A 72089-nucleotide genomic window follows, 5' to 3' on the forward strand; every position below is an offset into this window, starting at 1 on the left:
GCCTGGCTGTTCACAACTTGCAAGGAGAAAGACCTATTGAAAAGCCTCAGATGACATAGGGCCAGTAACTGCATATTTTACCTAATGTAGCTTTTTTTCTCTCAGTGATGTTGCTTGTGTTTCAGCCGAACTGGTTCACCACGATTGCATAGTGATATATATTTTTCTACAAATTGTACCTGACCTAAGTATGCATTGTTGATCCCTAAAGGTGACGTTCAGTGTGTTTCAAAGCCATGGCTTCAGATTTCTCTGTCTGTGGCTAGCCTATTTCAGCAGCAGCGCGATGCAGCTAGCACACATGCAATCCAAGTCATGGAGCACTCCTTTGGTGTTCTGCGCAGGACGCAGCATATCCATACGGCAAGACACTGGTATCAACAATAATGGTGAGTGTTGGTGGCACCTGTAGGAGCCCGTTGTGTTTGTTGCGTATGATTATTTTCCCTGATGAAGTGCATTTTTGAAAGGTTTTCTTCATTTAGAATAATAGATGTCAGCAACAAGCACATTCATAATTCACAAGTTCTTTGTGTCTTCTAGACTGCCCATTTGCTCCTTACGCGGTACGGTGAGCTGGCTATGTTAGACAGCCTTAGAGTTATGAATATGGGCTGTTGTGTTGTAATGCAGTCTAACTTGTGTTTCTTAGTGAACTTATTTGTGGTCTGCTTCTCGCACCTAGTGTAAAGTCAAAATAGAAGAAACTTTATTGGCTTTTTATGTCTGGCAGAAGTTTCATGCCTTCATCTATAACATTGTAGTTTTGCTCTTGTATCATATTAAATATATTTTCAGTCTTCACTGTTTTTGTGTTTGTTGAGGCTTGTCATTGGCTTCTGAAAATGCAGTATCTGTAAATATGAGCCCATAATTGACAACTATACACTCTTGCATGTAGCATGGTTGTAACAATGATCTGTAGTTTTCTAAGTTCCAGCAGTAACAAGGGTTTCGGTGCTCCACGGTCATGTACAGTGTATCAAGAACAGAGCACAGAAGACCAACAAGTATAAAGAGACTGCCAGTGACTGTTCTCCTGCTCAAAGTTTACAACAGCAGAAAGAGCACATTGTGATGTCAGGAGTAGCTGCTGCTTAATTTCTTAGCAGTGCATTATTCAGCAGTTCATTTGCTTGCATCCGAAATTATTTAAATTTTGCATGGAAGATACCAAACTATGACACGAATTTAAAGGCTGCTGTATTGTTAGTGGGCAAATATTTTTGAGCTGAAGTTTTTAACATGTGTGTTAAGTGCCTGCGTGCCTCTACATTTACATGCCAGAAATCACAGCATCCATGGTCGCCAATGGTAACTGTGTTTGCATTCTTTGTAGTACAAGAAGTAAAGCCATGGATGCAGTAATCATGTACTTAGTCGATGTAATCCTTCAGTGTACACTCATTTGTATAGCACCAATGATGCCATGAGTGTATAAGTTCTGGGAAGTGAATCTATGTGGATTATTTTATTTGGAAGGAAGAGGATCATCACAACTCCTAGTATACCTTAACAGTAGATTTTAGTGCTTGGGTATTATCCCACTGCCTATCCGTCCTTCAACAGTCTACTTATCTACTGTATAAGTGTACCTTTTTAAATGTATACTTTTCTCGGATAGGTTTGTTCATAATGTAATGCAAGTGACTTATTATCTATACAGCTCTACTCAGACTAGGAATAAAAGTATTTATTTTTATATGTAGCTATAGGATGCATTCACTTGTGTTTTTCTAGGTGCCTGTACAATCGTTTAGCCCTACAAAAGTGCTGGTATACTCTAATATTGAATCAGGCATCTTAAAATAGTTTGTTAGTGGAAGTAAGAATGTGTTTACAACCAATATTACAATCCTCAGATGAACTGTGAGAACTCTGTGGCAATTTATTTACATTTTTGAACTTCGTGAAGGCAAATGTTGTTATAATCTTTTATTGTGGTCCCTGTTTCATGCAAATGAAACATAATTACTTTGCAGTGGCACAGTATTAGTTGTTATTTTACACATATGTGCTGAGCAACATCGCAGTTGAGGCCAGCAGCAAGACATACATGCAGTGAACTGGAGCTTCACCTCACATAGTGTGCAGTCTTTGCCCACCAGTAAATTCAATATTTTTCAAGCAGACTAATAGACAGCTGTATGGGAACTGTGTTGATGTGCAAACTTTGAAGTCTACTTGAGGAGTGTTTTTCATCATTTTTGTCCAGGTGAAGTAGCTACCCAAGGCCACAACTGGTGGGAATGTGGTGGTTTCCTCTCTCCAAAAGCACTCTTACCAGCTGCCTAAATGTTAGCATGGGGTGAATTCACGAACTGTAAAAATAATTGGTCTTTGTTTTCTTGGCCGAAAGAGTCACTTCCGTCGTTGAGCCACCACGACGCGCCAGAATAGAAACTTTTAGCTCAATAAAGTTGATTCTACGTTTGAGAAGTCTTTTGGGGAAACGAAATGGCACCTAAAGCTATAAATATAAACACTGTTTGCACCAAGGAGCTTAGTAGCTTATATTTGTTTTATTCATGCATTGTCTAGAATTTACTCGTGCTGTGCCAACTTTCAGCCCAAGTGTCCCAACATGCTTTGTTAGTGGGTTGTGAATAAGCCAAGCTATGTAAATAAACAGAGTGATATTGCAGACATGTAAAAAATATTGATGCACAGCCCTTTTTTTTAGCATGACATTGTCAAGGGCTTTATTCTTGGGTTTTTTATAAAAACTGCTTGTCACTGGGCAGCAGCGGAAAACTATGCATCAAGATTTTGCGAGATGATTCGAGAAACACCGTGTTAAGACATAACAGTGCCGGAGGATTTCTCTCGTAAGATACTTTCTGTAGTATATTCAAAATGAGTGTATTAGAATTGTTGTTTTATAGCCGTTCATTTTAATATATACACCTGAGTGTATGTATGTATGTATGGGTGTACATATGTATATGTGTGTGCGTATATGTGTGTCTGTATGTATGTATGTATCTTTTAAATGAGAATCCGTTTATCATTGGTGAGTAGGTTTGGTAATGATTTGGCTGAATTTGTTTCAAGTTATTTCTCTTTTGAGCCATTATATATTTCAATTTGTTTTGTACTGCATAAAAATAAATGTAACCTTAAACAGAATATGTGTGTTCGAAGAAATTGTTTCATTTACCAACCTACAGTCATGGGCAAAAAATTGGGTAAAATTGAACAAACCTGCGAAGATTAGTTTAGAGCATAGCTACTCTACATGACATATCTCATACACATTGCGTTGGTTGAATATGTCGATTTCAACTTTTCAATTTTAATCAGAATAAGCAAGCTATCACCCGTGGTTGTATATGTGTGTGATATTTATGCATACTGTGATACCGGTTCACAATTACAATTAAGGTCACAAACCTAGTCAAGCTGAATGCACGAATTTTGTCCATGCACCTTTCATCTGCACTGGAACTGTTGTTAATAAAAAATAAACTTCAGTTTAGAAATTTATTCTAGCAACCAAAAGCAGGGTATTTCTTTATCACACAAATCAAATTGCCATTGTTCTGTTCAATTCTGGACAATAGGGGACCCTCTCAGCAGAACTCGATTAACAGTTATAGTTCATTTTATTCATTGACAGCGACATTACACTGAATTGTGCAGCATGACAAATAGCGGGAGAGAAGACACAAACTAGTCCCTCTGTTTGCGTCAGCTCTAACTGTCCCTGCTCTTTGGGCTTGCTGCATGTGCTAATGCCCACCAAATTAGCACGAAAGCGTGTCCCTACAAAGGCAGTCAACTTGGCTGCAAGCAGTTAGCTCACTGCATGTGTAGATTTTCTTCAAAACACCATGAAGAATGATTGCTGGTCGAATATCCAAACGCGTGAAAAGTAATTTACCAGGTGTGATATTGGTATTTCAGCACTGGACACTTTTGCAATAAGAGAGGATGGAGGAGAAAATTACGAACCCTGAATTGTTTAGTTTTTGAAGGAGCACAGTACAGCGCTTTTGGGTCAAAAGGGGAGTGAAAGAAGCAAGTGCCAAAGCCTACTTCTCAGAAAATTAGCACCCGCCACCACGCATAATGTCAGGCCGGGCAACCTCTTGAAAAAAAAGTGCTCAGTGATTCTGCGAATCGAACCAAGTACCTCTTAGATTGTAGTTGAGCGCTGTAACCGCTCGTCCACTGCAGCAGTGATTGCGTTCGCCCTATTGCTGATATATCGTCATTCCTTCGAATGAAGCCAAATGCAAAAACGTCCGGTGAAACTTTGTAAAAAATAGGAAAAATAGTTAGAATGCGTTTGCCCAATGTTACTAGATGATAGAAACTGCCACGTGTGACTGTATAACCGTGCGCAATTTATTATTGTACATTACTGTCATGACGTTGGGATAGCCGGCTCTAACGTAGGCTACCTTCTCATAGTTTGCCAAATATAAATAAGAAAATAAAAATATATATCGGCATGTGACAACGCTAATCAACTATTATGAGTTCACTGTCACTAGTGTCAATTTCACTAGATGAATGCTCAGTTTGCTTCCATTATTGTTATTCAGGAAAGTTTTGGCTCATTACCTCAACTCTCCTAATTAGCATTGATTCTCCCATCTAAGGACAGTCACACTTCATCTCACTTTCCGAGTGGCTGTCACTCCCATATAACGCGTACTCCACTTTTTTATGCTCTCCGAGCATCTGACGCTGCTTTACGGAGACTTTCCCTGACGTCTGCTGGGCCAGAAAATTGTTTTTATTATCTATCAATTTCAAGCTTTCGCGCAGCCAAAACGAGAGTCTCTCTATGTCTCTCTTTTCATCCTTTTCGCACGTGTGATAACGTCTCTCGACCTCAAGACTCGTATACACGTTCCTTGCTTTGTTTGCGCACTCACACAACGCTGGACGAAATATTTGCACCGTGTTTTGTGAAAAGCATTAGCACTGAGACACCTCTCGACGAGTCTCCCTCGTTTTACGTAGACATATACCTAAGCGTAAGCGTATGCACGTTCTCGCATTCCGGCTTTATAAAAATGCTGCGGTGCATGGAACCAGCGAAATTGATCTCACAATTTCATTTGATTACTGCTGTTATCTATCTCCGCACAATTTGTCTGCAGGCACTAAAGTCGCTCATGTGTCTTGTAATAAGAATATTGTAACAAAGGCTACCTTTGACTATAGGTACACAAAACCCTTACGTTCACCACTATACCGTGCTAGATTGCACCGAATTAGTTAAGTAGCAGCGCAGCTTCAATGAAGTGTAAGGTAACTGGTCGCGTTAAATAGGGGAAGACATTCGAGGCACATTTTCAAACATTGCATGCATCGATTTATGTGTGGTTTCATTTATGTGGTGCACCTGTAGTGTTGTTCACTAGTACTTGGCGAGACAGTGCATGGATTGCTCGGTGGCTTAAAGCCATCGAGCAGTTACTTTTTTTAGCTACAGTCGTTGATTAAAGGCGAGTGCTTGGCTTTGCACATTCCACCAAAACCTCTATTACAACGTACGCGACATCCCGTAAGCGCTGTAGCAGACGCTCGCGGAAATGAAACTTAGATGCAGCAAATCATTGGCTATCATCGTATACTCTCGATGCTAGATGCTTTGCGTGCTACCTTGATATTATCAGCACACACTTCTTTCTTTGCTTGTCGTTTCATCGGCTATCGTGTGTCCTCCTTGCCCTCTTGCCGAATAAGTGCCGAATAAGTTAAATTCATACCCCCGCTATAGTAATCCCTTCAGATAAGAAATTTTTGGCTAAGAAAATGCGTAGCCAAAGAGAAAGCTTTGTCAATTCGGCCCAAGGGGTTAAACAGGAATGGGCATACGGAAATGTTTATACAAAAACCTAATTGACATCACACAATACACTGACAGTGATAATGATTGAAAAAAGCTCAACGGAAAAAAAACAATACAATTCAACAGTTTTGTATGAATTTACGAAAAGCTAAAGAAAAACATTACAACAATGGCATAGCTTTGCTGACTGATACGTACTAAAAAAATAAAAGCATTGTGTAACTCTGGGCAGCATGACTGTACAAAAAAACTGTTAGTGGTTATTGAGAGCATGTAGAAATAAGTCAACTGTTGGACACTGTACAGTATCGGGTGACAGGCAATTCCACTCACGGGTACTTGGAAAAAATGAATACCTGAATCCTTAGACCTACATTGCAAATGAATTCTCAGACCTACATTGCACACTGAGCGGATGTTATCCGCACTTTTTTCGTGCAATGTGTTTGCCAGTTATCGCAAGGGGTGCGCGTGGCTTGTTGTTGAAACTGCTGAAATTTTCAGTGGTGGAGACGCATGTGCCAGCACGGCATCAGGGGTCGAATTCTCAAAGCCTTCTCTTGGCTACGCATTTTCCTAGCCAAGAATTCTCTTATCTTGATGGATTACTATAGCACGAGTATGAATTTAACTTATTCGGCACTTAATAGGGCGAAGAGGATACACAAATGGCGACGAAACGACAAGGAAAGAAAGAAGTGTGTGCCGATAATATCAATGTAGCACGCAAAGCGTCCAGCATCGAGAGTATATGATGATAGCCAATGATTTGCTGCATCTAAGTTTCAGTTTCGCGAGTGTCTTCTTGATTGATATATGGGGTTTAACGTCCCAATACCACCATATGATTGTGAGAGACGCCATAGTGGAGGGCTCCGGAAATTTCAACCACCTGGGGTTCATTAACGTGCACCCAAATCTGAGCAAACGGGCCTACAACATTTCCGCCTCCATTGGAAATGCAGCCACCGCAGCCGGAATTCGATCCCGAGACCTTCGGGTCAGCCGCCGAGTACCTTAGCCACTAGAACATCACGGCGAGGCCCGCGAGCGTCTGCTACAGCATTTACGAGATGCCGCGTACGTTGTAATAGACGTTTTGGTTTCTATAAAAAATCACTCGCCTTTCAACAACGACTGTAGCTAAAAAAAAATTGCTTGATGGCCGTAAGCCATCGAGCAATCCCTGCACTATCTCGCCAAGTATAAGTAAACAACACTCTGGGTGCACCACATTAATAAAACCACGCGTAAATCGATGTATGCAATGTTTGAAAGTGGGCCTCAAATGTCTTCACCTGTTTAACACGACCAGTTACCTTACATTTTAATGAAGCTGCGCTGATACTCAACTAATCTGGTGTAATAGAGCACGGTATAGTGGCGAACGTAAGTGTATTTTGTACCTAGACGTAAAAGGTTGCCTTTCTTACAATATTCTTGTTACAAGACAGAGGAGCGACTATTGTGCCTGCGGACGAATTGTGCAGAAATAGACAACAGCAGTAATCAAACAAAATTGTGAGCGGAATCGAGCAGGTTCTATGCACTGCAGCATTTTTATAAAGCCGGAATGAGAGAACGTGAATACCTTTACTCTTAGATATGTGTCTACGAAAAAATGAGAAGACTCGTCGGGAACTGTTTCAGTGCTAATGCTTTTCACAAACCACGGTGCTACTATTTTGTCCAGCGTTGTTTGAGTAAGCAAACAAAGCAAGGGACATGTATACGAGTCTTGAAGTCAAGAGACGTTATCACACGTGCAAAAAGGATGAAGAGAGAGAGAGAGAGAGAGACTCTCGTTTCGTGTCCGCGAAAGCTTGAAAAGAATGTATAATAAAGACAATTTTCTGGCCCAGCAGAAGTCGCCCCGCTGTGGTGGTCTAGTGGCTAAGCTACTCGGCTGCTGGACCGCAGGTCGCGGGTTCAAATCCCAGTTGCAGCGGCTGCATTTCCGGTGGAAGCGGAAGTGTTGTAGGCCCATCTGCTCAGATTTGGGTGCACGTTAAAGAATCCCAGCGGTCCAAATTTTCAGAGCCCTCCTCTACGGCGTCTCTCATAATCATATGGTGGTTTTGGGACGACAAACCCCATATATCAATCAATCCATCCCAGCAGATGTTAGGGAAAGTTTCCGTAAATAAGCGTCGGACGCTTGGAGAGCATAAAAAAAGTGGAGTACGTGTTTATGGGAGCGACAACAGTACAGAAAGCGAGATGAAGTCTGACTGTCTCTAGATGTGAGAATCAATACTAATTAGGAGAGTTGTGAGTTATTGAGCCAACTCTTCCTAAATAACTATAATGTAAACAAACTGAGTATTCATCTACTGAAAGTGACAGTAGTGACAGTGAATTCCTAATAGTTGATTAGCGTTGTCACAGGCTGATATACATTTTTGTTTTTATTTATATTTGGCAAACTATGAGTAGGTGTACATATAGCGTACCTTAGAGCCGGCCATTCCAACATCATGACAGTAATGTACAAGATAAATAATGCAAGTTTATACAGCCACACGTGGCGGTTTCTATTTTCTAGTATTCATAGGCAAACTGATTTTAACTTTTTTTATATTATTGACCAAGTTTAACCAGGCGTTTTTGCATTTAACGTCATTCGAAGCATTGAAGATATATGAGCAATAGGTGAATGCAAGTACTGCTGCAGTAGGCGAGCGGTTTCAGCGCTCAGCTACAATCTGCGAGGTACTGGGTTCGATCCGCAGTGTCACAGATCACTTTTTTAAGAGGTTGCCCGGCCTAAGATTATGCGTGGTGGTGGGCACTAAGTTCTTGAGAAGGCAGCTTTCGCGCTCTTTTCTTTCACTCCCCTTTTGACCCAAAAGCGCTGTACCGTGCTCATTCGTAAATTACACATTTTAGGGTTCATAATGTTTCCCTCTATCCTCTCTTATCGCTAAAGTGCCCAGTGACAAAGTACCAATATCATACCTGGTATATTACTTTTCACGTGTTTGGATATTCGACCAGCGATCAGTGGTCACGGTGTTTTTAAGAAAATCTACACATGCAGCGAGCTAGTTGCTTGCGGCCAAGGTGACTGCCTTTGTCGCTACACGTTTTTGTGCTAGTTTGATGGGCATCATTACATGCAGAAAGGCCAAAAATTGGATAGTTAGAGAAGACACAAACAGAGTGATTATTTTGTGCCTTCTCTCCCGCTATCTGTCATGCTGCCCGCTTCAGTGCAATGTCGCTGTCAATAGTTAAAATGAACTATAGCAGTTAATCGAGTTCTGCTGAGAGGGTTCGTTATTGTCCAGAAAGGAACAGAACAACGACTCAATAAACATTTGTATCGGGCCAGTTAGTAAGGATCCATCTTGCTAGGAAGCGCAGCTACTATTACACAAAACACACAACACAAGCGCTTATCATCAACTAAACGTTTATTGCAAACGTCAGAGTTTATAAAGGGGATGAAAAAAGAACTGAATAAAAAGATAATGGTACACAACAAAAAGCACACGTGCCAGTCCCGTACATTACTATCAGTTATTGTCTATCACCCCATCGAAAAACATAGTTCTTTCCGCGTGAGCGAGATAGAGGGTGCACTAACAACACCAAAATCATCTAAAAATCTATCTTCCTAGCAAGATAGAGCAATGACAATTTGAATTTTGTCATGAAGAGATACGCTGCTTCTGGTTACTACAACAAATTTTTAAACAGAAGTTTATTTTTTAATTAACAACAGTTCCAGTACAGATGAAAGGAGCATGGACAAAATTCATGTATTCAGTTTGACTATGTTTGTGACCTTAATAGTAATTGTCAACCGGTATTACAATATGCATAAATAACACACATATATACAACCAAGGGGGATACCTTTTTCATTCTGATCCAAATTGAATGTTGAAATCAACATATTCGCCCAACGCAATGTGTACAAGATATGCCATGTAGAGTAGCTATGCTTTAAACTAATCTTCACTAGTTAGTTTTATTTTATCCAATTTCTTGGTCATGACTGTACGTTGGCAAATGAAACATCTTCAAATGCACATATTTTTGTAAGGTTACATTTATTTTTGTGCAGTAAAAACAAATTGAAATATATAATGGTTCAGAAGAAAAAGAACTAGAAACAAATTTAGCCAAATCATTACCAAACTTACTCATCTAAGATAAACTGATTCTCATTTAAAAGATACATACATACATAAATACATACATACATACATACATACATACATACATACATACTTACATACACTGAGGTGTAAATGTTTAGATGAATGGCTATATATAACAACTCTAATACACTTATTTTGAATATAGAGAAAGTAACTTACGAGAGAAATCCACCCGCACTGTTATGTCTAAACTCAGTTTTTCTCGAACTACCTCGGAAAAGCTTGATGCATAGTCTCTGCTATGCACCATGCACATGCAAAAGTGTACAATTGTTAAATGTGTGCTCATATTTATAGATGTCGTATTTTCAGAAGCCGATGACAAGTCTCAACACACACACAAACAGTGAAGACTGACAATATATTTTATTATGATACAACAGCAAAACTACAATATGATTGATGAAGGCACGAAACTTCTGCCAGGCATAATAAGCCAATAAAGTTTCTCCTATTTCGACTTTACACTAAGTGTGAAAAGCAGACCACAAGTAAGTTAACTGAGAAACACGAGTTAGATTGTATTACAAGACAACAGCTAATGTTCATAACTTTATGGCTGTCTAACATAACCAGCTCACCATAGCGCGTGTAGGAGCAAATGGGCAGTCTAGAAGACACAAAGCACTTGTGGATTATGAGTGTGCTTGTGTCTGACATCTAATATTCCAAACGAAGAAAACCTTTATCAACCTTTTTTCCTCACAACCTTTAACAACCTTTTTTCATCAGGGGAAATAATCATACGCAACAAATACAATGGGCTCCTACAGGTGCCACCAATACTCACCATTATTGTTGATATCAGTGTCTTGCCGTATGGAGATGCTGTGTTCTGCACAGAACACCAAAGCACGCTCCATAACTTGGCTTGCATGTGTGCTGGCTGCATTGCACTGCTGCTGAAGTATGCTAGCCACAGACAGAGAGATGTGGAGCCATGGCTTTGAAACACACTGAATGTCACCTTTAGAGATCACCAATGCATTCTTAAGTCAGGTACAATTAGTATAAAAAATATATCACTATGCAATCGTGGTGAACACGTTCGGCTGAAACACAACATGTCACAGCACTGAGAGAGAAAAAGCGACATCAAGTAAAAGATGCAGTTACTGGCCCTATGTCGTCTGAGGCTTGTTCAATAGGTCCTTCTCCTTTGTAGTTGTGAACAGCGAGGCGATTTTTTCACCCACTTGCTGTTTCCTTCCAGAGCACTTGATGCACAGAGTGAGTTACAAGCTCGATAGCTCAATAAGGAATCAAAGTATTTGTGCTCGTTCAAAAGCAGAACTCTTGAGCCTCAGATGATTGGAGTTCTAATAATGTTCAATAAGCAGTTTGTGTGAGAATAATACAGGTATCCACTGCAAGCAACCATGCTTGGGTTTGAAATTGTGCACAGTAAGTGGTGTTAACTTAGTCGTATGTATTAAAGAAAAACTAACCTTGCAGCCAGCCGTTAGGCAATTTAGTGCCTTCGAAGCTCCCAAGCAGATCGCTGTCCATCCAGATGAGGCTGCCATGCATGCTTCCAGGCCACATCCACTGAATGATAACAGTCCCAGCAGTGACATTCACTTGCACAGTTCGGGAGCAAATGTTTTGTACAGGTGCTCCAAGTCATGATGAGGCTTGATGTGCCAGTGTGTGCAACCGATGCATCACAGGACCTTAACAAACTAATCTCTGTGATCTGTGAACAGCCAAAAACGAGATATTTTAAAACAATCATCAAAAGCACTCACTTCTAATACTTATTTGACAAAGCTATCACTTAGTCAAAGTGACCAAATCTGCTATGATCACTTTGAAACAAACTGAAGCCTCGTGTAAATTTGTAAATTTTACATACCGCAACATATATGTCCTACTAAAGTACACAGCTACCACAGCGGTAATCACCTATAGAACTAATTTTTCAAAATATTATAATCCTCAGTGCAACCTGGCTCCTGGAAAATAAATTTACATAAACTTTCCAACTATAAAACAAGGTAAATCGTCAGGCCCATTCTAATAATCAAACAAGAGCTCACTTATAATAAATCACAAAAACCTTCTCATGTATTTGCCCGCCTCTCCATAATATATGTATGTATATAACAGTAGTAGTAAATTTTTTATGCTTGAACCTAACATAGGGAAACATAACATCTGATGGGCTTAAAAACTTGCACACTTTATAGTACTGCATGATCCGCAACAAATTTTGTTCTGCGAAGTCAACTCACCGATGGCAGCATTTAGTAGCCGTCACTCTCATTAGAAACCAAGTGTGCTCCAGGGCCAACAGGCAAAGAACATATGCAGACTGGGAGCTGCCGATGACAGGAATGAAGGGCTGGCCAGGCGTGCACGTCCATCAATATAGTGTAAGAACTGGTCATGACCGGTTGTTGTCAAGGCTCTATAGTACCGTGCAAAACGATGGCCAGACGAACTTGAAAACCTGTAGGTAGCCGGTACTGGCCTACAACTTCATCCAATGCAAGCCACCGGTGAAGACTTTGCTCTTTCTGGGGGCCGGAGGGAAGCTTGACGTTCACGGGTTCTCGCTGCCACATAGGGGGCGCTGCGAGCGCTCAATGGTGACGGACGCACTCCACATCGCCTCCGTAGATTTTCTGGTATTTCTGCGGACATCCACCCTGGTACCCCTGAAACTTGGGTTTATCGTCACCACCAAGTTCTCCGCTTCGCCTAGACAACACCTTCTTCCATGTGGGTCCAGTTTTGACAACTTGAGGGACGTCCTTCACTAACGGCTACAACGCCGCCTCGCTGAGGGCTCTCAGCCCGGCGATGGCGGCCGCTAACGTGGTTACGGGCTATGATCCTACCTCAAGCCAAGTACTGTCCATGGAGATTTCATCCTTCGTAAACGCTATGCCATCAGAAGACGAATACCTCGACGACATGGTGAGACTGTGGCAACGCAAGCAAGCAAAATCGAATTCTGCGTCTCAACAACAACGAGACGCCACAGCGGGCCGCCATTCCCCAGCCTTGCAAGGAACGCCAGCGTGCCATCCTCCGGTGGTGTGCCTACCTCTGCTCTGTCCTCGCAGCCAGCGTAGCAACGCAAGTGGCGTCCGCGTCAGACTCCTCGCCTCTCTCGCGATGACTACATCGTAGCGTTCCCTGCGAGCTACGCACATTTGTCCCGGCCAATCGCGCGGGCGACGCCATCCGCAGCTACCTCGGCGACCGGACTACAACGCCAATTCAAGTGTGGCCGATCTGGGAACAAAACATCTTGGTCTGTAGCACTACCATTTTTCCTATGGCACAGCGACTCCTCGGGGACTTCCAGCTGCAAGTGGGGGATCAGCAGCTGCCCGTTCGGGGCCACGCCAAGGCACCAGGGGATACATGCAAGGGCGTCATCAACATAAACCCTGCTGAAAGCTCGGAGAAGATGAAGTCAGAACTGTATTGGCCTCGAGGTACTATCCTCGCGGTCCGCAAACTCGGAGATTCCGCGGCGGCGGTGGTGACTTTCGAGGCCACGAAGTTACCCCGCTTCCTCTTCTACCACTGCGTGGCGACGTATATCCGCGCCTACAAGAAAACGGCCCCTGTTTGCACCAATTGCGGTACCATCGGGCATCGACCACCTCAGTGTCCTCACCCCGCTCCAACCCAGTGTGCCAAATGTGGTACCCCCACACCTGCAGGTCTCAAAGCCCACGACTGCCACCCAAAGTGCCTCCTCTGCCACGGCGCCCATGAGACTGGGACCAGTGGCTGCACGGCAAAATATCGGAAACGCAAGCAGCCCTCAACATCTTCTCGAGGGACCACTTCATGTTCGTCACAGCCAGACAGCGGCACCAACCTGCATCATTCGGCTCCACCACTCCACGCCGACACTCAGGCATTCCCACCGCTCGAAGCACCAGCGGCGGTACCTCAGGTGAGCAGTTGGGCTGGGAATGCTGCTTCTAAGCCTCTCTCACCCCCTTCTGTCGATCTTCCTTTTCCCGAACTTGCGGCCCTTCGCCAGCAAGTTGCGGCACTTCAAAAGCAAAATTCTCTTTTAACTAAACAACTCGAACTCTTAAATAAGCGACTTCAACCCCAACAACAGTGTACTACAAGGCCATCCGGTATTGCCTCCTCTGTCCAGGCGGCTACGCCAGCTACGTCCAAGCTTAGTCCTCGCGCTAAGTCCACTCCCATTAAACCACCGGTTCAAGCAGCCATGTGTACTCCAGCACTCGGAACCAGTGCCGCATCTACTCCAGACGTTCTTGGGGCTTCTGGGGCACCTCAGGTTCTCTTGCCCGCGAACCAAACTCTCCCTAGCGAGGAGCGCGCCCCGAGCATAGAGGAACGCCTTACGCACATCGAAGCTTTGATTAATCACCTCCTCACCAGCTTCTCTGTCCAACGCATAGTAGTAGAGGTTACCCAGGCTATTCAAGCCGGGGCAATCACCCAGTTTCAACCCAAGGCATCGTGTTCCCGCTCCTGCTCGGTGAGCAGTGAGAGTACAGCTCCACGGCGTCGTCGTAAGGTGGCTACCACCACCACGCCGTCGGACAATCCGGCCTCCGTGCCCCTTTCTGCCTCTGAGGATTCCCAGTGGGACATGGAGGACCAAATATAAAACCCAAGACAGTCACGATGGCTACCAATCGTACGTCCCGTTCAAACATTGCGTCTAAATTTGAGATCATACAGTGGAACCCTGGAGACTTCAGGAACCGGCGAAAGCGTTCACATCTTTCCCTTTTCCTCAGCTCACTTGGCTCTCAGCCGGCCGTCTTGGCACTCCAAGAATCTGGCCCTGCTCCATCCCTCTCTGGATACTGCTCTTATGTAGGCGGCACCACCACATGCCTCCTCGTGCTTAAAGCTTACACGGCGATACAGATTGATCTCGATCTGAATCTTCCTTCCGACTACTGCATGATATCAGTGCTGTCTCAGCGGAGGGGCCAACCACCAATACATATCTTAAACGTGTACTGTCCCCCTCGCATTGCGAGGGCTTCGTTTGCGCATCTCTTCCATCAGGCGCTGCGTATAGCGGCCCGACAACCACTGGTTATTGTCGGGGACTTTAATGCCCCCAGCCCTCACTGGGGTTACCACTACGAGAAGGCCCGGGGCAGAAAGCTCAAGGAGCTCATTTCCTCGCTGAGCCTCACGCTTCTTTCCGATCCGGCACAACCCACACGTTCCGGCAACTCGGTCACGCGAGACACATGCCCCGACCTCTCCCTCACCCGTCACATCCGCGATGCTACATGGAAAAATTTAGGCGAAACCCTAGGCAGCGATCACTTTTTACTCCGCATTTCGTTCACACCGCGGCAGAAAATGCGCCAACACTTGGGCCAAGCCCGTCTCACCGATTGGACTCAGTTCAGAATGCAACCATTCCCCGCCATCCTCTCCTCGACCGAATATGCAGCGTGGGCATCATACGCCCTCCATATGAAACAAGCGAACACTCGCGCCCTTGCAACCTCTAATTTGACTCTTGCAATCGATCCGCACCTTCTACATCTTTGGCACGCTCGCCGCGGGCTCGTAAGGCGCTGGAAACGCAACAAACTTAATCGGAAACTTCGCGCTCGCATTGAGACGCTCACTGCAGAGGCGGACGCATACTCTGCACAACTTTCCGATGCTAACTGGGCAGACACCTGTTCGAAGGCTGCAAACGAAATGAGCTCTAAGAGTGCGTGTCGACTATTTAGGAGCCTTCTCGATCCCTCCACCACCAGGGGAGAAACGCAACGCCAGCTCCACCGTGCTCTGCATGCCTTTCAGGGCACTACGGATGAACTCGCGCGATAACTTTGTGACCGCTACATTTGCCGCACAATTGATCCCGCAGGCCTAGCGTATACGTATTCCGGCGCCCCTAACACCGACTTCGACGCCCCATACATGGTTTCTGATTTACGATTTGCACTCACGAAAATGCGGCGGGGCACGGCCCCTGGACGCGACGGAATCACAGTATTGCTCCTGGCAAATCTTCCCGACCAAGCACACCTCTCGCTACTCCACCTTATAAATTTGATATGGGACGGCTCTCCGCTTCCAACGAAATTGACTACATCGGTCGTGACATTCATACCCAAACGGCAAAGTCCGTTAGTATCGAGGCACTGAGACCCATCTCACTTACGTCTTGCGCAGGCAAACTCATGAAAACCATGGTTCGCGAACGCCTTTCCGCCTACTTGGAGGCCAGGAGGACCTTTGCCGACACAATGTTTGGCTTTCGCCCGCATCTGTCTGCACAAGACGTCCTGCTCCACCTTCAACACGATATCATAGAGCCGACTACTATGCGCCTTAACGATAAAGCCGTGCTCGCTCTCGATCTCCGCGAGGCGTTCGACAACGTCAAACACAGCACTATACTCACTAACCTGTCTACCACAAACTGCGGGCAGAAGACTTTCAACTACATTCGCGCCTTTCTTTCACATCGCACCGCCTTCATTCGCCTTAATTCTACCGACCACGGCCCGTACTTATTAGGCACGCGGGGTACACCTCAAGGGGCAGTCCTGTCTCCTTTGCTTTTTAACTTAGCGGTGATGAACCTCCCCTCTCTTCTAAGCGAGGTCGAGGGAATACAACACGCACTATATGCAGACAATATCACAAGACAATATATGCAGTCAAATCACAATCAGAAGGCTGCCCTTCTGGTGGACACCTACGCTGGTTAATGCGGCCTGGAGTGCTCTCCAGCTAAATCGACTCTTCTTTCAGTCTCTCCGCTACCGCCGCCTCAAATTTTTCTTCCGTCCGGGCCCGTCCCGTCAGTGCAAATTATTCGGGTTCTTGGCCTTCACCTCACATCGTCCTTGGATCCAAAGGGCACAATAGCAGGCCTCAGATGCACCAGCGAGCAAGTGAGCCGCATGATACGGCGAGTTTCTCCAAGCTCGGCGGCCTCCGCAGGTCTCAGTCCCTCCGATCGGCGCACGCGTTTGTGACCAGTCACGTCCTCTACGCCTTGCCGTACCTTCGCCTGCGCCGTCGACACGAGCACCAGCTGGACGTCTTTCTTCGTTCAGTATACAAACGCGCTCTGGACCTGCCTATTGCAACTTCCAACAGCCGATTCGCGGCTCAGGGGGTACACCACACCTTTGCAGAGATGCGCGAAGCTCATCACGTTAACCAAATCAATCGACTGTCGCAGACGCCTTCAGGGCGCCGTCTTCTACACAGACTTGGCCTTAACCCGATATCTGACCAGGACTCTCTGCAACCGGTACCAGAGCGCTGGCGTCAAAAGCTATGGGTGGAACCTCTACCCCGTAATATGAACCGCGACCTCCATCCTGGGCGTAGACTAGCACGCGCCGCGACCCTTCATACGCGACACTCCGATCGTCCTGGTGTTTTCTACGTCGACGTCTCGGGTCCCTCCCCCTCAGATTACTTCACGGCTGCCGTGATTACAGAGGGCAAACACGTCGATGGCCTCTCCTTTCGAGCAGACACAGTAACGCACGCTGAAGAGGTTGCCATAGCTTTCGCCGACTCTCACCCTGCCTCACGCACCATCCTGACGGACTTGCGCTCGGCCTGTTCTCAGGGTTCCATTGCCCCACTGTCAGCTCGCCTACTACAGGCAGCCTCTTGCCCTCATCCCATTCGTGTAGTCTGGACCCCAGGACACTCGGGCCTGCCCGGCAACAAGGCGGCAAATGCCGCTGCTCGCGCTTCTCCTGTCCGGGCCGTTACCCCTCCATGTCCCGAGACGGAATCTGGCAATACCAACCTGACGCGCTTTCGCGAAATTTTTGCTTATTACCGGGCTTCGCGCCGCCTCTACCCGGATCCCGCACGCGGTTTGGAGAAAGCGGACGAACGACCGCTACGCCGCCTGCAGACGAACACCTTTATCAGTCCGGCGGTCGCCAGGCACTTTTTGCCGGAAATCAATGGCACCTGCTCGACCTGTCATGTCCTCGCCGACACATATCACGTCGTAGCATCGTGCCCAGTTAACCCCGTCCCTTTCTCATCCCCTTTTCCTATCCCAACTAGAGAAGCTTGGGAGGAGCACCTGTTCGGCTGCTCTACCTTGGCTGCGCAACGCTCCTTGGTGGAGCGCGCACGGGCAGCTTCCAGCTCCACTGGCGTCCCGGAATAGGATCTTGCCACTCTAGCACGCCGATGGGCCACGTCTTCACTCTCTAGTAGGCTTTTTCTGAAATAAATGTTTTTTTTACCACCACCACCACCACCACCACATAGAACTCTCAAGTTCCTACCGAAGAACAGTCTAGGCGCGCTACCAAAGTAACACGATCCACAACAGAATGTAGCATTTCGCAGCTTTGATTCATCACATCACAGTGCTAGTACTATGGTTATCACAAAAAGAAGAAGTGATGAGTTAACAAACAAAAGCGCCAAGCTCCACGACCGCAACTTCGCAGGGCAAAACAGTTATCAATACTGTCTTTCGATTTTCGGTCACATGAGCACAGCTTCTTTACAAGTCTTGGAAACGTCAATACAGCATCACTGTTCACAACGAACATTGTTTCACTCCCGGACACTAGATTGTTCACAAGAAATTAGAAGCGAACGGGCTAACCAGTTGTGAAGCAAGAACCAAACACAGCGCGTAGTTCATACGTTTCCGCACGTACTTGTGGTCACTCAAGTAACGTGCCAAAACGCTGTTAATTCGAAATGTCGCACAGCACCCACCTGAGTGACAGGAAAGTCAAGCGAACGAACTGTTCGCTTGACTTTCCACACACAAACACACACTGCAGGCTTCTAGAGTGCAAGTTGCCGTCGATACACCGGCGCCGATCCCCGCTTGCTAAAGACACCGACGCACAGGCTTCGCAGCTTCACCGTACATCATTGCACTGCCGCAGCTTTCCACACTGCTTACACGAACCGAAAAAGCAGCCGTAATCACAACGCATCCGGTCGAAAGCTGAAGTAACTCATGCGAGAAGCATTTGCTAATCTTCGCACCGACCGATATGCTGTTTACGACCGCATGTTGTTTTCTACAACTGCGCAGCACGTAAAAAAGCTCTTAGAAAGTACTTAAGCCTGTTTCACGCCATAACAAAATTTTAATATGTGCAAGGGGGGTAATATGATGAACACGACAGGCGTGCCAGATGAAAGAAAAGTCTTGGCAACGTCACGGAGTGAGCTGATGTTGAGAGTATTCCTTCACAACCAATCACAAGCTGTGCCTGTCGGCCAAGCCGTCGTCTGCTCGCGTTTGTCATCTGCTTCGATCAGAGCATGTGATGGGGGATTCGCCTTCCCAACGCAATCATTCCCAGGTCAAGTGGGCGCTGCGTCGCACGAAATACATGTCAGTGGCTCGCTCTACCTTTGAATGATGTTCCTGCGCCAAGTTAAATGGCTGGTAATTGTCGCAGGGACGAATTCAGCCAAGGTTTGCTCCAGAATTGGGAGGTTTTGCGTATTTACGGTGTCATTTAAAGTTACTAGGGTCATTTTATCCCTACTGCTTGCCATATTACCACGGTCCATATCAGTTTCTCAACAGTGAAGGTGAAAATGCTTGATTTGTTTGTAGTTTCATGCGTAATCACGCGCACTCCTTATACGCTTTAGTTTGCAATGTACGCGCCGTTCCAGATTGTCCCAAAGTGTATCGACAGCTGTATTTCGGAGATCGCATCCATCGGACAGTTAGAGCCAGTCGAAGTACACCAGAGCACAAGCTTTTTGAACCACTCACAAAAAATTTTCTCTCGTTTTTATTTTCTATAGCGTGCAACGAATGTGCTCCAATTAACCTCATTGGTGGTAATCTCCACCGATGAGGCAGAGATCTCGAGTCGTGTTATTAATTGGATGAGATGGGTTGCAACACAACAACATAACAAATAAAGTAGATCCTGTGCCATGCCGCGTTCGAATGCACCGATCATTCACGCAGCACATTGGTTTTCATCCAACCACAAATATTTACAATAATAATTTTGCGCCATTAACGCCCAATAGCGTTCTTCAATTACTGCGACTTCCATCTTATTGGATGACGGTGGTTGTCATTACCATCCACTGAGTAGAAGGGAAACAACACAGGGAACTCAAAGTGCCGAAAGAAACAAAAACACACCGGCAGTCATCAGGCAGCCCTTCATTGGCGTGTATTAACTCAAAACCAGCCAGGACACCAAAGTATACCACCATTGCGGCAGGTTTAAAGTAGCCACATTGTTCCTAATGGTGGTCCGGACTACTCTTAGGATTCTTCTTAGCCACGCTGTTTTTACGCAAAATGTTGCCTCGTGAATCTACTTTTGAGCACTTTTTGGTGACGTAAGCCAATATAGCAACTGCATCACCATCGCTGACATGTTCCCGGGCAGTAACAGTGCGCTTTATTCTAGCGGCTGATGTGGCAACGATGGCGTCTTACGACGTTTTTCTTTCGTTTCGTGCATCAACTTACGCAACAAAATTTCTCTTGTGCAAAATTGTTTTCGTAAGTGAGTTTTGTGAATCCGGCTCCAGTATTTTTTAGCAAGAAAGAAATCAGTTTCTTGGATGAAGCATCTTGAGTTCACGTTGCTTGTACATTGTTAAAATGCGTTCACCCTAGTAAGAGGTATTGTTCATATGTTTTTTTCAACTGATTAGCTACGTTTTTCATGATGATGGGATCTGGGCATGCGTCAGGAGGCTTGCGTTTGTTTATATTGCCTTGGCGCAATAACTTTTTTTCAGTAGCGTAATGTGTTACACTCTCTGTTGTTCCCGTCTTTGATGCACTACATTTTTCTTTCGCTATGCAGCACCAGCAGGCCCGTGGTCGTTCATATTTGCAATACACATGCATTATAACGATAAAATTTGTAAAAGACGTCTAAGAGCAGTGATCCACTGCAAGCTCTCCATTCGAAGTTTGTGATTTCCTGCTACATTCAACAGACTTGGCAAAAAAAAACAAAGAAAAAAGATCGCCACCAGTCACAGAAGGGTCTTTCTTCCGAAACTCTATGCAATAGGGCTTCAAAGAATGCAGCAAAAATGGTGACAGTTTCTATGAGTTTCGCAGCGCTTAGCTCCCAAAGCGACACAGGAGCACAATAGGATGCCATAAGCGCAGAGTGAATAAGGAAGCCATTTTCCGAATATTGGCTGCGAATATAATGTGGATATTTGCGATTGTGTAAATATATGAGGACACACTTTTTGCGCTTGCCCTTTCACCCGAATGACATATTACGCCATTGTTTTAATTCACCTACTGCATTGTACGCCGGTTGCGTGATTTCCAGCCCAATGCACCTGTTGCTTCTCTTTTACAATAGCAAAGTCCAATACGAGTTAATGTGTAATAACTCACAATAAAGTATTAGGAGTGCTCTAGCATAACACAAATTGCCGCTGATCCAGCGCTCCGCAACACCTTTGAGAAAGAAACATGAGGCTACATTCAGTGCTCATGGCAGTTTTTATTGTAACCTGTTTCGTCACCATTGAATCCAAATTTCCCCTTATCGGAAAACAGGCTAACAATATTCGTAAGGTAAGCATTCATTCACAAAATTTGCAACATCAATACTTATCCATATTCCATGGAGCCCCTGTCAAAAGAATTATGTCGAGCTAAAGCACCGTTTCGAGCTTGTCATCGTGTAATGGATTACGTGACGCCGGAGAGTCTTTTATGCATACGTATTGGGTGCTATTGCCATCTTATTATTCATTATTCAGCGTTTACTGTATGGCTCAGGTTGGAGCGAAACATTACCTCAGATTATAACCTTGGCTGCTTGAAATTATTCTAGAATCGGGGAGGAAGGGTGGACGTTTGCTGAAACTAGCAGTTCAGTTGATCGAGCCATAGGTCTCCCACGTGAGGGTGTCGAGGTCTCGCACACCGCAAAGCTCCACCATCTCCCTAAATAACAAATGCGAAAAATCGGCAGATCCCACGTATCATGGGGATCCACATTATGAGAAAGCTTGTGGAGGGAAGGTGACCATGTTGTATTTTTTTAAGGAACGACACTTCGTCAAACGACGCCAAATATATATAATTGTTGCAGGCACGGGCATATCTTGAAGAGTTGCAGATGTTTATAACACTAGTTTTTTTTTAACTTGCGCCACAATGCCAACGGAACCATGAGTACTAGAGACAACAAAAGCAATAAGCCGATAGTCAGCACTGGTGCTCGCGAGAATGGTTGCCCGGGACAAAACTACATAAATAAAATTTAGCACATGGAACCTAACTGCGACAGCATTAACCCAACCGAACGGCCATACTATAAAAGTAATATGCAATGTTTATAAAATTGTATTGCCCGTGCTGCAACCACAACTGACGTTTAACAAACGGTAGGGTTTATTTGAAAAGTTTTTCTGAGGCTTTTCGTGGCTCTGTGGTAAAGTGCTTGATTTCCATGCAGAATGTTTAGGGTCGGTTCCTGCTGGGACCCTGACATTTACTCTTTGCATTCGTGGGGTCGACGCTGCTAGTAATAGGTGCCTCTTAAGGCTCACGTGATAAAATTTCCCATTCGTGATTTTGTCTTTTCTGGGTACATACTGAGCGCAAATAACCTATGGTGCATGCCCGCATACCAGTGCCGAATAACCGTACTTGCAACAGACACATGCGATGAAACTTTTATTCGCGTATTTATACAATATTGGTGGGCTTGAGAAACTTTAGTGGCACCTTGAAAACTCATAGTAAGTCATTTTGTCCGCACACGTTCTTGCCCAAGAAACAAAGAACTGTCTGTATATAATTTTTGTTTTAACATATAATACTTTTTTTCTATCTTTCTGTCTTGCAGTTCCCATTCCCCTTCCCCTAGCACAGTAGCAAGTTAGTGATGTACTCACGCCAGCTAATGTCTCTGCGTTTCAACGAACCACTATTTCTCCTTCGGGTACGTGCGAATGTCTGGTGAGAAGTGTTTCACGACGTAAGCGATGGGATTGTGGATAGTGGCATTATCCATGTCATGACCCACGCCTCATATTCGTCAAACCATCCTACCCTCCCGTACTAATTTTTGTTCACACCAAGGTGAGGAGGTGATAGCGAGAGCACAATGACGTAAGCGACGAGCTAGCTAGATACGTAAATAGATTGATAGATAGATAGATGGATAGATAGATAGATAGATAGATAGATAGGTAGATAGATAGGTACATAGACAGATAGATAGATAGATAGATAGATAGATAGATAGATAGATAGATAGATAGATAGATAGATAGATAGATAGATAGATAGATAGATAGATAGATAGACGCCAAGAGTGTTCGTGGTCAACAAAAGATGCTTGGAATTGGCAAACATCCGCGCTAAACGCGTGACTGTCACAGCCACAGCTGCAGACTTGCTTTCTCTTGAACTTGTTGGATAGCTTGACGTGCGGCCCCCATCACTCTGGATGACTACACGAAGTAAATATTCGAAGTGTTGTGCGACGCCAGTCCCCATAATTTTAGCGGTAGTAGGAAACACTATCACGCATCATTTTGGGGAGAAGCGTAGTGGCTCCTACGCATTTGCAAAACATTACGTGCACTTCGTTCATCCTGGGTCTGATGACGATGAAAAATATTGACTGAGCCATTTAAGCGTCGAGAGGGGGAGCATAAACGACCCAGGGGTTAAGCGATTCGCCTTTTGTGAAGCGTGGTTGTTATGTTGTTGTTCTACTACGCAATATTACATGCATAAGCGAGATTTCTTTTCAGACATGACGCCAGTATAGGGCCTTTTTGCGATTGAGTATCTGTATAGCCATTCTGCCGGATTATCATTTTCTACTGCCTCCTATATTGTATTACTTAAAATGCAGTTGCAACACAACTTTTTGAGATGGGCATGCAAAACTCAAAATATTTTGATCACAAAGCAAACAATACTTTGATGATTAAGTTTAGCCATTATTTCATGGTATATTATGGAGAGGATAAGCGACAATTAGGCAGGGGCTGATTTTTTGTAGATATAAAACTTCATTGTTGTCCAAAGCTATTCTTTTGACAACAATGCCAATATTATGACTCTGAGAATGGAACCAGACAGCAGAGCCCCGCCACGGTGGTCTAGTGGCTAAGGTACTCGGCTGCTGACCCGCAGGTCACGGGTTCGAATCCCGGCTGCGGCAGCTGCATTTCCGATGGAGCCGGAAATGTTGTAGGCCCGTGTGCTCAGATTTGGGTGCACGTTAAAGAACCCCAGGTGGTCAAAATTTCCGGAGCCCTCCACTATGGCGTCTCTCATAATCAAATAGTGGTTTTGGGACGTTAAACCCAACAAATCAATCAATCAACCAGACAGCAGAGCATATCCTGCTCTTTTTATACAGGCGCTGTTTTATGTAGCTGTTTTTACATTGTAAATCTACAAACGAAACATGACGCTCCTGCCTTGCCGGTCCCGCTAAAAGTTTTAACTTTTTAGCCAAAACCGAAAAAACTGCCCAATTCACAAAAGGGGAAAAGGTGGAATTTAAGCATAATATTGGGAGTCGGTTCTCTCTAGAGAACTGTTCGTATAGTCTTGACAATTACTTTCAATATGACAATAATAGCCGAATACCTTGTTCTGTACATAATTAGTAATTATTCGATGATCTGCTTTATAACAATTAGGGTTCTAGAACAAGCAATATTTAAATATTTGTAACAAAATAGACCGGCATTCGTCAGAAATGCGTTATCAGCCGTGTCATAAATCAGTAGTATTAGTACAGCAGGTAACTTACAGGGCTTTGCACAAAGTGATCGAAAAACAAGAAAAAATGTTCCACAATAAACACGAAGATGCAAGGAGGGTGTAAGATTTACCTAAATCACCAAAAATCATAGTTAATAAGTGGGTACCTCTATAATCATCACCAGAAATTTATGCTGTACTAACTCTTCACGTGCTATAGGAGAGACTTCTCAAAATTCATCTATTATTTTCATCATTATAGCCTACATCCTTTTCAAAAGCGTTGGCCTAAAACAATTGAACATGAGTTCAAGTGGAATCTACGAAAATTTCATTGTAGCTGGTGGAGTAGGCTTCGAAATGTACGCAACTGAGTTCGAAGTTTTCCAAAAAGAATATTTATGAAGATGCAGTTGGAAGATAAAAATACGCACAATCAGTACTAACCAATTGCACAATTTATTGCACTATAAAGCACAAAAATGTGCAATTATTGTTAATTTTACAATTTTTTTATTTACGTGACAAATGACGCAAGGTGAGTATATATAAGTACTGTAGCCATATTCAGTAAAAAAATTTGTGTTCTCAGACACGCAATGATTGAAATCTATACGTGTCTTTCGATGCAGTAGGTAAGCAGGCATGGTCCCTTGCGCCATTTTGCAATCAATTCAAGCGCTCGAAATTCCGCCGCAGTGCACGGTTTCCCTTCGCTCTGTATACGCCCAACATTTCTGAGTTATGAAATTCAAGGAATTGATATAGGCTGCTTTTCGCTGGGCTTGTATGACCGAGTAATTGCTAGGAAACAGTTGAAATACCATATAATGCATCCTCTTGTTTCATTTTGCGCAACTGTGTATTGTATTCATTCGTTGTACCACTATAGCAAGAAAAAGCAGCCTCTCGAACAATTGTCCTTTCGCCGAATCAAATGAAATGAAATTTTTATTTCTACCCTGTGCAAACTTACAGATTTAAGACTACGAAACAAAAAAGCAGCCGAAAGTCGGCTTGTCTAGTGCGTAGCCCACAATACTCTATGACATGTGGGCAGGAGCAAAGAAAAACACTTCACAAACGAAAACATGAAAACATATGATTAGTGCAGAATAAAAATATGGAATAGCCTGCAAAAAGAGCAAGCAAGAATACAACGCCACGATCAATGAAATGAGTTTTTTCATACAAATATAAATCTAAGTGCAGCCGAGGAACAAGAAAACAAAGCGAAATTGATTAACCTAAATTGTTTAACAATAATGGTAAAGAATAGCATAAATGCTCTATAACAGTATTCGAACGAGATGCGACAACTTCCCAATGCTCTCCAACCCCAGTTTCACGTTTCCGTGCACGCACCACGGTTCACAGAGACTTCGGTGCTCTTTTCTTAGCGTGGCAAGTTTCAGCTAGGGGAGATAATGAGTTTTGTGGGACAATACTTATTTAAAGTGATCGTTTTTCTTCTAGAGCTTGGAGTCATTGCATGAGAACACGGCTGTTCAAGTGAAAGACATTGTGAGTCGAGTTTCTCGGGTTATTCAGATGTACTCGTGTTCCACCCACCAACATTGTTAGCAACGCTCGGAGCAGGCCTCGCCAAAATGCTTGGGAATATTCGCGTTTGTTTGAGAGTGTTCAGTTATGACTAGTCGCAAGAAGCGAAGCTATAATAATAATAATAATAATACCTCGGGTTGACGTCCCAAAACGACGACGTAACTATAAGGGATACTATAGGGAAGGGCTCCATTAATTTTGACCTCTGTAGATCTTTGACGTGCAACGGCATCACACAGTACATTTGCTTCTACCATACCGCCGCCAATTAAATATGGGCGTTGCAGCCGGGGTGAACCCACGACCTTCAGGTATGCAGCCCAGCAGCGTAACCATTTATCCACCGTGGCTAGCGAAGACGCCAAGAATGAAGTTTATGTCAGAGCTTCCACGAATGCCGGCAATAATCCCAGAAGGTTTCATGACTGATGTACAGACAAGAATATTCTATCGCGTCGAGGGGGCACCCAGCTGTGGTGCGAAGCTGCTAATCACATGGCACGGCATGCCGTGATAATGCCCTGCATGCTCTTGTAACATGCTGGCTGTGTTGGAGGCGAGCGTTGTCTCTTCATCATTTACGACGTAACCAAGCCACTTGCCCATAACCCCCTATAGCACTAGCCGCGCCGACTATTGATAGCTAGGGTGAAGATTATGTATGCTTCCTCTAAATGTTGGTCTGAGAGTACAAATAACTACGTCTATAGGAACCTACATGGGGCTCAAAGGACTGGACTGGCAAACAGTGAGTTCGTTATTTCTGTGTCGTGCCGACGGCGCAGAGTGTATGGGCTGGTGATTGAATGAGTGGCATTTTGGACGTTTTAGCGTGTTTTAGGTCGAGTTGCAGATTTTCATCACTTTTCTTGTGATGTCAGCCAGCGAAAGGTCTGGGGAAAACAACAGTGTCGTTTCTGGTTGTTCTAACAAACATAGAAAAAAATAGAGAAATAACCATCTCTAAGCGTAAGCGACGCGCATCACCATTTGACCATTGAGTGTTTGGGGGTGCTTCGTCCTACATCATTACTGTTGCATGACAAGTTATATATCGCCAAATGACGCAATATACCCAGAATTTGCTGTGTTCGAAAAGGTAAAATGACAAATGAATATTTTTAGATTGGCGACCACACATAAGCGGTCAAGTATGGCCGTGTCAGTTAAAATTTAAGACATCTAAGCGCCCCTCGAGCAGCCACCTGTGTCGTTTTTGCTTCGTTTTATTATTTTATTTAGTATGTGTTTGGTCAAAACTATTAGCGTCGTATTTCAGCTCAAAACGGTAATCACTGAAGTTATGTATAGCGCTATTAGAACATATGCGAGAAATCCTCACCCTGCCGTGGTTAACCAAAATGATACACTTTTTCATAAGCTCCACACCGGCCTTAAACAGCCCAAACATTTACTGAACTCGACATGAAAAGGACGTGGCGAGATCCTTGTTGTGAGCGTAAAACTTACGTAAGACAGTGAAACGTATCGCACAGGATGTGGGATATGAAAATACAATAGAGAAATAATAACAAATATTTTTTCACTTGGAAGACAATTGTTTATGAAGTTCAGAACTATGTGCGGAAAGTCGCGCAACTATAGACAACATGGTTCATTTTTTTCTAAGAACAAAAAAACACGTTGTTATGGTTGTCTATTGTTTCAAAAGCTTTCAATGTCACTTCTAAGCTTTGCGAACGAAAGCTAGAATATCGTAAGAACAGCACAGCTCATAGAGGCTGGTAGAGGAAGTTACTACAAAACAAACACAAAACACCTCCTATGCTGATCATAGGGTCGAGCTCGGGAGGAGTTTGTGACTCACAAGGATAACAAGCTCCGAAGCCATCTTGAGTTGAATACCGCCAAAATCCAGTCAAATGCCGAACCTCTCAAAAGAAGAAAAATAGTTGCGCTCGCATGTAAACATCGTTTTTTGTATGCTCCAGCATCTACTTGCAAATAGTTCTAATTTCGTTCATACCGGTGGGCATTCAACGAGAGTTTAATAGGCAGTCACAAAAAGTATATCAACAAGATATAGACAACAGTTTGTCAGCCGATGTCTTTCTTGCAATAAAATGGAGATTGTGTACTCACGCACGACCCCATGTGCGATTGGTACTAGCTGCGACAGCATAAAAAACCTCGATTAAAAAATCTGCACTAAAGATTACCGTCCAGAAAAAAATATCATTAAATCCCGAAAGGATGGCAGCGTTTGCTTGCTCTGCTAGAACGAGTCGAAATATTAGCCCATTACAAACGACATCGACAACTTACGACCCATTAGTGCCATCGCATATCATCATATTGGTCAATGAACGAATCAAAAGTTTCAGAAGGCCTCACAGACTTATTTTCTACCTAGACATCATGTCCTAATTGATGCGGATCTCAGTACGCCGTAACGAAAAACCTGACTGCAGCTCCATACAAACGCGGAGCTTCGCACATGTCAGCAGATTGGCACACTATAGATGGCGCTGCCCGCTAGACAATATATTGACATCCACGTTCAAAAGGTCCGTAAATAGTACTCATTACACTGACGATCAGATTATTGGCCGATCGATGACCGACAATTGCTAGAGGGTATTGTTTCATTGGGCGTGTTTTTTTTTCGTCCACGACGTTGCACGAGTGAAATATTTTGCTTTGATCACAATTCCTGCTGACTTCTTCAACGTCATAACCACGTCACAATACTTTTCAACTACTGTTTTTTGTCGAAAATGCATTTCGCACAGCTGTATTGATGTGAAAGTCGAAAAATCAAAGGAAACAACTCGAACTCCCAGTATGTGCCTTCTGACGATCAGCAAATCCAATTTCAATGTTCAAAAACTTGTTAAACCCATTGAGATTATTTCACGCGAAACAATCAGTAGATTCTTAATTTCCTGCACTATGGTTGGTATGTTTGCACGTTTCACGGCTGGCAGTATCCTCACGTATAATTCGTTATTATGTGTTTCTTAAATCTAAATGTAGTAACAGCATCAGCACACTGTTGATCTAGCACTCACAATACAATAAGCGATAAAACAAAATCGCTAAACTTGAATACAATAAAAGCCCTGTGAGCACTTTTTAACGCTCAAATTACAAAAATTCTCGAAACTTAAGATATTAGGGCGTGGAAAAGTCCAGAAAACAATGAAATACTCAGAAAGTTCCGAGTTTTAAGAATAATGGCTCAAGTCAGAAGAATATTATCGTGCAAACTTCGGTATATATGAAGTACAAAGCACGTACTTGCCGCAATCTTTAGATGCCTATGGGCAGAAATGACAGCTACCCAGACCACTCACGACACGCATGTCCTTTATCACTTCCGACATTTTCACTGTGTTATGAATCTGCAATAGTCCTCACAATAACCAGGCCCTTCAGGAATTGCTTGGGTTGCGTGAAATACGATTACTGATTAATCTTTATTAAAGATTGTGCTAGCTGGAAAGATTTTCTGCTTAAAGTGAAAAAAATATACGCCCAAAAAAGTGATGAAGACCATCCCGCAACCTCAAGCAAATTATGCGAGGCATGCACCCGCTATACAGATATGCTTGTATAAGGCGAGTGTTTACAATGCAGTTGTACAATGAGTTTAATAATGAACTATGAGTTGGGGTATCGAAAATACACAATTTCAATCAAACTACTGTGCAAGTAAAACACTAGTAGTCCTTGCGCGTTGCCACTGCGTCGAGGCTAAAGTGCTCTTCTGCAGCAAAATTCACACCAAAGCTACTGAGAATCAAACACTCGCCATATACTTCATTTATTGGCTTCACATAATTTCAAATATTCGCTACCAAGTTTTCATGACAGTATCCAAACCAAGCGCACTGGGAACGCTAGGCTTCTCGGTGCCATGGTATCAGGCCAAAGCGTCTCATTTGGAAGAAAGGACGAGGGTTTAAACAAGGCGCATTTCAACGGTATATTGCTGAGCGAAACGGAAACTCCTCTATCGGATGGTGTGGACTATTAGAGACGCTTGTACCTTACAAAAACAGCAAAAGCTGTATATCGCTAGGAGAAACAAAAAACAAAACATTTGGAATTGGTTTTACGAGTGGTCTCCAGTGACTGTGCTGTCAGTTACGTCATTCTCAGCGTCATCCGCAAGCAGGCGTGCCATTGGCTGCTCTGTGAGTGACGTCGTGAATCTCGTCGCAGCCGTGGCGCCAAGCACGCGCGCATCAGTTTCTATTGAGAACTTCCACGTGGGTAAGCCGTGGAAAACACTAGAAGAACACCGACACTTGAAACGCTCGCAGTTCTTAAGCATTCACCGAGCTGGAAAAGCTGTATAATAAAACCATACAATCAACCTCTTTTTTTTTTGCTTCTCCATGGTCAGTTATATCAGCGCGCAACAAGAACCATACGTTGAAAAGCCAGGACAAAGCAAAAAGCAATTGCAAACGTGGCTCAGTTGTTGTAAAATTCATGTTACTCTCAGTTCAATCAGCTTACAGACGTGTGAAGGCCGAGCAGCTATTGATGATGAACCTCGCAGCACGGTGGGTGCCAAAGAAAGGACACTTGGAGGAGAGTGCGGCCTATAGATACCACTGAAAACAGCAGTTAACCGGCGCCTTCAGTGGACCACACTGCCCACCAGAGTGGCGGGCATCGCGCAAGAGCAGCAGTAGCAGCGGTGCATGTGAAACGAACGCGCTTCCACGCGTTCGTTCACCGCTCATCGCCGCGACCACCGCCACTCGGTCGCTCGCATGTGAAATAGGCTTAAGGTAAAAAAGTGGCTAAGAAAAAAAACGGAGTTAGGTAATGTTATGATGTAACGGCACGTAAAGCCGCCCATTTTAATTGCGATAGCAATAATATGGAGACTCTCGGCTGGATTTCACCGCCGGCATCGGCGTCAGTGTCATGCATCGTATATGTATACGTATCTATGTACATGAAAACGCAAGAAAGAAAAAATCCACAAAGAAGACTCCGGCGCGCGAGATCGAATGTTGGAACTCCACGTCGTGACTGCGAGGCTTTAACCGCTAAGCCACCGAGGGGTACCTCTTTCAGCATTCAAACGACAAGCTCTATTTATTTATTTATTTATTTATTTATTCACTTATTTATTTATTTATTTATTTATTTATTTATTTATTTATTTATTTATTTATTTATAATACCTCAAGGGCCCCAGTCATGGGGTGTTACATGAGGGGGCAGACAGTTCACAAACAGATGATTTGTTCGATGGCTTCTTTGAAATGGGCGATGCTGGAGTGGTGCACGATGTCAGCATTAAGATCGTTCCATTATGTTGATGTTTGCACAAAAAATGAAGAGTGATGGGCAGTGGTATGCGCACGGGATGGATAAACCGCTTTCGAATGGCTGATACGGCATTAAAGACGATGGGCTGGAACGATAACATGGTTTAGGTGTAATGCATGATAAAATGTGTGAAACAAACACAGTCTTGAACTTTTGCGGCGTGAAGCTAAGTTAACCATGTTAGCTTGAGATTTTAGTTCGGTGACGCTGCTAAGATAGGAATAGCCAGAATAAATGAATCTGGCTGCACAATTTTGGATAGTTTCAAGCGTTTTAATAGGAGTTATTTGATGGGGATCCCAGATGGCACATGCGTATTCTAGCTTCACGCGGACTAGTGTTAGATAGGTTAAAAGTTTAACAGAAGGTGGGGCTAGACGTAAGTTTCTTCGGAGATAGCCAAGCACGCGGTTGGCGTCATTAGTGATGTTCATAATGTGGGATGACCAGGTCAGATCTGAAGTTAGAGTGATACCGAGGTATTTACATGAATTAGCTGCTGTTATTTCAGAATCAAATAGGAAGTATTTATTGGAGCAATCGCATTGACGGCGATGGAAGGAAATGACACAAGTTTTCTTTATGTTAAGAGACATCAGCCATTTTTCGCACCATGATTGAATCAAAGATCAGACTGTAGGATGACAGGGTCGTTAGGATTGTGAATAGGACGATAAATGACACCGTCGTCTGCGAACAGACGAACGTTAGACGCTAAGTTATTGGGGAGGTCGTTAATATAGATTAGGAATAGTAGAGGACCAAGGACCGTGCCTTGAGGTACGCCGGAGGTTACAGCGGATAGGGAGGAGCGATGGTTATCAGCACAAACGAACGGCTTACGGTTAGGCAAGAAGTCACATATCCAATTAAAAACAAGACAATTAAGGTTAAGACGTGAAAGCTTCAAAAATAATCTGTTATTAGAAACTTTGTCAAAGGTTTTTCGAAATCAGTGAAAATGGCGTGTACAGGTATGGTATTATCCAGGCAAGAACTCAGGTCGTTAACGAACAGGGCGAGTTGAGTGTCACATGAAAGTCCTTTTTGAAAACCGTGTTGGTTAGGGTGAAAGAAATGTACTGAACGTAGAAAAATTACTATGTGGGAATAAATTATGTGTTCCATTAATTTAGAGCATACACTTGTGATGGATATGGGGCGATAATTACTCGGTGAAGATGAAGGACCTTTTTTCGGGACAGGAACGATCTTACCAAGCTTCCAGTCTTCCGGCACCACTCCGCATGAAATGGACTGCTGAAATATGTGCGAAAGAATAATGCTTGTTATAGGCTTAGTGTTTTTCAGAATTTTGGAATTGATGCCATCCATTCCCGCGGATGACGTTAGTTTCAATTCGTCAATTAGTTTTGCAATACCGTATGAATCGAATGTAATGCCTGGCATGACAGGATGATCGAGAAATGGGGAGTCTGGAAGCGGGCTGCAAGATTCAGGGGTAAATACGGAAGAGAAGGCAGTATTTAGTACTTGAGGGGTAACATGTTCTGGAATAGGATCGCCGTGTTCATCAAGTAAGGATAACGTTTTTGTGGGGTTGGGGTTAATGGCTCTCCAAAATTGTTTAGGGATATTTTGTAGCATATTAGGTAATGTAGAAGAGAAAAAAGAACGCTTAGCCTTCGCAGCGAGTGATTCAAATTCATTTGCCGTTCCGCAGTACTTGTTCCAAGCGCTCGCGCTGTTAGACAGTTTAGCCGAGCGATATAATCGCTTTTTCTTATTGTTAAGACGCTTAAGAGATATGTTGAACCAAGGTGAAGACTCCCGTTCCGTAATTGTAATTGTGGGTATAAATCTATTGATCGAATCATGGATTTTGCACTTGAACAAAAACCAGTTAGTTTCAAGGGGGCGTTGGAAGAAGTCGTTTAAATACCATTCACAAAATATGGATAGTTTGTCGTTAATGGCGGCATAGTTACCCTTATCGTAGAGTGTGAGGGTTTTCTTGGAATGGCTTTTGCCTGGTAGTTGATTAGAAAACAAAGCGTGAAGCACAGCGTGATCACTAATCTCTGGGAGAGGAACTAGGGATGCAAGATTGTCGGGGTGTGACGTGAAAATGAGGTCGAGAATATTTGAATAGTGCTCAGTAGCTCGCGTTGGGAATGAAACAAGTTGAGATAAACCAAATGTTAGGCACGTGTTGACAAAGTCGCTTTCCATAGTGTGTTTAGATATCGTGAGCGCGAGGTTAGTTCAGATTATTGCTGGGAAGTTAAAGTCACCCATTACAATAACCGGTATGTTAGGATGAGAGGCATTCAGGAAGTTAAGAGCACTGCGGAAATTAGCGATAAATGAAGCATCTGCGTCAGGGGGTCGGTAACAGACTCCGATGATAACCGGGGGATATGAATTTCTGCAGTAGACAAACAGTTATTCAAGGCTGGAAGGGATGACCACTGAGGAGCAATTTAATCAACTGTGAGCAGCTATCAGGACGCCACCACCACGCTTACCATCACGATCTCGCCGGTAATAGTGAAGCCAGGAAAGCATGTGGCTAATTCGGAATCGCTTATTGGAGGGTTTAGCCACGTTTCAGTTAAGAGAACAAAGTTGCATTCTGTCGTGCAGATAAGATTAAAGAGCGAGTCGCATTTTGGCAAGAGGCTTCTAATGTTAGTGTGTACAATTGACAAAAGTTCAGGGTTTAATTTAAGACTCGCTGAGGTGGGAGGTGGTAGCTATGGGTGAAGGGGGATTACTTTTTCAGAAGAGAGATCGAAAACGTAAGTGGTGCCATCAATGGTTAGTTTGTTGTACCGAAGTTTATAGGCCTTGCGAGATGCTTTACCAAATTCAGTGAGGTGCTTACGGGCCTTGCGGGCGTTGGGGGAAAGATCTTCGCTAATGCTGTAATTGGTGTCTTTTAGTTTTTTGGCGTTGGACAGCACAAGTTCTCGATCCTTGAAATGGCAGAACCGGACAAGGATGGGTCTATTTTTACTTAGTTGAAAACGCCCTATGCGTTGAGCGCGTTCAATGTCTCTAGTTGGACTGAAACTTCCAGATTGGCAAGACATAGATCCATGACGCGCTTCTCAGACTGTGCCCAAGTCTCGTCACTGGCATCCTCAAAACCGTAAAAGACAAGGTTGCATCGTCGCTGTCTGTTCTCACAGTCGTCCATTCTGGCGACAAGGCTAGCGATATCACCACAATTTTGCTCAGTTAGTGTTTGTAAGCCGTTGACCTCACTCTTCTTTTACCGCGGCTATTACAGAGCAGTTGTCTTCAATTTTAGAAAGTCTTTTAGTAATTTCTTCAAATTTTGCTCGTGTTGCAGGAGCGTAGAACGCATGGATTTCATTTCAATAAGGATGGCTGCCTGGCCGGACTGAATATCGTTAAGGACAGACATAACGTCGTTAGGGGTTTCAGTATTAGAGGACCAAGTTGCAGGGCCAGGGTTTGTCTCGATGTCGCCACATGATAGCAACAGCACTCGCAGGGCACGAATACAGCTAGAAACAACCTCTAAGCAACAGTTTGGGCTCGGCAGCGCTAGCATTGCAGCGTATTTGGTACGCTTGGAAAACAGGGAACAAGAATTTCGTACCTGCACAAAAAGCAGGCGTTGCATGTGAGTGCGGGCCATCGCTAGTGTGCTGCCGAGCCCACTGAAGAGCGCGCGGCCTTTGGTGAACCTTTTATCGTAGCGGTGTGACGTCAGTTCTGTTTCCGTGCCTCGTGCCCATGAGGGGAAGGGCGGCAGCAGTGACGGAGGCACAGGCGGGAACATTGAAGGGCATTCGTGCGGTGCGGGCGGCAGGGTATCCACGGCACAATGCAGACGGTGAATCCCGGCTGATGGGTTCAAAGCGTGCAGCGGTAGCATAGCCTGGGAGGCCGGGCTCTGATGGGCAGCGTGCTGCAGGCCACCGGGGAAGGATTGAAGATGGGCCACGCCGAATATCTGCACAAAAAGCAGGCGTTGCATGTGAGTGCGGGCCATCGCTGGGGTGCTGCCGAGCCCACAAGAAAGAAAGAAAAATATATCTACCACTTACCGCTGTTCGCGGGATTCTCGGGGGAGGGGGGGGGGGAACTGTCGTGTTTTCAGCATCACCAGCAAGACGGCGCAATGAACGCGTGGCAGCTCTCATCTCTCACGCGTACTTTGGCCCGCGGAGAAGAGGAGAGTGGACGATCTCTCGCACGCTAATATTTCCTGGTGAGAAGGATCATTCGTCTTGGCAGGCGATGGGTTTGCACTGGAACAATTTTGTTGTTCGACGCCGCACACGCCGCACACGAGGCATCGTGTGCGGCGTGTGCGGCAACTTCAACGCTGCACACGAGGCATCGGAGTATGGTTACACCACCCCCAAAGGGAAACGGTTATGGCAGAGCATACAAGATGAACAGCTTACTCTGATAACAGACCCGCATGCACACACACGCATAGGTGCGAGCACCCAGCGAGACACAACACCGGATCTTACAATAACCAAGAATGCCCTGGGGACGACAGGGCACAACACATTCGATGATTTAGGAAGTGACCATCGCATACTCGAAACACACGTACCATTCACCGATAGCGGCAGGATTACGACCATGTGTAACACGAGATGTCTAGATGACTGGGATAAATTTGTGGTGATCAGAAAAACGATTACCGAAAATCCTGACGATATTCAGGAATGGTGCGAGAGCATAATAGACACCGTCAGGAAACCACACAGGAAGTAGAAACAGATATCCTAGTTGAGCGCATGGATAACACATTAATCCACCTGTGGCGAACTAAAGAAGCGTTACAACACAAATGGCGGAGGCAAAGACATAACAGAACAATCCGGAAAAAGATAGCACAGCTCAACAAAGATATTGAAAGTCACTGCAAGCAGCTTTGTGAGCGACAATGGGCGGAGATATGTAAGGACATGGGCACCCATATTGGAATATCACAAACGTGGAAGTTGCTAAGGTTTATTTTAAATCCCACCAATACCAAAACTGTACAGAGACACACTATCTGTCGTCTCACACGCGAATACGAAGGAAACGAGGAACAGCTAATGGCAGATCTAGAAAACATCTACATGCCCAAATTGCCGCCATCACAACATAACTATACAGGCAAAACCAACCACAACATGGACAAAACTTTGAGGTAGCAGAGGTTAGAGCTGGGCTCCGCAAATTAAATGTAAAATCAGCACCGGGACCCGATGGAGTCACCAACCGAGCATTACGTAACCTGGACAATGAATCCATAGAATTTTCAACTGGATATATAAACAAATGTTGGACAGATGAGGCAATACCCGACGCATGCAGAGAGGCTAGAACAATCTTTATACCAATACCTGGAAAGCCAATCAACAAAGTAAATCTCCACCCCATCTCGTTAACGTCATGCGTAGCAAAAGTAATGGAACATGCATTTCTACATAGAGCCAACAACTATCTTGAGGATGGTGAATACTGCCCACACACGATGATAGGCTTCCGTCGTCACCTAGCCACCCAAGACGCCATGCTACAAATGAAACACCAAATCATAGACTACCCCACAAGATCCACACGAGCCATACTCGGTCTGGATCTCAAGAAAGCATGTGACAATGCAGCTCATCAAACAATTCTCAGCCGCATATCAAGCTTAAACATGGGTGAGCAAGCCTATAATTACATTAGAAACTTCTTGACCAACAGGAAAACAAGGCTCAGCTTAGGAGGCCTTACATCTGATCTCCAAGAATTGGGCTGCAGAGGCACTCCGCAGGGCTCCGTAATATCGCAAATGCTATTTAAAATAATCATGATTGAACTACCGAAAGTGTTAAATAAAATTCCGGCAATATATCACTCTATCTATGCGGATGACATCGCAATATGGGTCAGTAATGGCAGCAATGGCTACATAGAACAGAGACTCCAAGAAGCAATAGAAACAGTTGAGCGATACTTGGAAGGCACAGGACTCACATGCTCGCTGGAAAAATCAGAACTTCTTCTCTACAGGCCAGCAATCAGAGGCAGACCACCCAAGTCAGAGAAAAACAAGCGGCAATAGGAGGAAATTAGGATTCATACACAGGAGGACACAGCTATACCGGAAGTTCCAAAAATACGAGTACTGGGATTAGTCATCGAGGCTAACGGTGCCAACGGCGAGACTATACGCAGACTAAACGCCAAAGTCACGAATGCAATGAGACCTATTCACAGGGTCACGAATAAACACCGAGGTATGAAAGAAGCCCACGTAATTTGTCTAATCCAGACCTTCCTCATAAGTCACATAATCTATGTAGCAGCATACCACAACTGGCAAAAAGCTGAAACTAACAAAATAAATGCACTCCACCGGAAGGTCTACAAGCAAGCGATAGGAATACCTCAGTATGCTAGCACTGACCTTTTTCTTCAGCTAGGACTACACAATACGCTTGAAGAGATTATAGAAGCTCAGCGGATATCCCAGCTACAAAGGCTCACTAAAACAAAAAAGGGAATAAATATAATGAGTAGATTAGGAATCATGTACCATGCACAACGTGGTGTCAAACATGACATCCCCAATACAATCAGAGCTAAGATCGTCTCTAACCCGATACCGAAAAACATGAACCCGATTATCAACACGGACCGCCGAAAATGCCGAGCAAAAGCACTGCTCAAAGCACACGGCACGAACAGTAAATCTCTTTTTGTAGATGCTAGCCCATACCCTGCACGGAAAGCTCACACTGCTGTCGTGATTGACACGTCCGGCATTTGTGTTAATGCGTGCTCTGTCATAACAAACAATATAAAGGAGGCTGAGGAGGTAGTCATAGCCATGGCTATCACCTCCAACAAACACTCATTCGTACTGAGCGATTCGCAAATAGCAATCAGAAATTTTACGCAAGGACGGATTTCACAGCAAGCCCTCAGAATCCTCTCTAATAACCAAGAACTACGCAAAGTAGATGAACTCAAGTACCTCGTATGGTTCCCGGCGAACACAGAGACTGATACACCCAATCCTAACGAGCTGGCTCATGAGTTGTCGCGAGAATTAATCCGCCGCGCAACCCGACCCCACCGCTCGGTGATCTTCTCTGACGCCGCCAACGAACCACACAAAGACCGATTTACAAGATACACAAAATACATGCAACACTACAGAGAAGCAAGGCGCGTCTTTCCCGCACCTCATCCGAGTCTAAACAGGCAAGAAGCATTGGAATACCGACCGCTACAGACGAACTGCTACCCGAACCCTGTGCATCTCCACAGGAGCTACCCACACTTATACCCGGACAATAAATGTAAGCTATGCGTAACAGAAAATGCGTCTTACAAACATATATTATGGGAATGCCCCAACTTATCAACAAGTTCTCTTGAGGTCCTCCGGGAGCAGTGGCGGTTTGTGCTGCTCAGCTCAGAGGTTCAAGACAAAAAATAGGCTATCCAGCATGCCAGGGAGGCTGTAAAAAGACAAGGTCTCCCGGTACCTCCTTGTGCGGTCTAGCCCGGACCACTAATATGCCGGATATGAAAACAAAGTTTATTCGTCATCACTGGCTGACGATGACGAAGAATATTCCTAAGGGGGGACGCGCCTCAATAAATAAGTGATCAACAACAAGCTTTCGCAATGGGCATTGCATGACCCACCCATTACGCAACTCATGTTGCTTGATGCCTGGTTGTGCTATTACTGTTCTAAAACGCTTTATGACGCATACTATTGCAATTCCTTTCCCGATATCAAAACTTCCCAAGGCAACCTGCTTTCAAGCCCTGGCGTAGTTCTGCGGAAGATTGCTGAGTTGGCACACGAGGAATCCGGGTTCCAAGCCCGCAATTTTCTTGTTCTTTTTTTCATGATTCACATTGATATAGTGCATCACGACAAAAACACAAAAGAGAGAAAGACACAGTGCCAACTTGGAACTAATTTTCAACTTGCGTCGTGAGGCTCTATACACATATCAATAATCAACCCCAACCAACTAGTCCGGCAACGTGCCTTGGTGTTTTTGATTACTAAGTTTTTTTTTCTTATTTTGTGCGATAGTGGTTACCAACATCGGTGGCGGCGGACAACTACGTCACAGCACGTGACCCTTGTTGTGATTTCATAACAGCTTTTGCTGTAAAAAATAATACCCGAATGCAAGACGAGATTCATTGACGCATGTCACAGGTCATTCGCTGATGCTGTTCACGCACCATGAATTTCTCACGACTGCTACTTATTTCTGCAGTTATGTAGTACCGGAAAGCATTCGTTTATTATTTCATTTATTTTCGTTCAGTTTCTCTCAGCAGATGAGCCCGTATGGACCTTTTATACAACTGGGCCCACCAGACGAACATGTGAGGTAGACATGATAAAAGGCTTGACAAAAGTATCTGTATACTTTACCCGGATCTTTTTTGATGGAACTGCAAGGTAACATCCCTAAAATGCGTACTTAAAACTTCATGACTTCTATTGAGGGTGTGTATTCTTTGTAGGAGTTCAAAGAAAGAATTGGGAACCTTCGATTCACGTCGAAAAAAACACATGGACATTTATATTCCAGGCATGGCTGCATTATGACTCCTTTGTTCGTTTCGTGTAATTTATGCCGCATTTTCTAACAAGGATTATTGATAAAATGCACGAAATTGGTGTTCTTAAGCAACTCGAGCTGCGTAGTGGACACTTCTCTACTATTCAAGAGTTGTAAGTTATGGCGAAGTGGCTACCATGCAAGAGTGCGTCTACTAGTTCGCCAGAAAGAGTTTCAAAACAAAATTGAGAGATCCTAACCTTCGCATGCAAGAGATGAATGTGATAGCGATATCCTGTTTCTAGTGCGTACCGAGTTCAAGATGGCTTCTGTCCGTGAAGCTTTTGGGTACAGCTACATTCTTTGTAATTGGTAGCATACTTTAAACCATGGGCAATAGTGCGTGCTAAAATCTTTCGAGCTTGCTGCGCACCCACTAAGGAGTCTTAAGGGAAAACGCGCAGTAACGCGTGTGCTTTTTGTAGTGTGTGACTCGACTTATACCATGAAGTCATGATTTGAGGCCGGATATATAGGCACTGAACAACCGGGTTTTCAGAGCCAAAATTAGGCAGACAAAACCTTGTTTCAAGCCCCCTATTTTGTAAAAAGAGATATAATAAACATTGAAATAATTCACATTTTCGAAAAAATACGTGTGGGATCTCTGTCTACATCAGAAAAGCAAACAAAATTTTTTCAAGTTTTGATTTTACAAAGGCGCCAATGGTTTACATAGCCATGGAATATTCCTTACCGCAGTGTTTGCAGAATTGTGTGTATCTTTTTTTGTACATCAAGGTGAGGTAAGTAAGTTTCCATCGTCACATAAACACGCTCTTTGGTTTTTTGCTTTTCGGCATGACTGAGAAGAGCAACAGAGAAGCGAATAGGTAGAGCGCTGATAGGCCAGAAGGGTCTCTTTGTGTCGTATTGCCTTGTAATAACTCTGTTGAATCACGCAGGATCAATTTCTCTTACGACTGTGAATACCATAAATGGCCTTTCATCATGTTTAAAAACTTCGAGCAGGTAAAAGAAATGCATGCACTTGGCTCTCACGATCTCATCTTCCAATATTTGCCTTGCTACACGTCCCAGAAATGGTTAAAATGTCAGACAGTACGCCACTCGACTGTCATTTAACCGCCGAGTGTCCATACATGGTAAAAGTGACGTATACTACAGGGAATGCTCCTCCGTATCAAAGTCGTACGTGACACTGCAAGAATTATTTTAGGCGCTCTGTGTCATTTATACAAGTTTCTTCTACTTTGAATCGAGTGAGATGCAAGACTAAGATGCCAAAATTTTGTTCGCCTTTTTGCTCTCGCTGCTTTCGCATGTTTTTAGTGCCAGCATTTACAACGGTTGGCCTGTTCTTGGTGCATCATCCCATAGATCAGTTCCAGCATGAAGGCGATGGTTTGTTGGTAAGGATACATAATTCATGCCAGTTTCTCCAAACTTGCACAAATAGAGGAATCCATCCTACAGAAACAGGTAGTATAATACAGAAACTGTGGAAATGACACAACACTGTTCGTGTGCACGACCTGTCAGAGGCATGTCGTTTGAACGTCACCTTGCGTGCGCATGACGTGTATGTGGGTCTGCGTATTGTGATCTTTCGGCTCCGAGTAGCTCGGTTACCGAAGAGGGCAGGTAAGAAATTTGGCTTGTGAAGTCTACACCGGGCGACTAGCAGAGGATTCAAGGTGACCTCATCGCATCATGGTTTTACGGCTTGTAATGAGCCAATTTAATTTTTTAGTGGCACAAAGCTTTTCATTAGGCACGCAACAACTTCCCGTGTTTACTTAAAATATTTTATGTCCTAGTTAAGTGTAATTTAACGCGTAAATGACTTACAAAACAAAAACCACAAGGACATGTTTCAATTGATCTACACCCTACTTTCCCCTGATGACACTCCACAGTTTATCATTCGTTTTAATCGTCCTGTGGCTGCACAGAAGCACCTCCTGCTTCCTACGCGTGTGAGCAGAAGCGTGGATATGCCGAGCAGATAACTCACCATGGATGAATACGTGCGTAGAGGCTAATCGGCCTTCCTCTTAGGGAAGATGCCTTGCAAGCTTGACAGTTCTGAATGAACTAATGAGATAGAGAATGCGTTGCACCCCAATGTGTCCTGAGTGCTGACTATTGCTTGTTAACATGAATACTAGCATCACTATTTGAGGTTAAATAGCGTTCATGTAGGTACCGATTTTTAACATAGGCTATTATAAGCATTTCCAGCAATTGAGACACACGAGTCACAAGGAGGCATTTTTAGGCATTGTAAAACACTATAAAAGCTCTGGTGGACCTTCAATTCATACTCATATATTGAAGTGGCACGATAGCAGCGCAAGACACACAATTGGAAATTGCCTATAATCGGTTCTCAAGTCTACGTGGTTTGAAGTTTTGACGCCCGATCACAATGTACGCTTGTACCATGCATTATTGTGGCCATAATACATGTTGCATGTATACAGGACATTTGTGTTTGTAAAGCATGAAAGTTCCTTTCACTTCTTTTCGAAGAATTTTCACCGCAATCAAACGCAGACGAGTGCTTCAGTGGAAGAACGCCCGCTTTCTACACAAACAAACTGGGTGCGAACCTCATGCAGACCAAGATTTTTTCTTCTGTATTTTAATTGGATCTTTCTCGATTTTTCGGTCACCCATAAGATGATCTTATTTTGCTTTCACTAAACGATACTAGCGTACTTTCATATTTTCACGACAACATACTTTCATGTACTTTCCCTAACAATTCTTCAGTTGTTGCTCGCACTGGTTGACCTTGAAACTGACTTCTTAATATGAATTTAGCCCCGCCGCGGTGGTCTAGTGGCTAAGGTACTCGGCTTCTGACCCGCAGGTCGCGGGTTTGAATCCCGGCTGCGGCGGCTGCATTTCCGATGGAGGCGGAAATGTTGTAGGCCCGTGAGCTCAGATTTGGGTGCACGTTAAAGAACCCCAGGTGGTCGAAATTTCCGGAGCCCTCCACTACGGCGTCTCTCATAATCATATGGTGGTTTTGGGACGTTAAACCCCACATATCAATAATATAAATTTATTACTATCATGTTTGGCTATTGTGACCGTGCCATGCGTTCACAAGCTGTTTTATGGTTCTGACGTCAATATTGCTAGCTATAGAGCTGTAGCATCAATGCATGTGTGCTTCGAAGTATCAACAACCGTGATTGATGAGAGTGTGTGTGTTTCGGGAAGCTTTTTCACCTGTTCCAACTCACGAATGATGTATGACCACTTCCACGAATCAAGGATGCATTGTTACGGTGTCGACATCCAAAATAAATTTCGTCAACAGACCTGAAGTCTTGGTATTGGGAAAACAAACTGGTGTAATAGATGAATGGGACGTCAAAGCTTTGCCGCAAAGGTGAAAAATGAATGCTATAGCAACAAAATAGAATGTCGTGCGAACGTACCCACGTTTCTCACGCATAAATGACGCACAGAACGTACCAACAGGTACAGATGAACACGAAGAAGTGTCTACGTTGTTACTTCGTGTGTTTGTAGATTGCGCCCGTTTCGCAAACATGAACTGCAGCGAGTGCATTAGCCCTTGTGCACCTGGTTACCACAACAGGATAGTTCCGGTGAAAGTGCAAGTCATACTATTGTCCCCACCACGAGAAAAGGGGTGCTGCGTGCACACGCGTGATCCTCTACCCCTCCCCCTTCTTCTAAGTGGGGCAAAGTACGCGTGAGAGATAAACCAATACGAGTGTCGCCGCGCCATCACGATCTGTTGACGCGCGCTATTGCGCCATCTCACTAGTAATGTTAAAACACGATAGTTTCCCGAGATAGTCATTATCAGCGGTAGGTGGTATGTATGAACGAATAACTTGCCGTTTCAACGCTGAAGGAGGACTTCTTCGCGGTTCATTGGCTAACGCAACGCACTCATAAGCAAGAGGTTGGACGTTCGATTGCTCGTGACGGACTTTTTTCTTGTATCATTTTCTCTCTTGCGTTTTCACTTTCACAAACGAAGACTGCAGCGAGTGCAGTGGCCTGTGTGCGCCCGGTAACTACAACAGAACGTATTGTATACGTATACCTATACAACAAGTGGTGGAGGTTACGAACATCGACGCCGACGCGAACAGCATAATTCAGCAGATATTTTCTATATACTTATGTAATGGACAGAGTAACTTTGTGTAGCGTAAATGCGCGTTCGTGTGAACTTTAGTGAAATTTGGAAAAATTGTGTGGGCGTCTGAGTAAAAGAAGGATGGGGACAAGAAACCTAACTAGCGCCAGGTGGCAACAGGTGACACATGCGGCGGAGGCACAAGAGAAAAAAGAAGAGAGAGAAGAGAGGTGCGTGGGAAACGCTCAGCAAGACTTATGACAATTTTCCAAAAAAGGCTAAGTTACATCCAAATCATGTTCTTCAGGGCCTTCTTCAAGACCATCTCAGTCATTTTTCCTTCTTACGTGGTAATTTCGACGGATGCGACGCAAAATCATTTGAAGGTTTGAGTAGGCATCGTTTCTCATCAGCTTAATTGGGCTTTTGCGCTCTGATCGTCTGACTTCACGCCAATTTGTCTCGCAGAATTCCTGGCAATAACATCGACTCTTTGAAAACTAAGGTCTCAGCAATTAAAAGCTCTTAATAATTCGGATGCCTTGTATGTTTTTACATATTTTATTTCTGCAAATCAGTCTCATCTCAGGATATTTTGGTCTTTTGTACTGCGTAGCCTATCAGAAGCTAGGTTTCTTTAGGTCCCCGGGCATCTTGGAATAGCGCTAAATGAACTGCTGACTCGCTCTCTTCGGCGCTTTTTAATTTCCCGGTGGTTCCAGTAGCTCCACAGCTTTATTTTGTTACAGCCAAACGATTCATACGCCTAATAACCTTAAAAAAGAACGAAACATTGCTCCTACGGTCTGATGAATTTCGGCTCTTGCGATTCACATAGAGCACCGCAAAATGCCTTTCCTGTCAGTGTGAGGTGACCCTCAGAAGCTTTCGCTGTATAGTTCCTCGGTTAAATTTTTATCTGCACAAATCATTATTTTTATTACCTACCTATGTGCAGTTTGCAATGAACCTTTCTTCTCACATGCCGCAGTTTTATATCACTGCGCCGAACTATTCTTGAAAGACCGATTAGTATGCTGGGGTTGGCAGTTAATATATCCACCCTTTTATTGTTTGGAGCCAGTCAGCTGGGTGCGGGTCACAGTGCTATTCTGTCAGCGCAACACAAATTCATTGAGACAACCGGAAGAATACGTTCCTAGTGATGATGATAATCATGATGATGATGATGATGAGCCTTTTGCTTTGCTGGCACTCGCCCACAAAGAGGAATCGGCCAAGAAACAAGGATCGGCCAAGAAAGAGGGATCTGCCAATGAACCTTTCTTCTCGGACAGTGCCCCGGACCAGGGCGCTGTCCGTGAAGTTCCTCCTGTCTGTTCTCTGGGAACAGAGCTTAGGGAGCAGAGGTACCTTTCCGGGGCTACTGACACTGGTTGCTGCTCCTGCTACGTTGGCGTGCGCGACAGGGATGACAGACTCCGGTTCACCGCCGCCACCTGGGACGGCTGAAAGCCGTCTACAAACGTGAGGCCTGACGGGGGCCTTGTGTTCTGCTGCGACTATATGCGGGACGTGCCACCTGCGTGCCTGACAAGTGTCATCGCGTGCGTGGACTGTCGCCTCCTCGGAACGGTGATTCAACAAGCTGTGAGCTTTCGCGTAGCCACGTATTCTGGACAATAGCCACTTGGACTTTGGGTTGTTTAAGTGTGTATCTCTGTGCTTGTCTCTGTGACAGTCGATCGAGTCTCTTGTTGTAAATGTTGATCGATATCTACTCCTGCATCATCTCATAGTGTTCATTTCGTTGAAAACACACGGAGAAACGTGACGAGGCCCCCCTTCCCCCCTGTCGTTACAATTAACTTGTTATCAAAATCAAAACATTGGACCTGTATCTACAAGTTTGACTGCAAATGTCGTCGAAAGACGATAGTCTTGCATGTGGAAAGAGTGATCAAAACGTTGATTTGATGTTCTGTGCTAGAAAATAGGTGAATTGCATTCTGGAGGCGCTGCGTTAGAGAGCCTCGATCCGTGCAGCGAAGGCTAACGAGCACATCGAGGCGCGATAGGCACGAGCGCCATCTGGCAGTTACCTTCAAAAACGAAGACTGAGATGCGCACCTGTCTCGGAGGCAATAAGGTGTATCACGCAAAGCGACGGGCAGGTGCCAGCACCGTGTCTTCTTGGGAAACTGTTGGAAACACTTGCCTCTTTAAGCATCGCGGTGCATTGTCAGCGCAGCATGATAAGCGCTAAAATCATTGGAATTACCTATGTATGCATTCTCTGTAGTATAAAGACACACATACAATATATTCACGTGTTCCTACGGTGCCTGAGATGTGTACAATAATTGCTTTTTAACTGACATTCACACAAAGTATGGACACTGAAACTTCAGCAATATTAGTGGGCGCTGCGGATGGGGTTGGCCGTTTGGGGTATGGCTTAGGGCCGTTTGGATTGTAGTTACAGCGGCCAACAGACAAAAGTACACACAGAAAAAGAACAAGCCCAAATTATTGCGTCGAAGTACCCCAAGAAAAAACGTCAGGCCTGCGTGAAACACACAGCACGGTAACAACTAAAGCTGTATATAAAATAGACCCTTCAGAGCCTCTTTTTTAACAATGGGTAACTGCTGCGAGCGCAGTTGCAGGGTATGCACTATGCCATAAATATAATTCATTCTTTTGTGGTAGTGACGCATTCACTAAGCCATTCTTTATGATGCTTCGGAGAAGCGTGGTACCCGCTGCTTTCTTGTAAGATATTTCGTGCAGTGTTTTGATGCTGTGGCTGACGACGATCTATGCCTGAAGCTTTCGTATAGGTTGGAGTGTCCGACGGCCCACTCGTTACGCAATTCGCATTGTATGTCGCGAAGATGTTCCTTCGCTGTTTTAAAACCCTTCATTTAGTCAAATTTACATTATTCCTTTCGTTTAATGCACCGGCGTTGCAGGACTGTCCTGGGTTCGAATCCCAAGGTGTCTTTAGTGGTTTCGCTTAATTTCTTAATTATCTGGCGTAGTGATTACGGACACAAGCTGTGGAAGCGGCGGCGTAGAACTACGGAACAGGTGACCCTTGTTGTGATCTTATAAGAGCAAAGGTACAACCAGGTGTCATGCAATGCCAATTGCGTAATGAGTGGGTTGTGTTCGAATAAATCAGCCCATTATAAAAGTTTCAGGCGTAATTCTTCGTTGTCGTCAGCCACATCATCAAGAAAGTGCATGAAATTTCTTGCCGCTGTGTAGCGGGTACCACGCTTCTCTGAATAATGACGTTAATGGTATAGTGAAAACCTGTATACTACAAAAAATGATGGTTTATAACGTAGTGGCAACTCTCCAGGTAAACTTGCAAAGTTTACCCAAAGGGCATTTTAAAAAGCTCTTAAAGGTCGCTCTTCCAGCTTTCACTGTGGCTGTGCTGCGCGTTCCGCGCGGGCCAGGTGTTTATTTTTTTTTGGCACGTGAACTAACATAGCCCAACTCACGGGCCTCCAGCATGTCGCCTTCATCAAATCGCCGGGATTGAATGATGAACCGTCGGTTCAGCGGCCCAGCACAGGAAATCTTGCACCAACACGGCAGACTGCGTATGTAACATTCCATGAGATCACTAAATTTTTGGGAAGCTGGTGTTGATGTAATGTTAATGTAATTGTCAGCATGCCACAAATCCAAGGTGCGTCGCAAAAAATGCCTGACTACATCAAACAGTTTCGTCGCACCAAAAGTTCATGTATTTATGAACGCCAGCTTTCCTGCGCTGAAATACTAACGTTAACAAGAAAAATTGCCGTCGCATCTGCATGCTGCAACAGACAGAAGCCTGTTTTCTATTTGCTATTAATTTTCTACACTTGTCAAACTTTCGTAGCGTATGGTGATAATGAGGAAGATTAGCAATGGAAGAGACCCCGAACAACCTCAGCAAAGCTAAGGCAGCTTACCAATATACTCGCCCCTAGATCACTTTTTCCTGCCTATTGGACATCGTTTTGACCTGCTTACAGGAATCTAAGTACAAAGCACCTCACTAAAGACATAAATATCTTTTAAACTTCAGTATTGTCTAGTTTATTGTGAATCGCTAATGAACTGTTTTTTTTTCATTTTGCTGATTAATTTATATTGGTATTTTTCTTGCAGGTGGCACGTACACTGCCAGTGAAGATATCCTGTATATGAGTGAAAACCGAGCTTGTGCCGTGATTATGGTTAGAACAAAGCTTCAAAGCTGGTGTACTCTTACAAATGTTCAAATTTTGTAAAACATTTCGCACTACAACTATGAAAGAAAAAAGCAGTATAATGTTGCACAATTCGTCTTCCACTATTCATGTTTTATCTATTCTCTTGAGGCGCAGCGCCTACATATATGAATGCGACTTCTTTTAGATGTGAAGCATGTTTAGGTCGGGGCTTAAGCCTGTTTGACATGCGAGTGACCAAGCGGCGGCGGTCGTGGTGACGAGCGGCGGGAGGACGCGCGGACGCGCGTTCGTTTCAAATGCGCCGCTGCTGCTGCTGTTGTAGGGTGACGCCCGCCGCTCGGGCGGACAGTGTTGTCCGCGGAAGGCGCCGATTAATCGCTGTTTTCAGTGATATCTAAAAGCCGCGCTCTCCTCCAAGTGGCCTTCCTTTGGCATCCCTATTCTGCGAGGTTCATCATCAATAACCACTTCCCTCTCACGCGTCTCTACACTAATTGAACTATGTGAAACGTGAATCATATCACAAAGAAACAGCATGTGCAGTTGCTTTTTCTATTTTCCTGGATATTTACCATATGGTTCTTGTTGCGCCCTCTTATAACTGACCACGAAGAAGCAAAAGAAACAGTTTTCTGGCATGGCTTAATTAGACAGCTGTTCCAGCTAGGTGAATGCATAAGAACTGCGAGTGTGTTTTGCGCAGTACTTTTCATGTTTATGCAACCTATTGCTTTTGCTTTATGATTTAACTTGGGTACGCCGAACGAGGTTTCTGTCAGCCCAGTATACACACCTCGCAATATTCATATATAAAACTGGGTACCTGTTCGCTTAAGTCAAAATAAAAATTTATTTAAAAACTCCAGTGGTAAGCTTCGGCCGTGTTTGTGGTCACCCTGCGGCATATGCGAACACACTGCCCCTCCGCGGTGGTCTAGTGGCTGAGTTACTCAACTGCTGAAAAGCAGGTTGCGGGATCGAATCACGGCTGCGGCGGCTGCATTTCCGATGGAGGCGGAAATTTTTTAGGCCCATGTGTTCAGATTTGGGAGCGTGTTAAAAACCCCAGGAGGTCAAAATTTTCGGATCCCTCTGCTACGGCGTCTCTCATAATCATATGGTGGTTTTGGAGCGTTAAACTACACATATCAATCATCAATCATCATGCGAACACTCTTTATCGGAACATTTCAAATGGTCTACATCTCTTCTGCCGCACGAATTTGTATACTTCCACCCCAAATAGTAAGCGTCTTAGGTTTTCCAATTATGCAGTAAAGCACACCAGGAAAAGTTTCATAAACGGCAGGTAGCATGGTATACGTGATGCGTTCATTGTCCCAGTTCTTCGGCTGCTGTTTTAAACTTGTGCGCGGCCCAGGTCAGGGACTACGCAGCAATGCTTGCTTTTGCGGGAATTTGCGTCTATTAATGCTGTGGTGGTGAGCAGGAAAGCCGAAATATCACATCTTTTCACACAACACATGCACTTTTACCGTCGCCACACAGTGACATTCAGGTAGTAGCCTTCGGCCGTGTAATTTAGGTGCACGCCCCTAGGCATGTGTTCCTGCACTGATGCCTAAAATCATTAGCTGTTCTTCAATATGCACGCAATGTATGTTGTGCTCGTGACCGAACATCTATTTTCGGCTAGCCAGCCACGCATTCCGGCACTGAGTGTCACGCAGAGCAGCTAGCCAGTGTGGCAGGACCAGTCGACAGCCTGACAACCTGAGTGCTGTGCGGTGCAATAGTTCCTTTCGCGAAAAGTGTCGCGGAGGATGCGGACCTGTGAGCCTGGGATTCAGTGAAAAATCGAGTTGTTGTTGAATGGGAGAACAGATATAAAGCCCCCTGGGAAATGCCTTATTTCCCCGAACCATGACAGCAAGCTTTGCACCCCTTCCTTCTTGAGTCCCATCACCAAATTACTTTTCAATGACCTGTGTGGAATGCTACTTCTCAAGTCAACTGCCGTAGCACCCGTCCTTGCTCTCTTGTTCACGTGAACCCTTTCATCTATGCACCGTGTCACCAAATTTTATCGCTTGTTAAATCAGCAACATTTGCTGCGACATAGAAGTACGGCGTTCCATGCGGCTCCTCTAGAGTGACATTCAATAAAAATGCAAAAAGGAGAAAAAGAATGTAGTAATAATATATAAAATAAAAAATGCACTGCAGACAATTGTCCCTCTGGTGAAAGCATCGCCGAGAGCGACAAAGGAAAAACAGCGCCACTTTGACTTTATCGTGTAAACATGGCCAGTTCAAGTGATTACTTTTACTTTACAGAAGTATGCGACTTCCTAAGGAACTCCGTAACTTCTTTTCAAAGAATGCGCCTGTTATTCTTCTTGCGGAAATCTTCCGTCTTGACGTTTCAAAGAAGAGGTCGTTTCACAATTCATGCAATGAGCAACTCGTTCACAGCAGCGCGAGACACTTATGAGCCGGGGAGAGAACGGATGTCGTCTGCTGCTCAGTGGAAGCGAGTTCTGTTAAGCGAGGTCCCCGCAGCGCCCACATCCACTCCTCGACGCCGCCCCCGGCATCACGTGTGAAACGAAGGCACTGCTCGCTCTGCCGCTTCTGTCGCGAGCGAAGTTTTCCAACTTTGGCAAATTTCACTAGTGACTAGTCATCGCTGTAGAAAGCTGTTTCGGCCTCGCGCGGCGGCTGCCGCTTCGCTGTTGGAGCAAAATCTCTCACACGTGAAAAAAGCGTCATCACCACGCGATAGTGCTCTCGCTCCACTACCGTGCTTGTTCTGGTATGATTGGAGACCACTTGTCGCGCAGCGCTGCTATGTATAATAAAATCGCTTGTTCCTCTCTCGCAGACACAGCATAGCCCAATGGATGAAGACATGAGCGTGAGTGCAGTGTAATCGAGGGCTCACAAAGTGGCTGTCGCGCAAAAATGAACATATAGGGTGATCGTTGCGAGGACCTCTTTACCGAACTTTAGTTGACAAATGCCTGCTTCACATGCTACGCAGCGTTTCTTTTTTGGGAATATATGTGTGACTTTTTCGCCAGTTCTTCGGACCAGTGAGAAAGAAAGGGTACATTGCGAATAGGCTCAGTTATACCTCGTGCGTAGTCAAGGCGTGTTTATTCATCCTGAATATGCTGCACATGGCTGCCGCTGACACTTGTCGAAGGCACTTCGATGTTCGACAGGTCACTTGAACTGGCACACTCCGGAGCAACTTCACAAAGTTAGCTTTTTTTGGTCTTTGAGCAAGTATTTCCTTCTTTTTGTGTAAAACTCCAACATCACTGACTATATATATATATATATATATATATATATATATATATATATATATATATATATATATATATATATATATATATATATATATATATATAGTGAAGTATATCCTCCGTGAGTGGTCACAACGTGGTTTATTTGGACGTTTTGGCCTATAGTCTAGCCTTCATCCACGCTGTGACCACTGACGGAGGATCTACTTGACTACTTGCAACGCTACGGCCACTCAACCACCAATATATATATATATATATATATATATATATATATATATATATATATATATATTATCAGCCTTACTACGCCCACTGCAGGACAAAGGCCTCTCCTACGTTTCGCAGTTAACTCGGTCCTGTTCTTGCAGCTGCCGCTTTATATTCGCAAGCATTCTAATCTCATTTTCCCACCTACCTTTTTTATCCTCTTCACCCGCTTGCCTTCTTTGGGAATACAGTACGTTACCCTATAACTAGCAGTTATTCTGCCTACACGCTACATGCCTGGCCTCTGTTCATTTCTTCTTGATTTGAATTACGATAGCCTTGAGCTCATTTTGTTTTCTACCCCAATCGTCCGTCTTGTGGTCTCTTAAGGTTACTCCTATCATTTTCTTTTCCATCGCTCGCTGCGTCATCCTCCATATAAGCTGCACGCTCTTTGTAAGCCTCCAGGTTTCTGCTCCGTATGTAAGTACCGACAAGATGCAGCATTTATAAACCTTCCCCTTAAGAGTTCGTGGTAGAGTACCATTTGTCATTTGAGAATGCTTGCCGAATGTGCTCCACCTCAGTGTTATTCTTCCAGTTAATTGAACCTCGTGGTTCGGCTCCATGATCTTAAGTAGACGTGATCTTCCACAATTTTGAGTGCACTGCTACCTATCCCAAAGCGCTGTTCGCTTCCGAAGTTGTTGTACATTACATTCGTTTTCTGCAGAATAATGTTAGCGCCTTACTATCGGCTTTCCCTGTATAAATAGTCCAGTGAGTTACTCAGTAATGCAATGTCTTCGGTGAAGCGCTGCTTACCAAAGTACTCTTCCTTAAATCTTATTTCTAACGCTTTCCATTTTAGGCTTCCGAATACATCCTGTGAGCACGTGGTAAATAGCATTGGGGAAATCGCATCCCATTGTCTTACACCCTTTTTCATTGGTATTCTGTCGCTTTCTTTGTGGCGCTTTATGATGGCAGCTGACCCTCTCTAGGTTTCTGCCAGAATGTTTATATATGCTTCATTGACGCCCTGAATTCCCAGTGTCTGCGTGATTGCTGATATCTCTACTGAATCATAAGCCTTCTCGTAATCTATGCTGGCTTTGTATAGTGTTTGGGTGTATTCTGAGCATTTCTCTATCACGTGATTGATAGTACGATTGTGGTTGGATGTTGAGTAGCCAGTTTGAATTCCTCCTTGGTTGACTGTATTCTAATGCTGTCGTAATTTTGTTATCAATTACATTTGTAAATAGCTTGTACACGAACGTGAGCGACCTCTCAGCCTGCACTTATTCAATTCATCGTCGTTCTTTTTCCAATAGATCAAGATGATGTTAGCATTCTTCCGAAATTCTGGTTCTCTAACCATCGGGAGACATTTCTTAAAGAGGGTGGCTAGTCTTCCTAACACAATCTGTCCCCTGACATTTAGCTGATCTAATGTGATCTGATCATCACCAGCAGATTTGCCTCCATACATTCCCTCCCAGGCTATCGTGACTTCCTCTATCACTATTGGTGAAATGTTGTCTGCGTTACTTCTGATTCTGCTAGGTCGTGGTTGTTCCGGCTGCTGTATATATCTCTGTAACATTCCGCTACTTTAACTATCCTATCCATATTTGTAGTTCCTTTGCCTTCAATGTTCCTTAGTGCAAACATCTTGCTTCTGCCTCTCCCAAGTTTTCTCTTCACCGTTTTGATGCTTCCTCCGTTTTTTACAGCATGTTCAATTCTCTCCATGAGCAATATTTGCACTTGATTGATAGTATAAATGTGGTTGGATGTTGAGTAGCCTGTGCGAATTCCTCGTTGGTTAATTGTATTCAAATGTTGTCATAATTTAGTTAGCAATTACATTTGTAATTACGTTCTTACATCAAATACCTTACGCCTATTGATTGGCTTCGAATGTTCTGCAGTTATACTTTTGTCTGTTGTTTGAGGCTCGCATGCACTGACTTTTTTAAATGAGGTTCTTTGTCTCTTGGGACTGCTTGCTAGTGTGGCAAATGGTGATAGCAGTACCACCATTTGCCACAGCACACTCCGTACTGGTACTCGCCAGGTTCTCATTCATTGCGGCAACGCTAAGGCCAGCTTTCTCATGAAGAGCCCAGAATCTCTTCTGAAGCGAGACTGAATTTCTGCACTTCGCTTCTCAGTGCTACCTCACTGATTGACTGCTTGCGTATCAGTTTCTGTCATTCCTTCTTCAAGTACATGCGAATTCAAGATTTTGCCGTTCATTCTATGGTAACTGCTTCGTTTCTTGCCAATAACTTCCACATCCTGCATGATGCCTGGGTGTGCACTCGTATCTGCATTTAATCTGCAAATGTCGAAAGATGATAGTCAGGCCTGTGGAGAGACTGAACAAAACAATTATTTGATGTTCAGCGCAGGAAAATCGGTGAATGGTATTCCCGAGGCGCTGCGTTAGAGTGCCTCGAGCGTGCAGCGGAGGCGAACGAGTGCATCAAGTCACGACACGCGTGAAACGTGAGCGCCATCTGGCAGTTATTTTCGGAAAACAAAGCACGTGGCCCCGAGACGGCCGTGCGCGCATGTCTCAGAGGTGATAAGGTGTAGAACGCAAGGTGACGGGTAGGTGCCGCCACCGTCTCGTTTTAGCAAAGCGTTGGAGACACTCGCCTTTCCGTGCAAGCATTGCATGGTCAGCGCAGCGTGATAAGAGCTACGGCCCTTAGACTTACTTATGTATGATTTTTCTAGTAAAAGACGAACATGCAGAATATATATGTGTTGTTACGGTGCCTCAGATATGCGCAATAATTGATTTTAATTGACAATCGCACACGAATGAACGCTGGTTCTTGAGCAACATTGCTGGGCGCTGCGGATGGGGTCGGCCATTCGGCGTATCAGCTGGTGCTGTTTAGAGTACCCGGTTCGCGGTAACGTAAGACAAACAGACAATTGTACAGACAGACAAACCAAAGTTTTTGCGTAGAAGGTCCCCAAGAAAGACTATCGTCTTTATTAAAAGACCAGCACGCGCTGCAGTCGTTTTCCAAGCCCACCACTCCACCACCTTGCCTTCGTCGCTCATACTCGATGCACACTGACTGCCGGCGAATGAGGAAGGGTGGCAAGAGCGAACGCATTTTAACGCAAGAGCGAACGCGGCATGAAGGAAGAAAGAAACTTAGGAGAGGCCATTATGTTGTGAAGCCGGAAGTAGGGTAGAGTAGAGTACTCCTCCTCGCTATGGTGGGCACGCTGTGGCTACTCGCGCACGTGCAATGGTGCCAGCAAAAAGAAGAAATGCCATGCGAGCCGATGTCGGACGCATTGGGGGGCACTGCCGCCGCCGCTAATAGACGAGCTGGAAAAGCGAAACGTTTGGGCTGATTATGAGCAAACATGCTGTGATAATCGCTTCTGAAGCGCCTGTGCGCTACTCGCAGCCTCGTTACGGTTCATATTGTGAATATACAATGCACTTGCTGCATTGCACTTTGTGTTTATTCCGCTGAATGCAAGAAAACAATGGCGCATATGGGCCGAATAATCGCCACGACAGCCTGTTTTTTTTTTCGCAAATACAATAAATTTGGGGTACGGAACATAATGTAACTTGTGAAATGTTATTCGTTTGTATGGGCATTTAGTGTCAAGATACGTGCGCACAAGTATTGCTCACATAAGCGCGTGTTGGCCAACTGCAACCAATATAAAAAAACTTGGCTAAAGATGAGGTTACCGCACACAAAACGTAAACAGGTAGCAATAAAACCAAACAATGAATCATTTTAATGTGTCAGGGACGTCTAATTCTTGGTTCGACAAGCTCCGATGAGAATTGTGGGCCACGTACTGCTTTCTGATAGTTGTGACCGTCGTGAACGAGAACAGCTCACTGCCCTCCCCCCCTCGCATTAAGAGCTGTACACGCTGCCGTTCTTGTCTAGGAATTCTAGGCTGCCTTTGCTGAGGCAGCACAGCGCCGAAGAAAACGAACGAAGTTACGGCACAAACCATTTTCGGAGAAGTGGTCGCGAGCTTGAAAAACGACAACTTTCGATGTCAAGCGATATAAACCAAATTGGCAAACATGAAGGCCAACCGTCACTGTAGGCATCTAATATATTGCGTCATTATTGAAGTGCAACTGCTGCATAAAAATGCGCATTCAGAATCTTAGCTGGTAATCAGCAGCGTGATCATACAAGTAGTGATGCAGACGACATGAGGCGCCGGCGTGCCCACCCACTCCTACAACTCCTATGCAAAAGCACGAGACTTCTACCACACTTATCGCTCTGTAGCTAGCATTGCGAGGGCCTCTCCGTAGTCTTCATTCCTCCATCGAACGCGGTCTCCTATCACACGAGAGCATGCAGTGAGTGCCGCAGTGCCCTCTCCTGTCCAATTGATTATTGATGGTTGGACGGTAGTAGCGTCCCCTTTATAATGGAGTGGTGACATGTGTGCTAGCAGGCGCACAAGAAAGAAAAATGAAAGAAAAGCTTTTGTTTTCATGGTGGCCTAATCCCTTATCTACATCGAATAAATTGATCGACTTATAACCAAGAGACATTCAAATTTATGTTCCATATATCTGCCTCTGCAGGTGAAATGACATAATTTTTTTGTTATTTCTGTCTTTTATCTCTACTTTTGTGCAAATAATACTCTAACCGTCTCTGACTTGCTTCTATCGCGGACGTGTTCAGCTTTCCATTCTTGTTCTGAAAAACCAAAAGCCTCACGTAGGCTTGTACCCACACGCATACCTGGTTAGACATCCCCGTATTCACTCAGAACATGCTCCATCGTTTCCTTACCTCTTCCACAGCATGTAAATTGTTCCTATTCTTTATTTATTCACGCGTCATGACTGCGCATTCGAAGGCAACCCAATCTAGCTTCGAACAGTAAAGCGCTTCCCCTTGAATTATCACAAAGCCTCTCCCGCCTTATAGCTTTCTTGTGATTTCGGTAGGTAATGAGAGCCGGCTTCTTCTCCACCGCAATTATTCAATAAATCCTCTCTGCCTCTCTGAATTTTAGCTTATTTCTTCTTGTTACCATGTCACCCACTCTGCCAGCCGTATATTTTACTGGTGAGCCTTCTAGTTTTTTCTCCACTTTGTGTGTACAATCTGCCTATAGAAATACCTAAGCATCTTCCGTGCCCATATATTCTTTTTCATTTTCCTAAGCCCCTCTTCAAATGAAAGTTTTCTCTGAGCTTCCCTACTTCAATGCCTGTCCTTTCCATAACCCCATTCACAGCCTCATTCGACGTCTTCCCGTGAGCGCCCTACGCGAGGCGTCCCACAGTCCTTTGATATACATTCATTCCTGATTAGACACCTGACTTCATGTGCACCACTGGGTTCCCAAATGTAAGCAATAAAACCAATACGCCTTTCACAGTCTTTGAAGCAATACCTATTTCATTCCCACAACGTTCTGTGCTTCATTATTGGTGCATTGCTCTTTCCCTTTTCGTGCGAGCGCCAAGAGAAACATCTGCCGTGCAAAGAGAAACCATTACCTATATCACTATTCGAAGGGCCCAATACACTAAAATGCAGCGTTGACGCGCGCGCACGCTGGGCACAGCGACGCTACGTTAGCGAAACGCGAGCACTATATAGTCGGACGGCAGGCGCGATTGGCGCGCGCAGCATCCTTCAGCGCAGTGCGACGGCAACCGGTGCGAATTGTGACATGCTGCATTTCGCGCCGATGCGTTACCCAGACAACACTGCGTCTCCCTCTTTTCTTGACAGAGGAACGCCGGACGCGATGAAACGCGCATGCGTCAAAGCAAGGCAGCGTGGCGCGCACCTGCGAGTATATATATCTATCAGGACTAGCGCCTGGCGTGGCAACACCGGCGTGACTCGACGAAATTAACGCCGGCAAGCACGCGCACCGCGTCTTGTCGAAATGTATTGGCGTAATGACTGTGCCATGTAGTCACGTTCTCACCTGACATGCATCTCATTATCATCATGTTCGCCCCAGTGAAATACCTTCGCCATCTATTGACGTCACGTAATACCGAATTTGGCATATGTGAAGCTAGCGAAATGGCCGTGAGTGCATCAGAGGTGTGGCATGGAGTCCTGTTCTTATATGACACGCATGTCGTGATTATCTTGTTTGAATGTGTCGTTAACATATTGCATCTGTTCGCGATGCGTAATACCAAACTTGGTAAATGGGAAGCTAGCGAAACGGCCGCGAGCGCATCATGAGCGTAGCATGTAGTCACGTTGTTACAAGACACGCATCGCGTGTATATCATGTTTGCACCAGTATCATGCCTTTGTCATCCGTTAACGGCCCGTAATACCAAAATTGATATAAATGAAGCTAGCGAAACAAGCCCGCCGCGGTGATCTAATGGCTAAGGTACTCGGTTCCTGACCGGCAGGTCGCGGGATCAAATCCCGGCTGCGGCGGCTGCATTTCCGATGGAGGCAGAAACGTTGTAGGCTGGTGTGCTCAGATTTGGGTGCACGTTAAAGAACCCCGGGTGGTCGACATTTCCGGAGGCCTGCACTACGGCGTGTCTCATAATCACATGGCGTTTTTGGGACGTTAAACCCCACATATCACTCAATCGTCAATTAGCAAAACGAGTGCCAGCGCATCATTGAGCGTGGCATGTAGTCATGTTGTTACATTGCACGCATCTCATCACGATCATGTTTGCACCCGTCACATACCTTCGTCATCCATTCACGTACCGTAATACGAAGTTTGGTATATGTGACGTGATCGGAACGGCCGCGAGCGGATCATGAGCGTGGCATGTAGTCATGTTGTTACATGACACGCATGTCATGATTTTCATGTTAAAGTCTGTCGCTTGTGTTTGCCATGCAATCATGCTATATCGTACCAGTTTTGCAACATGACGTTTGAACTAAACCACCGCAAGAGCAGCAAGACCATGAATTCTAAATCATGAGATTCATGATTCACATGTCATGATTTTCATGTTATGACTAGCCAAATATGCTCGCCATACCGTCAGGCTATGCCATACCAAGTATGGTATCGATACCAATATCCAATCGTCCAGGAGAGCTAAATGTCGTAGGTGGCTACATAGATAGGTAGATTGATAGACAGATAGATAGATAGATAGACAGATAGATAGATAGATACGCTCAAGGTCGCCGAAGTTCGCCAAGAAATGCTTCGCATTTATCACTACTTTGTACTGCAATGAATATGCAGTGCACGGCCGTCCAGATAGCCCGTGAAAGAGTAGACAAGCATGGCCTCCAGATTCCAACACGGGAGCAGCCTATTGCAAGCCGATGGCCCAAGCGAGTCTATCCCGGCTTGTCCCTCAGGACATTTATATTGTTCTTAGTGTCTGTCTGTCTGTCTGTCTGTCTGTCTGTCTGTCTGTCTGTCTGTCTGTCTGTCTGTCTGTCTACTATAATACGTTTATGGATGGACACTTTGACAAGTCGCTTATTTATTTCATGCGGGAGAATGTCTGTGCTAGCGAGCTTGCTCCACGTCTGCGAGATATCATTAGCTAAATATGGCTCGAATTTGGACGCGAATGACATTGCGGTGCGACGATCCAGTGCCTGTTTGTTTTCACGTACTTTCGCTTGCTGAAGAAGCACTGAGCCAACCATATTATTTGCAGCAAATTTAACATGTCCTGCCTTGTCTGTTTGTGTGGTCCTAACGTAGAACTTCGTTTATAAAACGTGTTTACAGCCTGTTTCACTAGGCACCATGGTTAGTGCACGTATGCTGACCCAAAGTTCATGGGGTTTGTTTTTCCTCCTTCTCGTCTAGCTTCTACACTAGCTAAGGAGGGAAGATGTTTGAGGTTCAGAATGAGTCCCCTCGATGACTCCAGTGCACAGTGGCAGCGCGAAGGAAGAGCCGTAGTCTGGGGAAGAGACGCTTTATTGCTGCCTCAGGCGTCTGCCCGAGTGCAAGCTCGAACCTCCGCTATCCCATATCGGATTTAAACAATCTCTTTTCAACCCTCGTTTGAACAAAGAGTCTTCACACAAACCAATCACACGTTGAGACTCGCATCATAAAACCAGTTGCAGAATCACTTTCACAACAGGCACTACATTGGTAAATATCACGTTGTGAAGTACAACACGAGAGGGGATAGGTTTTCGGCGTTTCACTCTCCTCATACCAGGCCGTGTATTGGCTGATCTCTGTTGGTAGCCTTTCTCACGCTCAGGCTCCTTCAACTTTCTCATTAGCTTCGCTTCGTAAAAGCTTCCGCAAGCGCAGAGATTACGCCGTCTGGCCCTGTGCGCTGAGCAGGTGTGCATGCGAAAGCCAGGCACCCCGCCATCCTAACAACACTGGCTAATGACGTATAGCGGGCGGAAGATAAGCTCGTGTCCATGCCGCCACTATGTCTTCGTCAGCCCAGTTGTCGTGTCCCTACGTCATTTTCAATGACACGCGTGCATGCCAACAATGACTTAAACTCAGACGGCGGCGCCTGGCCTGCTTCTTGCCAGACGCCCTTTCCCTTCTAGTCCTAAACGGGGGCGACCTTGACGGCTCCGCTCGCGAACAGTGTGAACGAAGGAGTCTTCTCTCTTTCCCGTGCTCGGGTCTCCCGCGTTCGCCTTCACGGAACCGATCAGCTTCGTTAGTTGACGGGTGGGAAGCTGGCTCCACCCCTCATTAAATGCGCTACACACAAGACGACTGTAATTGTTGCCTCATACTAACTCCTCCCCCCTGAAGAGTGTTACTAGATACTCGATGTCCAGTAACTCGATACAAAAAACAAAACAAAAATATAATCACTCAATAATAAGCTCACTCTCATTGTGTGCACATGCGTGAACCGATTCTCAATTTAAACTCAACCGGAGAATTTCGCGTTCTACTGCAAAATAGACGCAGCGATATATAAACATATTGCGCGAATGGTCCTCCGAAAGAAAACACTCTCGTAATACACAACAATGAAGAACACACTCTGAATGGAGTCCACAGCGCCAGTCAGTTTGCATTAGCTTGACACAGGGCACACGCTCGTGCATACTTCTGCGGCTCTTGTCTTTTAAATTCACCGCACCACACAGTCATTGTCCCAACACGTGAGACCCACTCCATGCACCCTCCAGGCCACGCATGACACATTAGACGAAAGTGACGGACCCAGTGCATAGATATAGCTTAGTCTCAAGGGATCGCATCAAGAATAAAATTGATAATGTACTTACTTCACAAACGCCACCCTATTTTATCTACAAAATTATTCCTACGCAACACATGTACTACACCTAAAAGCAGTTCTACCACTTAGTGACAAGCTCGCATCTCAACAACAACACAACAAAAAATGCTTGGTACAACAAACTAAATATTTTCACATCACGCCGGAACTATTAGTCTCTTCGACCTACTTAGCATCACGCAGAACACTAAACGTGTGGTGAAAACGCCTGTACAGTCATTCAATTCACAGAAACTACTTCAATGGCTTCATATCATCAACAACAAAAAGATCAACTATATGAGGCAGCCAAAACAGCCTATTACCAAAAACAGTTACAACCAAGCAACCCAGTGATCATCCGAGACCCCAAAGAGGATCAGCAGCCTTGTTCAATGCGCCTTTCTTATGAACAATTTGTTGGTCTCATTCGCCTCTCATTCAACCGTGGACTCATTATGTGGCGACTGGCACAGCCTCTTACTGAAGAATGTGACTCATCGTTCACCCCAACCTATTATTTGGAAGAGGAAAGCTCTAAATTTTGCTTTCGATGCATCCGTGGCCAAACAAAACACTTTAAGGGGGTGCGGTACTGCCAAACCAGGAACCAACGCGAAGGCTTCGCTCAATCAGACGGTTCCTGTGCCCCTACGTTTCACGGCAGCGTGTTCGCCACTCTCAAACCACCATTACCGATAAATAACTGACTTTCTACTAAAAGCCTTCACAACGTCACCACCCTTCGGTAACGCGCCATACCTAGATACTAAAGAAAAAACAAGAAACTAGTTACTGAAATGACCTACCATTCACGGAGATCCCGCAAGAAAACTGCCTCAACATTACATGAAGAACTCAAAAGAAAAGCCTGGTAGCTCGATTTTATAAATAACTTACGCCTCCATTTCACTCTTGAGTAACAAACGTAATGGTCCCAGCCTGGGGTAAAACACTTATGAACAGGGAATACGAAACACGCATAATCCATTCGTTAGATCGCCAAACCATAACGCTTGCCGCTTTATCTCAAAGTATGTTCTAACGCGCTTCCTCGCCTTCTTTCCCGACGACTTACCACCGCAAGATTCAACGTGTGCTAACAATTCGTCTCGGCACCACTTTAGTTCCACTGACTGGCGTGACTGCTTTTGGTCCAACTGCTTCCTAACAGTTACCTTGACGTGCGACCCCTTTTTCACCTGGAACCGCACACCGGCCAGAGGCTTATCTCGTTTCGGCTCTCTATCGAGAGGGTTTCTATTGAACGGACCAAACCGCTCGCAATCCACATTAGTGAATTCCGCAGCTGAATTGACACTTCTCAACTGCCCCTGCTGTACAAATGACACGGACTTAGTTGTTTGCCACTCCCTTGCTCGGCCGTCTGGTCTCTCCACTGCACACTGCATGGCGTTAGCACTTGGGCTAAAATCTCGAGACAAATGCTTTGGCTCTCTCAATAATGAATACTGCTATGGTCTAACTTCCCCTCTTACACAGGTGATCTCCTTCACATTACTCTACTTTAGACCATTTAGTTGCTTTTGCCGGTGACGACGAAGACATTCGTAATCTGAGGGAGTAAGCAAACATATACACTCGTAGCCAACTGGTCGGCTACCGCGCATCGCAATTTCCCAGGCTGAGCAGCACTTCCCGAACAGGTTGGAAGAACTAGAGGTACCCACACAAGACGCGCGGTTACGCCTTGCCAAAAGCATCTGTTACCCTTATTCTGCCACTACTCTCACCGAAAATCTCCGTGGTTACCTCATTCTCTCGTACCACCTTGATATCCGCAACTGAGTCAACGCGAGCGAAACAGGGCTTCTTTCCCACAAAAATGTCGATCTGCGCATCCCTCATCAGCGAGTGTTTCATAACCGTAGACTGTCGCGAGAATGTGGCTCGACTCTAAAATTATCTCTTCTTCAAAAAAGCCACGCATAAAACTTCAGCTGTATTAGCAGCAGTATCACGGGAAAACTCGCATTTTCTCTGAAGCTGACCTCGTTTTCCACAACCAAAACACGTTCTTGATTCGGGGCTGAAATTCACTCTAGCCAATGCTTTCTCCTGCGGCCCATAGCTGAAATCTCTTGGTTCCGCACAGTGATAACTGCCCTGCCCGCCACTGTCGGAGCTTTCTCGAAATCGGTAGCCAACTCCGCAATATCTTTGGCTTTCAGCCAGCCCTTTACTTCCTGCTGAGCGACCGGTGAGCGAAGATCACTTGGCATAACTGCTTTAGCCTATCAGCTATCGGCAATTCTTGAAGATTCTAAAATGAATCCGCCTCTTTACCTCTGATGTAGTATATAAACATAGTCTGCCGGCGCGCTGTCACTTGGTTCCAAGACTTGCCTTTCTCTCTTTTGATTTCCAGAAACATTCGCCGGTACTTCGTCGGAGTCATCCTCAGCTCCTTTAGCACCCCCAACTTTAGTCTGAATAGGGCATTACCTCAGCTTCTTTTTGATTGGCCACAAAAGTGAACATCTTAGAATCACTTAAAATGGCAACAGAATTGTGCCCTGAATTTCTTCGAATATGCCGAATGTCGCCAAAAGAGCGTCCACATGAATGAACCACGCTAGAATCATCGGCTCATTAGTGGGCATAGGTGCTAGGACTGACTTAGGCTTTTTTGCGTACCATGCGATAATAGAATGCTGATTCCGGTTTTCTGGCTCCTCTGGCAAGGCACACGGTGACCTTATTTTCTCTAGCCCAAGCTTGAGCTTTAACCTTCAATCACAAGCTGCAACTCGTGGGTGCGATCTGATTCACTAACATTGTCCCCTTCTATAACATCTCTCTCTGAATCCGCCATCTCCAAGAGTGTGCATGAACGCAAGTGTATTCAGTAAACGAAAAAAAATTGGGGCCCCGAGAGAGCACAAAGAAGGCCTCACCTTGTAGAGATGCGTCACCCGATGACCACGTTGGTTGAAACGGCGTCCATCTCATCGCCAAGACTTGTAGTGACGAATCCTTTGATGCTACGGGTACTCTACCGGACCACCTCTGTCGTTGTCTTAAGCCAGCCGCGCCGACTGTCCCTGCTGCTTGGTTCTCGTTTACCGACGCGTAGCGCTCTTGCGCTGCCCAACTCCACGCTCCAATGTTGACCGGCAGGCTCGTACCGAATGCCAATGCTTGCTTTTCGCAGTGCGCCGATAGGTTCCAAAGCGGCGAGCGTCTTGACGCTACTTGCCCCGCCGCGGTGGTCTAGTGGCTAAGGTACTCGGCTGCTGACCCGCAGGTCGCGGTATCGAATCCCGGCTGCGGCGGCTGCATTTCCGATGGAGGCGGAAATGTTTTAGGCCCGTGAGCTAACGGGCCCGTGTTGACGCTCACGGGCCCGTGTTGTAGGCGCGTGAGCGTCTTCACAAAAACCAATCACACGTTGGAACTCGCATCATTACAACCAATCGCAGAATCACTTTCACAACAGGCACTAGATTGATAAATATCACCTTGTGAAGTATTACACGAGAGGAGATAGGTTTTCCGCGTTTCACACTCTCTCCCACGCCCATCCTTGTATCGGCCGATCTGTCTCGGTAGCTGTTCACACGCTGAGGCTCCATCAACTTTCTTATTAACGTTGCTTTGTAGAAACTTCCGTAAGCGCGGAGATTACGCCATCTGGTCCTGCGCGCTGACAAGGCGTGCATGCGACAGGGACGTGCCCCGCCATCCTAACAACACTCGGTAATGACATATAGCGGGAGAGGGCGGATAAGCTCATGTCCATGCCACCACTATGTCTCGGTCAGCCCAGTGGTCGCGTCCCCACGTCATTCTCAATGGCACACGTGTATGCCAACAATGTCTTAAACAAAGACGGCGGCGCCTGGCCTCCTTCTTGCCAGACGCTCTTCCGAGTAAGCCTTCCCCTTCTAGTCCCAAACGGGGGTGACCTTGACGGCACCGCTCGTGAACCGTGCGAACGAAACAGTCTCCTTTCTTTCCCGTGCACGGGTGTTCCTTCCGCCTTCGCATTCGCGGAACCGATCAGCTTCGTTAGTTGACGGGTCGGAAGCTGGCTTCACGCTCCGCATCAGCCGGATTAATTGCGCTACACACAACATGACGTTAATTGTTGCCTGGTGCTAACTGAGTTGAAACGTGGCCATGGCTGTGGTATCTCTATGCGAGTAGGCATTTATGCTGCGCATCATTATGACAATGATAATCGCCTTGAGGTTTTGTAGGAAGAAACCTCCGAGAATATTATTAGTCCATTTCTCATTCTACTGTTATACGAACATTTTGGCATACTTCTAGCGTAAAGTGTGTTTTAGCGCTGTGCACGCAGAGATTTGTTTTAGTCAATATGTTTACGTTGTCAAGAATAGCGGTGCATTCCTGATCTATCGCTCAAGGATGTCCCAAGTTTAATAATTCATGAAGTTGCGAAACTAGGTCAAACATATAGTACCACCTTAATGTAGGTTATAGAGCATTTTTTTTATTTGGTGAACTTGTCTTCACCCTCAAGCTTCAACAGACGTGATTGTGGAATAAGTGATATTTTGATGCAGCTTAGCCACACGTGAGAAAGTGAATGAACTTCTCCTTGGTGGTGGACCTTCGAAAGATTTTTGAAAGAGCAAGACTACAAAGCTCATTAGCAGATGTTCATTTTGGTAAACGTGCCTAGTAGAATCCACCTAGAAATATTCACGTATTTATTCAAATAGTTTCTTTCTTTTCAATTTCAGCTTAAAATGTATTGGAGGATACTGAAAGGAAGAAGCGCAAATTTCAAAAAATAAGAGTTTGAATAATACTCTTAGCAGTAATGGAGTCAGCAATAACCATAGCATATGTTGAAACTTTGGCTGCGTACTCTAAATTCTTTGTTTGCATTGTTGTGTGCTAACTTATGATAGCCACAACCAGACAAGGAAGTGTATCATGCTAAATATAGTGCCTATTGATGTGCCACAACTTTCATATCATAAAAGTACATTGGAAAATTACCGTTCTACGTACTCCTTTTTTTGTAATTAAGGGCTTTGTGCAGGGTGCTAAAGGATATATATTAATTTAATATTTGGAAAGCCAAATGTCGCATAATTTTATTTTTCCATTAACTTAATATGTGCTGCTTGTGATGGGTTGCAAACAACGTGGTGTTAATTTTAGCAACAAGGACAATAAAAAGTGGTGAGCCATTATACAATATGCACTGATCGAGTAAAAAATGAATGCATTTGTTCACATCCCAGTGCTTTAGATAAATCTGGCGTGTGTCCAAACACCAATACGTACATCAATTACGACCAATGCATATTTAATGAAGGTATCGCCTAGACACACGTCGAGCACTGAGTTACTTGCGCGGACAGACCGTAAATAGAGAATTTATCACAATAATGCTGGACGCTTCTTCCTTGAGAAGCACGGGCTTTTGGGCGAGTTGGTAATTCATCTGAACGAAATTGCACGAAAAATTGAAGTACAAAATGAAGACACCTGGACACAGCACAGACGTACAACTGAAACTTCATTGAAAAAAAAAAGAAACATCTGTAGGCGGTTACGAGAACACATACAGTGAAAGAAATGAGTAGACGAGCAGACAGACTTTAAAATGATGTGCTTCCTGAAAAGCTACTTCAGCGGCAAGTAACACAACCGAGGGTTTCGCGACACATGAATCACCAACTTTGTTGATAAAGTACGCCTATTCAATTTTGCACGCTCCCTTGTCCCTGAGTCTTGATTTCACTACTGTATCAACAAACGAGGGTGCATAGCATCATTCACTACAATGCAATGATAGGCTAGAAGACGGTTGTCGCTTCAGAGAAACTTTGTGGCCCATAAACCTATTATTCATGCAAGGCCCCGTCTGTCCAAGATAGTGCCTCCAACACGACAGCGGAGTGTCGTACACCACAGCGACGGTGCACGACAGCGACGGCGCATTCCTTCATGAGCGATAGAGAAAGCAAGGCACTTGGTCATTGCAAACAGCAGCCAAAGCATTGCATTCTACACTGTTGTCTATCCTCCCGTGGAATCTGTCAAGAACGGACACCCCAGTAGTTACATTGTCGATGCGGTTTGCTGACATGCACACTACGCTCTACTCAATCGGCACATTTACAGTTTCCTGTAAATTCTATTTATATTCTATTCTTTATTTCCTAGATTGAATTTACGAGGTGCTGCACCGAAGCCATGGGACAAAACCACAAACAATTTTTAAACACTGATCGCCTACGTCTTTACCCCAAAGAACAATGAAATCACATGGGCTAGCAGCTATGGTGCGATCGTTTCTTGACAACTACTATGTATTTTTCTATCTCCAAAATATAATTTCAAATCAGTTTTCGCATTACCTAATTGCACATGTATATTTATTTTTAACCTACAGATTAACCAAACTTTTTTTGTTTTTTTAGGTGAACTACACACGTTTGACCTCCGCGTGAGAAATTCTTCTGTAGAACATGGTCCTGGTCATGATTGCACGGCAAAGTACAGAGAACATGAGCTGCGTGGACAGGTTATCTACAATCCGCAATGTCAACGCATTCTGGTGAAGCAACTGCTATCTCCTGCACAGAACGCAATGTCGTAACATTGCGATTATGCAAATAAAGTGTCTATCTATCCCTTTACGTGTACTTATGAATTGTCAATAATGCACAAGGTAAATGAAAGTAAATCTTAAATATCACCCGAAAATACTTGGAGAGAGTTTCGCTTATTCTTCGAAAAAAAAAATGATTTACACACACATGGTTTCCTTTTACTTAGGTGCGACTGGAACAAGTCTCACGCGAGATGTCGTGCACTATTTAAATCTAGTTTGGGTAAATTTCGATCCAGATAATAAAAATTATTGATGAAATCAATAAGTAAACCGAGTAGCAATGACATGCGTTCTATGCTATCAAAAATGGTCTCGGTCTGATCCGGTAGAGCAAGGTTAGTGATCTATACTGGGGGCGAAACTTCATACCCTAGGGCAGTCTTTCACTCCGGCGTATAACTGCAGTCAGTCAGTCAGACAGACAGACAGACAGACAGACAGACAGACAGACAGACAGACAGACAGACAGACAGACAGACAGACAGACAGACAGACAGACAGACAAACTTACAGACAGACAGGCAGACAGACAGACAAACAGACAAACAGACAGACATACAAACTTACAGACAGACAGACATACAGACAGACAGAGAGACAGACAGGCAGACAGACAGACAGACAAACAGACATACAGACAGACAGACAAACAGACATACAGACAGACAGACAAGTGGATGAACGTACGGATGTACGAACGGACGCTTCGTTCCACTCATCATCATTTACTCCGTGGGTATGTTGTGATTTTTTTCTGAAGCCGTATTGTATATCACATAGTCGATTATCTTTTGATAAGCTCTGCCAGCTAGCTATGATGTTTTCTTTTTATTTTAAAAAACACTGAGAAAATTCCTATCAGCCTACTGTTTGCTGAATTCCTTTTATATCTCTTAAGGTACAAGATGCGCGCTTCAGCAGTCTAAAGTATTGCAAAAAGCCTCATTTCGCCAGACAGAGGTAAAAGATTGAAGAAACTGATTTGGCAATTGCTTTCAGAGTACTTAGTTGGTTTGTTTGAAAGTCACAACAATAAAACAGCTATTGTATTGAAGCCGCATGTTTGTTTTATACATCTCTCTTTCACATGAAGGGCTTATAAATGTAGTACTTGGTGTCACTCACTTCAGGTGAGGCCCAGCATATCTAAGAGCGGCATGAAGCAGATTGACAGATTTACAGTTGGCATTTCGGCCTGCGACACCTAGAATGCCTTGAAGTCATACTAATCAATTTTTTTTTCGTAGGCCCGTGCGGGGTTTCACGGGTAGTAATGCTTGGGTCTGACCAACGTACTCATAGAACAGACACGGGTATTTCAATAAACAAACAATCATTTGATTGAAACAAGGCGTTGACGAGAGAGAGCTAACAAGAAATCACAGTTTTGGTACAAGACCGAAGCAACATAATGGCCTGTTATACTAAGCAAGGCTAAGAGACTTAAGGAACATACAATCTAGTGAACATGGTCGACTGTGCTTGAATCGACAGTAATGAAGTAACCACAATATTTAAAAAAACAGGTGTTGTTGAAAGTTGACGGCGTAATGTCTGACAGGAGGCAAAGTCCAACTTCGGCGTTGAGAAACCAGGCAAGCCACTGGTTTTCACGTCGAAGTACATAAGGTTAAATTTTCCACTGAACACCACAGGCAAATCTTGCCGTGCACCTTGAAGACTGATGTCATGAACTTCTGGCTGCACACCGCACAGGCATTTTGCAACCAGAAGTTCATGACGTCAGTCCGCAAAGTTGCTCGTAAGATGTACACTGTTACGACGCCGAAACCGTGCGATGGTAAACAGCAAAAGCGTAACCATGACTGACCTGTGTCAGCGAGTTGGGTTTTCACGACTGAAGTCATAGTAGCGGTGCATGTTTCGACGGGATCCGAATTAACAGGCAAGACAGGACCATAAACTTCCCTACTCGTCCTCAACTTGATCCAATAAATTCTTTTCTCTTGCTTAAAATGTGGAGCCAGAGAAGCTAAAGAATGGCCGTTTACTTCCAACTTGAGGTGCTTCAGTGAACACGCCCCTCAATTGATTAAATCATTGGACACGTCCATATTTGAATGAAACCATGTATGGCCTGTCCAAACAATGTACTAGCTTTGTTCAGAAATGATTCTTTTATGTACATGGACAGTTACACAGTGGTAAATGACATAGCTCGCAGTTAGAGAAATGGGAAGTATTAATGGTGTGGCCTAGTTTGTTAAGGCCGCGCTGTATGAAGTGAGGGGTCGCTGACTCGGAACTCCGGTAAATCCCTTGAATTTGTTTCTCCTGATTTATGTTTGTCTGTGCTTGATATATATATATATATATATGGGAAAGAAGTGTATGTATACCTAAGGGCTCGTTTTTCCGTGTTTTGACACAATATTAATGAGATTAACAGACAGTAATGCCAAGGAATGTATAGGGGAAGTTATTAGAACAATAAGAAGAAAGAACAGTGGGTGAAAAAATAACCAGCCGTCAGCAGGAATCGAACCTACGACCTACGAATAACGCGTTCGATTCTCTAACCACTGAGCTATTACAGCGGCATTCCCTCACCCCACTTTTGTGGGTTTTATATGTGAATTTAGAAGTAGGAGTGTCGGTCAGCGCCATCTATAAGCCAAACGGCGTGTGTGAAACACCCTTTTATGCGCATGTGTGGCATCGAGCAGCACGTGAACTTATTAAGAGCGGGCAGCTGACCAATAGTCTCTCGTATACAACCTAATGACCCACTTTTTTTTCTTCTTATTGTTCTAATAACTTCCCCTATACAATCCTTGGCATTACTGTCTGTTAATCTACATATATATATATATATATATATATATATATATATATATATATATATATATATATATATATATATATATATATATATATATATATATATATATATATATATATATATATATATATTCGGTTTATGACGGTGACGACAAAACTATGCAGAGAGCGTCCATTGTTCATTCATATATTTGCTACAGCAAGAAAACCTACTGAGAGGGGGAAAAAAGTCCCCACCTTCTCTAATCAAATCGTGAGGAAGTGCGAATGCATTTTTCGTGCCGAGAGAGTGTAGGGTTGCCGTCAGACAGTCGCCTTCACAGATTTCTGCCATCGTCTTGAGAGGCCTCCAGCCAACGAATGGTCAGGAGTAAGCCACGAGCGGACTAGCGAGTGAGGCACAGGGAGGAGAGAGAGCGAACAGCGAGAGAAGTCGCGCCGAAGCACTGCACCTACCTTCTGCTGCACCTTCTTACACCACATGCTCTGGTTGCTAGGGGTGAGTATAAGTGCGCGTGCCCGCACCTGTTGCAATGGGAGAGAGAGCGAGAGCGAAGAGATAGCACCTGCCGGCGCGCCGACACCACCGCGGACAACTCCGGATTCCTAACATAGCTCGACTAAGAAATGTATTCGCGTTTAAAACAAATACGCACGATGACAAAATGACTTACAGAACAAACTATAATATATGGGAACACTACAAAAGGTACTACTAGACAACTTGGAAAAAGAAACTTGGAATGACATTTACCACTCTTCAACGGCCAACGCTGTCTACGATGTTTTCATTTGTACTTTCAAATGTATATATGTCGAGCATTTTAAAGAAAAAAATGCCAAAATGTAAGAAACTCCGAAAACCGTGGATCAATCGCGAGTGTCTACGCAGAATAAAAAAGAGAGGAAGATTGTTCCAAAAGTTTCTAAAGACCAGGAAACCAGAGGATCTCGATATTTACAAAAATACCGCAGTAAGCCTAACAGTTTTCTGAAAACTGAAAAGCGTTGTTTTCTAGATGATCGCTTTAGTAAATTGAAGAGTAAGGACTCTGCGCAGGTGTGGAATAAGGTCAACGTTTTGCCGAATCACACACCAGTCTTGCCAGCAGTCACTGAGCTAACCCATAAAGGACATCATATTGAGGTGTTCGAGCTAGCTCAGCAGTTTATTAAGTTTCTCAGAGATGTTTTGTCCGTTCCGCGAAGGTCAAGTAGGACCAATCATGCTGTAAACAGGAACCTTTTGAGCATGCATATCGAACCAACCAATGAGGCCTAAATATGTGTGATATTTTACTCATTTAATGAGAGCAAAGCATGTTATATTGATAGCTTGGAGTTGAAACAAGTGGTTAAACTACTAGCACCAGTATTGGCTTATGTATACAACTTATCGATTACTTCTAGTCTCTTTCCAAAACTGATGCAAGTAGCTAAGTTAGTTTGCTTTTTAAAAGTGGTAACATAACTGACACTGCGAACTATAGGCCAATTT

General features: G+C 44.5%; 1 long non-coding RNA gene across 1 annotated transcript; it reads left to right on the plus strand.

Moving 5' to 3' along the window:
• Window positions 1–21327: 21327 nt before the first annotated feature.
• Window positions 21328–40226, plus strand: LOC119168127 (uncharacterized). The gene is made up of 3 exons (XR_005109440.2): window positions 21328–21514; window positions 39859–39995; window positions 40061–40226. It is a non-coding gene; the product is annotated as an uncharacterized LOC119168127 (long non-coding RNA).
• Window positions 40227–72089: the final 31863 nt, after the last annotated feature.

The sequence above is a fragment of the Rhipicephalus microplus genome, chromosome 6, assembly GCF_043290135.1.
Source record: "Rhipicephalus microplus isolate Deutch F79 chromosome 6, USDA_Rmic, whole genome shotgun sequence".
NCBI classification, from domain to species: domain Eukaryota; kingdom Metazoa; phylum Arthropoda; class Arachnida; order Ixodida; family Ixodidae; genus Rhipicephalus; species Rhipicephalus microplus.